At 33.3% G+C, this 72,089-nt stretch overlaps 2 protein-coding genes across 6 annotated transcripts; one reads left to right on the top strand and one right to left on the bottom strand.

The window, feature by feature from the left end:
- Window positions 1-39,531: 39,531 nt before the first annotated feature.
- Window positions 39,532-54,266, bottom strand: LOC107887030 (serine/threonine/tyrosine-protein kinase HT1). Of its 4 annotated transcripts, XM_041093599.1 has the most exons (6): window positions 53,922-54,266; window positions 47,749-47,802; window positions 47,466-47,520; window positions 43,811-44,217; window positions 41,927-42,382; window positions 39,532-40,034 (listed from the first exon to the last, which is right to left on the bottom strand). In XM_041093599.1, exons 4-6 carry the CDS (start codon window positions 44,165-44,167, stop codon window positions 39,807-39,809), a joined length of 1,041 nt encoding a protein of 346 aa, XP_040949533.1. In that variant the 5' UTR covers window positions 44,168-44,217; window positions 47,466-47,520; window positions 47,749-47,802; window positions 53,922-54,266; the 3' UTR covers window positions 39,532-39,806. The 4 variants fall into 4 exon arrangements, 3 of the variants coding, with proteins under 3 accessions (XP_040949533.1, XP_040949528.1, XP_016666653.1); XR_005913862.1 differs by lacking the exons at window positions 47,466-47,520; window positions 47,749-47,802 and adding an exon at window positions 40,975-41,193 and having other exon boundaries at window positions 39,905-40,034; window positions 53,922-54,179; XM_041093594.1 differs by lacking the exons at window positions 47,466-47,520; window positions 47,749-47,802 and having other exon boundaries at window positions 53,922-54,179.
- On the top strand, window positions 46,454-51,616 carry LOC107961864 (L10-interacting MYB domain-containing protein-like). 2 transcript variants are annotated; one of them, XM_041093613.1, is made up of 4 exons: window positions 46,454-47,096; window positions 50,378-50,725; window positions 50,833-51,007; window positions 51,041-51,616. In XM_041093613.1, the coding sequence occupies exons 2-4, from the start codon at window positions 50,378-50,380 to the stop codon at window positions 51,517-51,519; spliced, it is 1,002 nt and encodes a 333-aa protein (XP_040949547.1). In that variant the 5' UTR covers window positions 46,454-47,096; the 3' UTR covers window positions 51,520-51,616. The 2 variants fall into 2 exon arrangements, with proteins under 2 accessions (XP_040949547.1, XP_040949543.1); XM_041093609.1 differs by having other exon boundaries at window positions 46,458-47,096; window positions 50,833-51,616.
- Window positions 54,267-72,089: the final 17,823 nt, after the last annotated feature.

Here is a 72,089-nt window from a genome sequence, read left to right as displayed (position 1 = left end):
AACCCGAAGGCACTTGGTGTTTTGCTTTTACTTGTTGACATATCAAACCTCTCGATACGAAATCAGAAATATCTCTTTTCATACCTGACCACCAATACAATTTTTTCAAATCTTATACATTTTTGTACGACCTGGATAAACTGATAAACAACCACTGTGTGCCTCGTGTAAACTTTTCTGAATACGTTCATCATTTTTTGATTCTCATACTCTATCCTGGAACATCAAACAATCATCTAAACTAATCCAAAAGTCTGTATCACTACCTGATTCACACTGAGCTCTTTTAGCTTACAATTCACTATCATTTTTCTAAGCTTCACAAATTTGCTGAATAAATACCGGTCTAGCTCTCAACTCGGCCAAAATTGAACCATCATTAGACAGGGTCAATCTTGTATTCATAGCTCTCAAAGTAAACAAGGACTTTCTGCTCAAACCATCTGCGACTACATTCGCCTTTCCCGGATGATAATCAATCACTAGTTCATAATTCTTTAGTAACTCGAGCCATCTTCATTGTTGCAAGTTCAGATCTTTCTGAGTCATCAAATACTTTAAACTCTTATGATCAGTAAAGATATGACATTTCTAACCGTATAAATGACGACGCCAAATTTTAAAGCAAAAATGATAGCAGCCAATTCCAAAACGTACGTCGAATAATTCTTCTCGTCGATTTCAACTGTCTCAAGGCAAAAGCTACCACTCTGTCCTCTTGCATCAACACACAACCCAAACCATTCAATGATGCGTCACTATAAATTACAAATTCTTTTCCCCATTCAGGTTGTACTAAAACCGGTGCCTCAATCAATAATGCTTTCAATTTCTCAAAACTTTGCTTACATTTTTCGGACCATTCAAATTTAACATCTTTTTGCATCAACTTGGTCATAGGAGTAGCAATCATCGAAAATCCTTTGACAAATCGTCGGTAATAACCGGCTAAACCCAAAAAGCTTTTAACTTCAGATACATTCCTTGGTGATTTCCATTCAATAACTTTTGAAATCTTACTTGGATCAACCCGAATACCATCACCTAAAACAATATGTCCTAAAAATCTAATTTCTCAAAGCCAAAACTCACTTTTACTTAATTTAGCAAACAATTTCTTATCTCTCAACGTCTACAATAAAGTTCTCAAGTGCTCGGCATGCTCGGACTCATCTCGAGAATAAATCAAGATGTCATCTATGAACACAACCACAAACTTATCTAAATTCGATCGAAAAATTCTATTCATCAAGCACATAAAAATGGTAGGTGCATTAGTTAGTTTGAAAGGCATAACAAGAAATTCATAGTGCCCATACCTTGTCTTAAAAGCAGTTTTTGGCACATCCAGCTCTTTAACTCTCAGCTGATAGTAGCCAGATCTCAAATCAATCTTCGAGAATACTATTGCTCCTTTCAACTAATCAAACAGGTTATCAATCCTCGACAAAGGATACTTATTCTTTATAGTCACCGTGTTGAGTTTTCGGTAATCGATAAAAAGTCTCATAGATCGGTCTTTCTTCTTTACAAAAAACTCGGTCTCGTAAAACCCTTATCTGTCAACTCTTGCAACTAAGCTTTCAATTCTTTCAATTCAGTCGAAGCCATCTATACGGAGTTGTAACACCCCTCACCCATATGCAATGCTAGAATAGGGTTACGAAGTATTACCGAACTTTCAAAACAATTAAACATCCATTTAGCAAACATTTTCTCAATTCAAATATTCATCATTCAATATCAATCAATTTGTCCCTTATAATAGCGTATGAGGCCTAAAACATGCTTTAAGAGTGATTCGGGACTAAATCAGTAACTCAAGAACTTTCACTAAACTTTGAAAATTTTTCACAAAACATGGGACACACACACGTGTGGCCAGGCCGTGTGTCTCACACAATCACCTGACACGCCCATGTCATAGGCCGTGCCATAGGCCGTGTCAAACCTATAGGGTATACTGACTTATGCCACACGGCCAAGTCACACGCCGGTGTGTGAGGCCGTGTGGAGCATACTGACTTGATTTTAATTTCAACACCAGGGGACACAAGACCGTGTAATATGACCGTGTGTCACACACGGCCAAGACACATGCCCGTGGCTCTACCTGTGTAGACAAAAATAGGATATTTGCAAAGCCATTTTGCCACCCTATTTTTTTTACATACCTGCACAAGCATAAATTGTAACATTTTATAACTCAATAGGGAGCCAATCCATAACATTTCATACTCAATTATATAAACAATAATTCATTCGATAATAGTAACTCATTCATTTAAATAGTACTTCATCCATATAACAGTAATTTATCGTATAACACATAGCTTTTTCACATAAGCAAATAACAGAATTTCTGCCCGTTGAACCTATTAGAATATGGAGGGATACTCGAGTGATATACATTATATATAAATCAGTAATTCAGAGATTCATTATCTTTTCCACTCTTTCGAGCTATGGTCAGTAAGCTCCTCCTGAGCTGATGGACAGTAAGCTCTATTGAGCTTAAACGATAAGCTTTGATGAGCTAAAAACAGTAACCTCTTAAGAGCTGATATATTGGTAAGCTCATATGAGCTATGGTGAGTCTGCAACACATGCAAGATCTCGACCAAAATGGTAACCCTAGTGACATGTCACTCGTATCCTACAAATTCCTACAGCTCAAACGGGGCTCGGTAACCATCAGACTATATCAATAACGCATTTGCATTTCACGTAGATCAATTACTCAATTATATACATTCATTTCAAATAATTACAAGTATTTAAAAATTTCACTCTAATCATACGAACTTACCTCGAGTTGCTCGGATGGAAATTATCAACTATTCGTCCACTTTTCCTTTTCCCTGACCTAATCCCAATCTCGACTTATCTTAATCTATATATTATCAAAATCAGCTTATTTAATCAACTATTTATTCAATTTCATCCAAAACACACATTAGTGCTACTTTACACATTTTCTCCTAAACTTTTACATTTTTACAATTTAGTCCTTATCAAATAAAATTGCAAATTCATGCAACTTAGTACAAACCCATGCTTAGCTGAATTTAATACATGTTACTAGCAGCCCATATTTTCAATTTATTCACACTTTTAACCACCACATTTCACATTTTCACAAATTGATCCCTTTTTGACATTTTTGTCAAAAATCACTTTACAAAAACTATTAATCTAACATTGAACCTTCCAAATCTATCATAATTCATCAAATTACTAAAGCATTCAACAATGGAAACATGATAAATCTTTAACAATTTTGAAATTTAAGGTACGGGCTAGCAAGAATACGAAGCAACGATATCAAAAACGTAAAAATCATTAAAAATTGAGCTAAAACCATACCTTAATCTAGCTTTCAAAGTGACCGAACAGAAAACCTAAAGAATGGCTTTATTTTCTTTCAAATTTTTGGCAACAGAGATGAAGCAAGATGAATAAAATGGCTTTGTTTTATTTAATTTAACCTTATTAAACATATTACCAAATTAACCTTATTAATATAACTTAAAAATCACTTAATGTTTGTCCATCTTTGTCCACTCATAATTAAAATGGTCTAATTACCACTTAAAGACCTTAAATTTAATGTTTTATAACTATTAGATGCTTTAAGCTAATCGAACTGCACTTTTATACTTTACGCAATTTAGTATTTTTTTCTCGAATTAACCATTCAAATAGTAAAATTTCTTTACGAAACTTTCACACAATAATTCTATCATGCTGTAAACTTTAATAAAATAATAAAATATTTATTTTGTCTACAGATTTGTGGTTCTGAAACCACTATTTCAATTGACTAAAAATGGGTTGTTATAGGAGTGATCGATATCGGTGAAGTCTCAGGTACTAAATCAATAGCAAACTCCACTTCTCTGACCGGTGGTAATCCTGGCGACTATTCTGGGAACACATTTGGATATTCACAAACTATCATCACTGATTCAATTTTCAATTCAGACATCTTTGTATTCAACACATAAGCAAGGTAAGCTTCATAACCCAAAAACCCTAAACCCTAAAATCGTAAACACATTTAGGAGCTGATTAGGGAGAGCAGTATTGGCCGAATGGTGGACTCTTGGGGAGCAAGAGTTGGCCGGCCAAGGGTTTGCTTAAGGGGCAAATTTCGGCTAGGTTAAATGCCAAGTATAAATTCGGCATTTAGGGGTAAGTGTGTCGTTTTTCTGACCATCTTTCCTACTCCTCGTTTCTTTTCTTTTTCTCTCCATCTACCTTCTTCTCTTATTTTCTCCATAGCCGAATCCTTCTACCACTCTTCCCTACACCATTTCCTTACTATTATTTTTAAGCTTTATAGCCGAATATCACAAAAGTCGAAATCCCGAAGTTTCATATTGTATGTGCCGAATTCTCCTAGCAAAACCTACTGATCTTTCTTCATCCTTTTTGATCAATTCTTTCTTTTCCTAAACCCCAAACCTCTGTCGAAAAAGCCACTACAAAACCCTCTCCTTTTCTTCACTGTTGCAAAAAGCCGAAAACGCATAGCCTTAGGGACATAGCCGAATTCTAAGATCTCTAAGGGCTCAACTTTTGTTATCATTTGATGTGTTAGATCTGCATTAGAATCGAGTAGGAGTTGATTGGAATCATTGACCTAAGGAACTGGTGGTAAGTTTTCGAACCTAATCTTTATTTCAGGTTTTAGAAAAAGTCGAAACCCCCTAAAGGTTAGGGAGGCTGTCGATTTGGGCTTGTAGCTCTAAGGGTTGTTATAATTGTTTTATTTTGGTAATAGTGTGATATAGAGGCTGTTGATCGAAGGCTTGGACAAGTGGAACGACTAGATCTAAACCTAGTCGCTAATTTCGGCAAAGGTAGGATCGCTAGTGCCTAAGGTGTTTTTGGCCGGATATGGTAAGGGGGTTAATATGTAGTTCATTTTAATAGTTAGATTAACATGTTAGTAATCCAATTGTAGGAAGATCGTGTGTAGATCTCGTCAGCATATCGTCCAAAAAGGTGTGTAACTGACACCTTTTCATAGTCTAGATCGGCAAAAGCCAAAATGCCGAAATGCCGAAAATTGGTATTTTGTGGACTTGCGAGTGTGTGAATGCTCGTGAGGTAAATCGATTAATGTTTTTGGGTAAACTAAAATTTTTAGACTGCAGAGTGCATGATTTCTGTGCCTTCGATATTTTTGGGCTTTATGGGCCAAAATTGGGATAGTGGGCCAACGGGCCCAATTCAGTAAGAACCCTCGGTAAGTGTTTCTGTTAGTACGTGAAAGGTGGGAATATGCATGAAAACCCTTAAAACTAGTAAAATTACTGAAATGCCTTTATAGGTGGACAATTTACAGATTTACCCCTAGGAGTAAAATTACTGATATACCCCTAGGGTTAAGGTTGACCTGAATGCATTTTGACTGTTATTATTTACTGCATGCCATGTTATTATTATCTGATGCATGGGACTGGGATATTGATGGAGGAAGTACTGAAAGTGGCTTGTCCATGTACTAGAGGCTTTGCCTCAACTTACTGATAACTGAGCAGCAATGCTGCAACTGTGGAGTGTAGGGCTGGGTGGGTTGAGCTATTCCCCACATGGAGTGTAGGGCTGGTACGGGTGGAGTTTAGCGGTTGATTATAGGCTGGGTTGGGCTTGCATACACGAATATGTCTGATCTGTTCTGGAATGGGCCTCTGGGCCATACTGTTATCTGAAAATGGGGCTAAGGTCCAGTTTATTGCATTCTGAAAAGGGCTTCGGCCCAATACCTACTGTTATCTGAATGGGCTTAGGTCCAATGGGCTTGAGCTAACTTGGGCTTTGAATGGGTTTTCCTTACACACTGAGTTTTCCAAACTCACCCCTTTCCCTCCCATCCTTGCAGGTGAGCCCTAGTTGGTGGACTTGGAGCTAGGCGAGATTCAGAGTGGCCACGAAGCTCAATTTCTGTTTTTTTTTAAGTTTCGCAATTATTATTTTGACTATTTTATTTCTGGTTTAAGTTGTAATAAGGTCGCTCTTTTTATTTTTTTATTTATTTTGGGTTATTAAATTGGTTAGCTTTAGGGCGCGTTTTATAAAAGTTTTTATTTTCAAAATATCACGATAACCGAGCAAAGCTTCTGTAGTTTAAATGTTTTCAAAAGAGATAAATATTTTAAATAGACTTAAACTTAATTTATTATTCGTGGACAAGTGATAGGCTTAAAGTGTGGCAATGGATGTGTGCATGTCTAGGATTGGATCCGTGAAGAACTTGGTACTTAAGCAGTCCGACAGACTCACCTTCTCTTTCCTGGCTTCCTACCTGGTGCACAGCTTCCTTTCACTTTAACTTAAAACAAAACATTCTTCAAACCCTAAGAAAGATTTTTGGATAAAACATAACTTCTTTAGTAACATTCTCCATCTGACACGCTGAATTTAGCCGTAACATCTGGGCCGAGTTTGGGGTGTTACATTTAGTGGTATCAGAACCCGGTTGCAACAACTCGACTGTGGATCGGGTCCAAAAAGGTTTTCAAAACTTTGAGCCCAAAAAGGGTATTTTTAAAAAATCTGATTTTTGAAAACAAATTTTTTGTTGAAAGAAGATAATTCCCAAACCTGTTTTCTTTAAACCAAAGGTGTGAGAACTGGATTTCAAAAAGGCCTAAATCTTTTGAGTTTGTCTGAAAACTGATGAGGTGGCACACTGAATCCCCAGCACCAAGTCTGTAAGTATCTTTCTATTTTATATACTGAACTGTACTACTGAGCCTTAGAGATAGTACTATAGATAATGTAGCATTAAGGCTACAAAACTGAGACTGTAGGGTAAACTAAGCCCTAGGGAACTGAGACAGTAGCTAAACTGCGGTCGCGCGAGAACAACTCTAAAACTTTATCTGTTCATAAGATATTCTGTAATAAACAGTGGAAACAGTACACTAACGGCATAAAATTCATAATCAGATAAGTCGATATGAGTACGAGAGCTACTCGGGGAAGAGGCCGTGGTCGAGGCCGAGGTAGTACTCAAGCTAGATCTTCGTCTTCTGAACACATACCAGCTGGAGTGGCACGACCACCGCCGATGGATGAAAATGGGTCGTATGATCGGGCCGCGGGGGACGACGCTTTGTCCCAGGCCATGTTAAGAGTTTTGGAAAGGGTGGTCGGAGCTAATGTCGGGCCCATGAGTAGGGGGTCCATTTCTGAGCGGCTCCGGGCCAACGGAGCGGAGGTTTTTAGGGGTATATCTGGAGTAGCCCCAAATGTGGTTTAGTACTGGCTGGAAGCCACGGAGCGGATTATGGATGACCTGGACTGCTCAGTGGAACAGAAGTTAAAAGGGGCAGTGTCATTACTGCGGGATGAGGCGTATCAGTGGTGGATCACTGTGAGAGTGGGTACCCCAGCTGAAAGGGTAACTTGGGAGTTGTTCAAGCAGTCCTTCAAGGTGAAATATGTCGGAGCTAGCTATATGGATGCACGAAGAAAGGAATTCCTGAACCTGACCCAGGGTAGTAAGACCGTTGCAGAATATGAGGCAGAGTTTCTGCGATTGAGCCGGTACGCTAGTGGCATTGTCTCCACCGAATATGAGCGCAGTGTTCATTTTGATGATGGCCTCAGGGATGAACTAAGGGTGTTCATAGCTCCGCAGAGAGAGCTCAATTTTGCTGCACTGGTAGAGAAAGCTAAGATAGCCAAAGAGGTGAAGCAAGCCAAACGAAAGAACCGCGACAGGGATCAAAATCGATTCAGGAGGGATGCTAGACCAGCTGGTGCTGCAAACCGAAATGTTAAGAGAGCTAGGATGGAGGAACCAGTTCGAGTAGTTTCGGTGAACACAGTTAGACCACAAGCTTGTGGAGATTGTGGTAGAATGCATCTGGGGGAATGCTGGAAGCGTTCTGGGGCTTGTCTTCATTGTGGATCAAAGGAACATAGGATCAGGGATTGTCCTAGGAGGCCAGCTCAAACTCAAGTGGCTGAACAAGGGGCTGTGCAACCTGTCCAACCAGCGCGAGGTGGACCGCCACCGCCGAGAGGCCGTGGCCAAGGTCGCGGTGGCAATAGTCGTGGACGTGGGGCACCTGGCAGGGGTACTGTTAATGCTGAGGCTCGTCAGCCAACTTTGGTATATGCTGCTCGTCGCCGTGAGGAGGGTGACACACTTGATGTCATAACTGGTACGTTTTTTATCTCTGACGTACCTTATACTGCTCTGATAGATGTAGGGTCAACTCATTCGTATGTTGCATGTGACATTTCTGGGGCATTGGGTGTTCACTTTGAGGAGACTGTGTGTGGGGTAACTGTGATAAGTCTTTTAGGTCACTCGGTTAAAATAGAGAAACTCTTTAGGGAGGTGCCTGTAGAGACTCAAGGTACGATTTTCTGTGGAGACTTGATGGAGTTACCGTTCAGAGAATTCGATTTGATCCTAGGGATGGATTTATTGACCAAGCATAGGGCAATGCTGGATTGTGCAGCTAAGAGGATGGTGTTAAGGACTGTTGAGGATGAAGAGGTAATGATTATTGGAGAACGAAGAGATTACTTGTCCAATATGGTATCGGCTTTGAGGGCTAAGAAGCTGATGCGTAAAGGATGCGAGGCATATTTGGCTTTTGTAAGCCAAGTTGAAACTGAGGATCTGACTGTGGAGACCGTCAGAACTGTTAGGGAATTCCGGGATGTTTTCCCAGAAGAGCTTCCTAGATTACCTCCGAATCGGGAAGTTGAATTTGGAATCGATTTGCTGCCTGGAACAGCTATAGTATCCATTGCACCCTATAGGATGGCACCGAAGGAGTTAGTGGAACTAAAAGCTCAAATCCAAGAGTTGTTGTATAGAGGCTTCATTAGACCTAGTGTGTCTCCATGGGGAGCACCGGTCCTGTTTGTGAAGAAAAAGGATGGGACGATGCGCATGTGCATCGATTATTGCCAGTTGAACAAACTGACGATAAAGAACAAATACCCACTGCCAAGAATTGATGATTTATTTGACCAACCTAGAGGAGCTTCGGTATTTTCCAAGATTGACCTTTGATATGGATACCATTAGCTAAGGGTAAAGGAAGTGGATATTTATAAGACAGCATTCAGAACTCGATATGGTAATTACGAGTTCCTGGTTATGTCGTTTGGGTTGACAAACGCACCTGCCGCTTTCATGGATTTGATGAATCGGGTATTCCAACCTTACTTGGACCGATTCGTGGTAGTTTTCATCGATAATATTCTGGTATATTCGAAAATCGAGAAGCATGAGGAGCATCTACGTATTGTGCTGCAAGTGCTGAGAGAGAAGCAACTGTATACGAAGTTTAGTAAGTGTGAATTCTGGTTGCGAGAAGTGGCTTTTCTAGGTCATGTGGTTTCTGTTGAAGGAATTAGAGTGGATCCTCAGAAAATTGAGGCAATTCTGGGATGGAAACCACCGAAGTCAGTATCGAAAATTCAGAGTTTTTTGGGTTTGGCAGGCTATTACCGAAGGTTCGTAGAGGGATTTTCTCTGATTGCTGCACCATTGACGAAACTGTTAAGGAAAGGGGTAGAATTTGTCTGGACTGAGAAACAGCAAAAAGCTTTTGACCATTTGAAAAAGGTATTGACTGAAACACCAGTGTTGATTCAACCGGAGTCTGGGAAGGACTTCACTGTGTACAGCGATGCATCGCATGTGGGGTTAGGATGTGTACTGATGCAAGAGGGTAAGGTGGTCGCTTATGCTTCGCGACAACTTAAGCCTCATGAAGTGAACTACCCTACGCACGACTTAGAGCTAACAGCAGTGATCTACGCGTTGAAAATCTGGAGACATTACTTATATGGAGAAAAGTGTATCATATACACAGACCATAAGAGCCTAAAGTATCTGTTGACTCAGAAGGAGTTAAACCTTAGGCAACGAAGATGGGTAGAGTTGCTTAAGGATTATGACTGTTCGATTGAGTACCACCCAGGTAAGGCTAACGTGGTGGCTGATGCGTTGAGTCGAAGGGTTGTTACTGATTTGAGAGCCTTGTTTGCACGTTTGAGTCTGTTCGATGATGGAAGTCTGTTGGTAGAATTGCAAGTAAGGCCTACTTGGACTGAGTAGATTAAAGAAAAATAGTTGAAGGATGATTCGTTAGTTCTTCGGTTTTGGCAAGTTGAGAATAGTGAGAATGAGGATTTTGGACTGAACACTGACGGAGTTCTGTGCTTTCGTGGAAGAGTTTGTATTCCGAAAGACCCTGAATTGAGGCGGTTTATTTTAAAGGAGGCTCATGGTGGACCCTGTGCCATGCATCTTGGAGGGAATAAGTTATATCGAGATCTATGAGAGGTGTACTGGTGGCCTGGACTGAAACGGGAGGTGACTGAATTTGTTGGGAAATGTCTGACGTGCCAGCAAGTTAAGGCCGAGCACCAATTGCCTTCTGGATTACTACAACCGGTGAAAATTCCACTATAGAAGTGGGAGAGAGTAACTATGGACTTTGTGAGTGGACTACCTTTGACATCCACCAAGAAAGATTCTGTGTGGGTAGTTGTGGATAGGTTAACAAAATCTGCACATTTCATACCAGTTTGTACTGATTACTCACTGTAAAAATTGGCCAGGTTGTATGTGGCAGAGATAGTGCGACTGCATGGAGTGCTAGTGTCGATTATTTCTGATCGAGACCCTAGGTTTACATCTCGGTTCTTGCAGAAGTTGCAAGAGGCATTGGGTACACGATTGGATTTCAGTACTGCTTTTCATCCTCAGACGGATGGACAGTCGAAAAGGGTTATTCAAATTTTGGAGGATATGTTAAGAGTTTGTATCATCGATTTTCGTGGTAGTTGGAAGGATTACTTGCCATTGGCGGAGTTTACATACAACAACAGCTACCAAACAAGTATTCAGATGGCTCCATATGAGGCACTTTATGGGCGGAGATGTCATACGCCTACGTGTTAGACGGAGTTGGGTGAACGACAAGTGCTTGGATCGGAGTTAGTGGCAGATACTGAAAGTAAGGTTAAGTTGATAAGAGATCAATTAAAGGAGGCATCAGATAGACAGAAGTCGTATGCGGATCTAAAGCGCAAAGAGATTGAGTTCGTTGTTAGGGATATGGTTTTCTTGAAGGTTTCACCTGGGAAAAAGATCTTGAGGTTCGGCAAGAAAGGCAAATTGAGTCCGCGGTTTATAGGGCCTTATCGGGTTCTTAAACGGGTAGGGCCAGTAGTCAGTTACAATTACCACCGGAGTTGGACAGAATCCATGACGTCTTTCATGTGTCTATGTTGAAGCGATATCGATCGGATCCTTCACATGTTGTGCTAGTGGAGGAGATTGAAGTAAAGACTGATTTGACCTTTGAGGAAGAGCCCGTGCAAATTGTGGATAGAGAGGTTAAAGTTCTAAGAAGGAAGTCGGTTCCATTGGTAAAAGTACTGTAGCGTAATCATGGATTAGAAGACACTATGCGTCAACAATACCCTCAATTATTTGGATCAGCTAAATTTCGAGGCCGAAATTTCTGTAAGGGGGTAGAGTTGTAACGCCCCAATTTTTGGGAATTCTATGGATGTTGGAAAATTTTAAATTTTTGGTGTTCTGTCTGCTTGGCGTAGATTTAATCAGGTTAGTGGGCCTCTAGAAGGACCAAGCTTAAGTTAAAACCCGGTAATTTTAATTAGTTTTGATTCCATAGGAAGAAGGGGTTCTGGTTAATTGGGCTTTTAAGTATTAATTGGGTAAAAATTAAACACAAGGAAGCAGGTGGAAAAGTGGTATGTGACGTCACTGGGGAGGCTATAAAGGTGGCGTGTGGATGCTAGGGAGAACCAAGGTTCAAGTCACAATGAAAGCATATTAAGGGAATTATTTTTATGGTTGGAAAGGGTAAGTAATGGAACTCAAGTGAAAGACTGTCAGGAGGAGTTTAAATTGCTCAAGGGATTGAGTAAGGAGGGGATAAGGGAAAGGATTTAGGACCTAATTAGGGAGAGCAGTATTGGCTGAATGGTGGACTCTTGGGGAGCAAGAGTTGGCCGGCCAAGGGTTTGCTTAAGGGGCAAATTTCAGCTAGGTTAAATGCCAAGTATAAATTTGGCATTTAGGGGTAAGTGTGCCGTTTTTTTTACCATTTTTCCTCCTCTTTTCTTTTCTTTTTCTCTCCATCTACCTTCTTCTCTTCTTTTCTCCATAGCCGAATCCTTCTACCACTCTTCCCTACACCACTTCCTTACTATTATTTTTAAGCTTTATAGCCGAATATCACAAAAGCCGAAATCCTGAAGGTTCATATTGTCTATGCCGAATTCTCCTAGCAAAAACTACTGATCTTTCTTCATCCTTTTTGATCAATTCTTTCTTTTTCTGAACCCCAAACCTCTGTTGACAAAGCCACTACAAAACCCTCACCTTTTCTTCACTGTTGCAAAAAGCCGAAAACGCATAGCCTTAGAGACATAGCCAAATTCTGAGATCTCTAAGGGCTCAACTTTTGTTATCATTTGAGGGGTTAGATCTACATCAGAATCGAGTAGGAGTTAATTGGAATCATTGACCGAAGGAATCGGTGTTAAGTTTTCGACCTAATCTTTATTTCAGGTTTTAGAAAAAGCTGAAACCCCCTAAAGGTTAAGGAGGCTGTCGATTTGGGCTTGTAGCTCTAAAGGTTGTTATAATTGTTTTATTTTGGTAATAGTGTGATCTAGAGGCTGCTGATAAAAGGCTTGGACAAGTGGAACGACTGGATCTAAACCTAGTCGCTACTTTCGGCAAAGGTAGGATCGCTAGTGCCTAAGGTGTTTTTGGCCAGATATGGTAAAAGGGTTAATATGTAGTTCATTTTAATAGTTAGATTAACGTGTTAGTAATCCAATTGTAGGAAGTTCGTGTGTGCATCTCGTCAGCATATCGTCCAAACAGGTGTGTAACTGACACCCTTTCATAGTTTAGATCGACAAAAGCTGAAATGCCGAAATGCCAAAATCGGTATTTTGTGGACTTGTGAGTGTGCGAATACTCGTGAGGTAAATCGATTAATGTTTTTGGGTAAACTACAATGTTTAGACTGCAGAGTGCATGATTTCTGTGCCTTCGATATTTTTGGGCTTTATGGGCCAAAATTGGGATAGTGGGCCAACGGGCCCAATTCGGTAAGAACCCTCGGTAAGTGTTTCTGTTAGTACGTGAAAGGTGAGAATATGCATGAAAACCCTTAAAACTGATAAAATTACTGAAATACCTTTATAGGTGGACAATTTATAGATTTACCCCTAGGAGTAAAATTACTGATATACCCCTAGGGTTAAGGTTGACCTGAATGCATGTTTGACTGTTATTATTTACTGCATGCCATGTTATTATTATCTGATGCATGGGACTGGGATATTGATGGAGGAAGTACTGAAAGTGGCTTGTCCACGTACTAGAGGCTTTGCCTCAACTTACTGATAACTGAGCAGCAATGCTGCAACTGTGGAGTGTAGGGCTGGGTGGGTTGAGCTATTCCCCACATGGAGTGTAGGGCTGGTACGGGTGGAGTTTAGCAGTTGGTTATAGGCTGGGTTGGGCTTGCATACACGAATATGTCTGATCTGTTCTGGAATGGGCCTCTGGGTCATACTGCTATCTGAAAATGGGGCTAAAGTCTAGTTTATTGTATTCTGAAAAGGGCTTCGGCCCAATACCCACTGTTATCTGAATGGGCTTAGGCCCAATGGGCTTAAGCTGACTTGGGCTTTGAATGGGTTTTCCTTACACACTGAGTTTTCCAAACTCACCCATTTCCCTTCCATCCTTGCAGGTGAGCCCTAGTTGCTGGACTTAGAGCTAGGCGGGATTCAGAGTGGCCACGAAGCTCAATTTCTATTTTTTTTTTAAGTTTCATAATTATTATTTTGATTATTTTATTTCTGGTTTAAGTTGTAATAAGGTCTCTCTTTTTATTATTTTATTTATTTTGGGTTATTAAATTGGTTAGCTTTAGGGCGCGTTTTATAAAAGTTTCTTATTTTCAAACTATCACGATAACCGAGCAAAGCTTCCGCAGTGTAAATGTTTTCAAAGGAGATAAATATTTTAAATAGACTTAAATTTAATTTATTATTCGTGGACAAGTGATAGGCTTAAAGTGTGGCAATGAATGTGTGCATGTCTAGGATTGGATCCGTGAAGAGCTTGGTACTTAAACAGTCCGACAGACTCACCTCCTCTTTCCTGGCTTCCTACCTGGTGCACAACTTCCATTCACTTTAACTTAAAACAAAACATTCTTCAAACCCTAAGAAAGATTTTTGGATAAAACATAACTTCTTTAGTAACATTCTCCATGTGACACGCTAAATTCGGCCGTAACGTCTGGGCCGGGTTTGAGGTGTTACAATGACGCATCCTTACGAACACGAATGGCATAAGCTCTAGCAGATGCTCTGGCCTCCGATCTCACAGCTGTAGCTTTCATCACACCTTTACTGCTAGTTCCATTCCCAGTATTTCTCGGTGGCCTACCTCTGTTATTAGTATTACTCGGCCTTGCACTCTGAAATTGTTCTTTCTCAACCATCTCAGGGCAATCTCAGATAAAATGCTCTTGGGAGCTACACTTGAAACAAGCTCGGTCATTCCTTCTACACTCACCGGGATGTCTTCTTCCACAATGCTGATATTCAGGTATGTTAGACCTAACATTACCCACACTTGCCATTGGAGTAGCTTGAGATTTAAAACTCGAACATTGCTTCTCGCGGTCTCTATGCAAATACCTAGCTGATACATTCGAACCAGAATTCATTTCTCTAGATTTCTTTGACTAAGATTGAAATGACTTGCTTATTGGCCTTTTTCTTGCATCTCTAGCCTCGCTCTCGGCTTTTCTTTTCTCTTTACTTAACTCTTCGACTTTGTAAGCTTGTTCAACTAATACAAAAAATTCTTTTAGTTTCAAGATTCCAACTAACAGTCTGATGTCCTCATTCAGCCCATCTTCGAACCTTTTACACATAATAGCCTCGGAGGAAACACACTCTTGGGTGTACTTACTGAGCCTTACAAATTCTCACTCATACTCTGTCACTAACATTCGGCCCTATTTCAGCTCAAGAAATTCTTTACGTTTCTGATCGATGAACCGCTGACTAATATATTTCCTTCGCAATTCCTCTTGAAAGAATTTCCTAGTAACCCTCTCTCTCGATACTACAGATACTAATGTCTTCCACCAGTGATATGCTGTGTCCCTCAATAATGATATCGCACATTTCAAGCATTCTTCGGGTGTACATGATAACTCATCAAATACCCTGATAGCATTCTCAAGCCAGAACTCGGCTCTCTCGGGTCATCATCTACATTAACACTGAATTCCTCAGCTCCTTGCTTTCGTATCTTATCAACCGGAGGCTTGTTCTGTCTTACCAAATCCACACCTTAGGGAACTACGGGAATCATTTGAGGATAAGGAGGGGGTGGAGGATGTTGAGCATTTGAATTTGTTCGAACAAACTCCAAATACGACTCATTTATCATGTGGAGTAAGGCTTCTCTAGCCCCTTCTCCCTGACTAACCGTAGGAGGTCTATTTTCAGATAACGTTGCCCCTTAAGCGGGAGCCATCATCAGCTACTACTCAGTCGGGATCCATTTACTATATAAAAACATAGTTTAAAAATTGTCAGGAGTCACCACACTATCACAGTTCATATATGGCATTTATAGCTAGACTCTTACTCATGCTACGTTAGTCCGAGAATTGCCTAAACTGCAGCTCTGATACCACTAAATGTAACATCCTTTACTAGTATTCAATGCCAGAACAAGGTACGAGGCATTAATGAACTTAAACACAAGCAAACATACATTTTCGAGCCGTAAATTTTTGCCCAAATTAAAACTTTTTGCATTTAATCATAAAGTCCCTACTACGAGCCTACGAGGCCCAAAACATGCTTTGGAAATGGTTCAGGACTAAACCGAGAACTTTAGAAAATTTTACAACACTTAGAAAATTTTTCACTAAACAGGGGTCATGGGACATGCTCGTGTAGGCAGGTCGTGTGGTCACACACACCTGTGTCCCGAACCTGTGTAACTCTCTGTTTGTCACCCAAGAACAAATTGAAATCACACGGCCAAGTCACATGCCTGTGTGCTAGGCCATGTGGTCGATTTAAAATTCATTATTTTTCATTAAATAGATGCAGACTTCACATGCCCATGACACACGCTTGTGCCTGAGGCCGTGTCATCCACACGACTGAGACACACGCCCGTGTCTCTACTTGTGTGCTCAATTCTGGGTATTCTATTTCTCAAAATTAAGGTGCAGGGGATGTACGGCCTAAACACATACCCGTAGGGCAAGCCGTGTGTCACATACGGCCTAGACAAACACCCGTGTGCCTACTCGTGTGGACAAAAAAATAAGGCTATTTACCAAGCCATTTTGCCACCCTCTGTTGCACACACCTACACAACATAGCATAGCACCAATCCAAACATTTACATACAACCAAATCAGCCACAACCAAGACATCATCACATCATTCGCATACTACCATCTACCATACACAATTATCAAATACTTATCAACTCAATCAAGTAAATTCCCACATCCATGAAAAACATCATTATATAAATTACTAATAAAATAGTAGCTAATTTCAAATGGCCTTATACAAAATGATTTAACCAATATAAGCCAACACATTTGGCCAAATCAATTATGACACATAACAAAAAGACCAAGTCCCCTATACATGCCATAACTCAAAATGTTGAACTCATTGGTACCAAAATAATTGTTGATAGTGTGAGTGGGTCTTCGACGGTTTTCAAACCCCGAGCTAGCTTGGTGACACTATAAGACAGGGGAAAGAAATGGGAGAAAGCTATATAGCTTAGTAAGTCCCTATGCAAATAATAAGCATCAATCCATACATTTAACATACAATTTACACAATGAAGATTGGTATTAATTTTATTAAAATCTTATAGTCATAACTTACTCAACCACAACCTTACCAAGGGTTCATCACATATCGAGCTCATTACGCATGAGTTTACATACATACCTATACCAACTCGCAACATAACCATAGTCTTTCACAACTTTGACATTCCTGTTGAACACTCTAAATATTAACAGGTACTCAGAAATCTTGCACATAAGTGCCATATATGTATCCATAGCTACCTTACATCTCATAATACATGTAGGCTCATTTTCGAGCTATTCACGGGCCTGCTCACACAAGCTGTCAATCAGGATATAGCTACACGATGTTGCTTACACAATTTGTTAGGTATCTGCAACATATGCTAGCATACCCAGCCACTGGTAGGACGTATAAGACCAGCACCTGGATCACATAAACTCATGGGTTCCTAGTGACATGTCACTCGTATCCTATTCTATTCCTAAAGCTCAACCGGGAATTCTCGCTTGGCGAAACTTTGTCGAATACGTCTAAAGATTCAGTCACAATTCATACAATATTAAAGCATTTAAGACATAAATATAACAATGTATTATTTACATACGAACTTACCTCGGTACAAAAATAGTAAGGATAGGACCTAATCGTCAAACACGTTGTTTTTCCCCCGATCTAGGTCCAAACCTCAATTTTCTTGATCTATAATAACAAATATAGCTTATTTAATACTCACATTGTTTAATTCAGTCCAAAAATCATATTATGGCAAAATTACATTTTTGTCCCTAATGTTTATCATTTTTACAATTTAGTCCTTAGGCTCGTAAAATGAAATGTATTCAATTTCTTCAAAAACCAAGCCTAGCTGAACCATTTTCATACTCATACCAGCCCACATTTTTTATTTAATCTCACTTTTACTACTCATTTTTGTAACTTTTACAAATAGGTCCTTTTTAATATTTTCATCAAAAATCACCTAGTAAATGTTGTTTATCTAACACCAAACATGCATTTTATACTATTAGACATCAAAATACACAAATATCTAACATGGGTAAAATTTTAAACTTCATCTTTCTTTAAAATTAGTCCTTGAATAAGCTAGATTAGGTTGCAAGGATCTCAAAAATAAGAAAATCATTAAAAACGGAGCTAAAACGGACTTACAATCGAGCTTGGAAGATGTAAAAACCCTAGCTATGTCCTCTCTTGAGAATTTTGGCCATGGGAGAAGAAGATGGACAAAAATTGGCTTTTATTTTGCTTATTAATTCATTTAATTACCAAATGACCAAAATGCCATTTTCTTAAAACACTAAAATTTCTCTTACTCCATGTCCATTTTTGTCCACCAACTTAAGTAATGGTCTAATTATCATCTAAGGACCTCTAACTTAAAATTTCATACCAATTAGACACCTCTAGCTTTTAGAACTCAAGTTTTACACTTTTTTGCAATTTAATCCTTTTTCTTAAATTGAGTGCACAAACGTCAAAATTTTTGAACGAAATTTTTACAAAATCATTCCATAAAACTGTAGATATAAAAATGTAAGAAAAATAATTTTTTCTGCATCGAATTTGTGGTCCCAAAACCACTGTTCCAACTAGGCCCAAAGTCGGGCTCTTATAGGACGAAATGCAATCAACCTAACACGGATTAAATTTAAGCCATATTAATTAAATTAAACCAATCAACATCACAAGTATTCATAGACATGTTCATAACAACAACAATAAAAATTGAAGGATAGGGAACTAGAATCAAATCTGGTGTTTCTCTGAAGCTTGACTAGTTTGCTCTGCTCCTTCTTCTCCACTTGTTCCTGTTGAACTGAGGCTTTTACAAGCACTTGAATGCTGCTACCAATAGTGGTTGAAGGGATCTTTTCCAAGAGGGGAAATCATCAAGGAAATGGAAGGGAAAAAGAAGAACAAACTAAGGGTTTTGAAAAGAGAAAAGTGAAAGAGAAGTGAAGAATGAAAGGATGGGAAGAGTGATTGAAATGAGCAGCCAAGGGGATATTTATAGGTTGGATAAGCTGCTAAAAATGGAAAAAAATTAGCAGCCATAGACTCCACCAATGGCCAGCCACACATGTGGCAAGTTTGAAGCTTTCAGACTTGCTAAATTTATTTAAGGGCAAATCTACAAAGGCTTGAATAGTGGAGGGGTTTGAATGCAATTTCAAGAAAGCTTCAAGGGCTATTTCGCAAGCCAAATAATCAGCTAAATAAGCTGATTGGGTCATCATGTTGGATGATTTTGGGCAACCCAATTGCTCAATTAGATTAATCTCTCGGTTTAGCATAATTGGGCTATTTTTCATAATTTAACTAATAATAATTATTTAACCCAAAATAAATTAGATTAAAATCAAAATTAACTATATTACGAATTAATATTCATAATTTGGACCGTCTCAAGCTGAAAAATTAACTCGCCTCGATGCTTCAAAATCACTTCTCAGTTCTGTGCTTCTAATAGTGTTTGCCGAGCCAATTTTCGCCCTTTGTGCGAATTTGTCGAAAATAAATCAAAATTAATAAAAAAAGTTTTATAAAATTAATTAAAATTCAACATGTTAATAACTTAAGTACAATTTAATTACTTTATAATTATTATATATTTTTTGATAAGAATTACTAAGAAATTGCATGAATTTGAGTTAAAAATGGCATGAAAAAGTGTGTATATTTTGGTGTTTCCACTGGGAACAAATCTTTTTCTCATGAGTGCCTTCATTTCAGCCTATTCCACAGGTCGTTATCCATTCGTCTCCTATTCATGTTTAATTTTCCGACATCGGGACAAGGTACGAGGCATTACCGGACTTAAACATACACATACATACAAAAATCGAGCCATAAAATTTCTTTTAATTCAAAACTTTTCAAAAACATGCATGTCATCCCTTATTTGGGTCTACGAAGCCCAAAACATACATCGGGATTAATTCAGAACTAAACCGAGAACTTTGAGAAGTTTCAAGAAAACTTAGAAAATTTTCTCATGAAACAGGGTCACACGCCCGTGTGGACATAGGGACACGCCCGTGTGCCTTTGGCACGCCCATGTCCTCAGGCCGTGTAACTCTCTGACTATGAAGTCAGCAACTAAATTAAACCACACAGCCAAGCCATATGCCCGTGCGCTAAGGCCATGTCCTCTACACGGTTGAGACACGCGGCCGTGTCTCAGCCCGTGTGGCCAACACTTAGGCTATTTTTCAAGCCTTTATGTTACCCGTAATCCTTTACGTCTTTTATACCCACCAAGGACACATATCATGACATTATTTTAATTAATTAACATCCCATATTAAGACACATTCATAACATTAACATGTTATCGTTCACACATTTCACATACTCATATAATATCAAGTCAAAACACAATAATACCTATTCATTAGCCTTGTTATTTAATGACCACTTTTACCAAATTTTCATAATTGTCATCTTATTTCCATATTACACATTTAATTCATGGCCATGACCATTTCGATTGGTCATAAAGCATTCATCATGCACATAATTCATAACACCAACCATATATGGCCAATAAGCATAATCACATCATCACATCACAAGCATTAGAACATAGCATAGATAGATAAGTTCACAAACCATAATCAATATGAGTCACACTTCATGGTCATATACAAATAACTTAATATAGGCCAATACATTTGGCTAACCACAATAACTCATATAATAAAACTGAGCCGCTATACATGCCACTCACTTGAAAACGCTAACATATGTATCAATACTCCAAAGATGATAGTTTGATAGTGTTGTAATAGCCGAAATTTCAGCGATGTCGAAAATAGTGGTTTGAGACCACCAAATCTGAAAAATGAACTCGTAGATTATATTATTTAATATTTATGAGCCAAATGTAGCTTTTAAAAAAATTTTGAAATAGTAAATTGTGTTTTATAAAGATTTATTTGGCCAAGAAATTAAGAAAAAAAGTATCTAGATCTCAGTATTATAAAACAAGCCATAAATATTTTTATAAATATTTACGGAGTGCCAATAAGCTAGTATTAAAATTTCGTTCGAAAATTTTGACGTTTGGGTGATTAATTAAATAAAAAGGACTAAATTGAAAAAGGTGTAAAAGTTGCTAGAAGAATTAAATAGCTCAATTGTCAAATGAGGAAGGACCTAAAGTGCAAATAAGCCTAAAAGAGATACTTTGGGTGGCACAAGCAGAGAAAAATCAAGAAAATAGAGGAAATAAGGGTAAAATGGAAAAATAACAAAATTTACTAAATAAAAAGGGGACTAGAATGAAATATCTAGAATTCTCTTCATTTCTCTTCATTTTCATCAGCTGAAAAACAACCATGGAAGAGGGTTCAAGCTGGTTTTCATACTCTAGCTTCATGTAAGTTTAATTCTTGCTTTCTCTTTGAAATTTCTAAGCTTTGGACTTTTACAATTGGGTCCAACTTACTTTGTCATTAGTTTTTGATTCCATGGATAACTTTTAAAGTTCCTATGGATGAGTGATGGAAGCATATGATGAATAAATTGAAGCTTTAATTTTGATGTATGATGATTTTATCAAGAAAAATTGATGAAAATTGATTTTAGGACCTAATTATGAAAGAGTTTGGAATTAAGGTCTAATGCTAAAGTTCTAATTTTTAGGGGCTTGAAGTAGTTTAAAATGATATAATAAAGTATTAATTGAGAAAAATTAGCTCAATTTAGGGGTTAATTGAGCAAGGACTGAATTGTATGAACTGTGAAATTTGGGGTAAAATGAAAATCAAAATTTTGTATTAAAACTGTTTTAGACAGCAGCAGTAGTCTAACTTTGAAAAATCACCAAAAATTGTAGAAATCGATTTAGAGAATGAATAAAATACAAAACTAAATCTAATTGAGTCTAGTTTCTTATAGAATAAACTATTTAAGCAATGAAATTATAAATCATGAGATATAATAAATTCTATTACACAAGGTCAGAATGATTTCGGGCTCCCTTGTTCTGAATTTGGAAAATCATAAAAAATTGAAGAAAAATAATTAGGAGCTTAAGTTTATATTTTTAGAATACTGAATGAGTCTATTCTCAATAGAAACAAATGGTAACATTATTTGAATCTCGTACAATGAGATAATTAATTTTTAGTGAAGAAGGGTTGGAACTGTCATATAGCAAAACAAGGGTGACTTTAAAGAATAAAATGAACTTATTAGTTAAACCAAAAATTTTGAAAATTTTATGGTAAGAAGATATGTGAGTCTAGTTTCAGGGAAAATTATCAGATATTAATTGGGGGTTCTGTAACTTAAGATAAAAATAATTTAGTGACTGTAATGCAGATGGACAACTTGAATATTCATATAAGTAAATAGTAAAAATTATAGATAATGTTACTTACAAGTGTGTTATATACATTAAGGATGTTGAATGGAGAGGAGAAGGAGGAAAATATGTGAGTGACTTATGCATAAATTGATCACATGCTCGATTATATTTGGTAAATGTTAAAATTTCTTAAAATGAAAAATGTTATAAATTCATGTTTGAATTAAATGTTATATATGTTAAAGAATAATTTGAATATTTGTATTGCCTAATAAATGAATATCCGATATTGCTTAGTAAATGTCAAGCCAAATATAAAAAAAATATGTTATAAGTGGAAAATGTGTGAAAGAATGTGGTAAGTATTTTCATGATTATTATTGAGCTCATTCACATGAATCTGTCATTTGAAATTGTGATAGACAGGAAGAAATAGTGAATGGCATGCTTATGTATGGTTATATGTATTTATCTGAAACATAAGAAAATGATGATTATATATTTGATATATGGAGACATGAGACTATGATACATGAACATGGAATATATTTTATAAATGTGTCCTTTCATAATTATAGAATTGTGCAACTCAAGTGTAGTATTTGTATAAATATAGTATTTCAAATGATTTGATGAGTAAAGCTCCAATGTGAGATAGTCTGAAATCAAGACAAATTGTTATGAAAGTGTATTTAAAATACATAGATATGATTGTTATAAGTTATGTGAATAAATGATGTGTAAAGGTATATGCATATGAGAAATTTAATGAAAGTTGAGCCCATACATGTTTCTTGATATTTATATAAATTATATGACTAACAATGTGACAAGAATAGGTATTAGGGCTCATGATCAATTCGAATAATTATGCTTTGCATAATTATGTTGAATATAGAGAAGCAGTAAGCTAATTACCATTTTATATGAATTTATTAAATATTACATGTTTACTTTGTTTTCCTTTTTCCCCTAATTAATAATGATTCGATAAGCTCCGGTAATGCCTCGTACCCTGTTCCGATGACGGATACGGGTAGGGGGTGTTACAAGTGTGATACTGCCTCCGACGATCTCCAACCCCGAGCTAACCTGACAATCTAAAATAAATGGAAAGGAGGGAGTAAGCTTCACGCTTAGTAAGTCCATATGAAAATCATAAGCAATATGCCAACATGCTTCTCAAGGTAATACAACCATAATTACACTGTTACTTATATTCTGGTCATGTTGTTTTCTCGAGTCATAGTTACCAATTTATTTATATCTGGAGCTACAGAACTCCAAATTAAGATATGCTAATTTTCCCTGAAACTAGACTCACATATCTTCTTACCATAAAATTTTCAAAATTTTTGGTCTAGCCAAAAAGTACAATTTGTTCCTTAAAGATATCCTTTTTTGACTGTCTGATAGTTCCAACCCTTCTTCACTAAAAATTAATTATCTCATAATACAAGACTCAGATGACATTCTCTTGAAAATAGACTCATTAAGAATTCTAAGCATATAAATTATAACCTATAACTATTTTTGTAACATTTTCAATGAATTTATCAAATTAGAATAGGGGATTTTGAAATCATTCTGACTCTATCTCACATCAATTTAGATATTTCATAGTATGAAACTCCTTTGCTTATACCATTTCTTATATGTGAAACTAGACTCATTAATCTTTAATTTCATATTTTATTCAGCCTCTAACTCAATTTCCACAATTTTTTATGGATTTTCAAAGTCAGACTACAGCTACTGTCCAAAACTGTTTTAGTGTAAATTAATGATGCTACGTTTATCACACCTTAATAATTCATTTTCACCACATTGGTAAAAATACATGTTTATACATCATAATTATAGACCTATAATCATAAGGTCATCACAAAATCATTCTCACAGGCATGACTTACCTATTTACATCATCACCAAATGTGTATCATAAACCGAAATCATTTCTCATGAGTTTGGCATACATACCTGTGTTACTCAACATGCTCATATACTTACTCATATTCATTCCTTATCAACCATACAACATGAATTAGATTCACGTCTCATCAATTTCATGTAAGTGTCTGTACCACTCACAACATAGCTATAAGCTCTATCATTCGATATAAATCATACATCTCCTGTTGAACCATTTGGAATACTATAGGATATTCAATAGCCCCAAACATGGGATAAGATGTCGATGCCATGTCCCAGACATGGTCTTACACTGGCTAGCGCATCAAAGTCGATGCCATGTCCTAGACATGTCTTACACTGACTTTCATATATTGAAGCTGATGTCGTGTCCCAGACAGGTCTTACATTGACACACAACAAGTTGACGCCATGTCCCAGACAGGTCTTACACTAGCTTGTATATCTCGAGGCCGATGCATGCCCCAGACATGTAACAACCCGATTTAGACCCTAATCGGAACGGTGGTTTCGGGACCACGAATCTGAGTCAAAAAAATATTTAAAAATTATTTTTTTGTGTTTATTTTGTGTGAATTTGTATATGTGAAAATTTCGTGCTTTAATTTTATTGTTTGAATGTCTGATTGAATAAAGGACTAAATCGCGTAAAATGAAAATTTGGTGGTTAAATGTGAAAGTACATAATTGTTGTTGTCTTTATTAATGGAGGCACTTATAATGCAATTATACCTTTGGATGTTTGCATGGACACATTCGGTCATAGGAAGGTGAAATATGAATGATTTAAAACAAGGTTAAAATGGTAAATTATGTGATAATAAGTTTATAATATAAAACATATCATAAAAATAAAACAGACATTAGTGCTCATACTTTCTCTCATTGCCAAAATAACAAAATAACGAAAGAAGAGAAAGGCAGCTAGGGTTCGGTTAATTCTAAGCTCAATCAAGGTACGAAACTAGCTCGATTTTTGATAATTTCTACGTTTTTGAGATTGTTGCTTCGAGTATTACAAAGCCCATGCTTGAATTTTTGTTTTTGGTGAATATTTTTAGTTATTCCATTGTTGAAAGCTTGTTATTTTTGTTGTTTTATGATGAAATATGAAAGATATGTTTTAGATTAACATGTTTTGTATTGGAGTTTTTGATGATTTTGAGTAATTAGGACTAAATTGCAAAAATAATAATTTGAGGACTAAAATGTGAAATAAATGAAATATATGGACTTATATGAGTTTGGGTAAAATTCAGCCCAACATGGGTATATTGAAATTTTAAATATTTTGTGTTTTGTGCAATAGGGACTAAATTGCAAAAAGTGTAAATGTCAGGGGTAAAATGGTAATTTGCCCATTTATGTGTTTTTGGATTAAATTGAATGAAAATATGTTTGAATGAGCTTAATTTGAATATGTTTAGATCAAGAACAAAAGAAATCAGATTTGGATCAAGGGAAAACAAAAGTTGTCGACTAGCTGCCTGTTCCGTTTTGTATCGTCCGAGGTAAGTTTATAAGCAAATAGACGTACTTAACTATAATTATGTGCAAATTATAATTGCTGAAATGAAATATGTGATTTTAATTATGCATTGGCCGAATGTGAATATGCTTGAATAATATGTTTCTGAATTCGTTTCGACCGAGTTACGACGTCTGAAAGCCCCGTATGAACCTTAGGAATAGTTAGGATACATATGTCATGACACAGGATTCCGATATATGTGTGTGAGTAAGATCATGGCATCGATATGTGGTTCCGATATATGTGTACGAGTAAGACCTTGTCTGGGATAGTGGCATCGATATGTGACTACATGTAAGACCACGTCTGGGACGTTGGCATTGTACGATATTTGTGATTATCCGAGTGTCCTTTCCAATTCCGAATGGTTCATTGGGCAAAGGTAAATTGAGTTCGAATGTGTAAAACTAGCTATATGCCAGGTATGAATTAACTTGTTTCCTATTTGAGGTAAAGTAAGTAAGTACCTTGGTTATTTGTTGTAAATCTTAAGATGCAAATGAAGAAAATATGTGTATGTGATATGTGTATTTGGCCTTATGAATGAGTAACTTGTATGTAAATCCTTAAATATTTGTATATATGATGTGGTATATTCGGTTACATAACTAATATATGTATATGAAATTATATTGTGACACATGAGCTTATGAAATTGTGAGTATGTGAACTAGGTTGTAATGTTTATTTGGCTTGGTAGTTAAATGATAATATGTAAATTTGGCTATGTAAGCAATCGGACAAGGTGACATATATTAATGAATACATATTTATATATAATATAAACTTATTATGTTTGGATCTAAATGTATTAAGATAATATAATTTGGTTTAGTTAATTAATTTGTTAATAACATTGGGACGTACATTTGCTTATGACTTACTAAGATATGATAGCTTACACATGTGTACATGTTTATTTTGTTTTATAGATTTTGGATTCACGTTACAAGCTCGGGGATCATTAGCAAAGTTCATCACACTATCTACTGCTTCAGTATTTAAATATTTGAACTCGAATTATGGCATGTATAGGCTGGACATATTTTTTTGAAATGTTGGGTTTTGGTCATGTATAATTAAAGCCATGCGAAAATGGCTTAATTTCTAAGCTTGGATTTGTTTATGTTTGGTCATAGTTTAATATATTTTGGCTATTATAAAATATATCATAAATTATATGATATTTTTGTTAAATCTGATATGTATGGGAATTGATTTGATAGTGATGTTAGTTAAAAGGTGTAACCGATTGTGTATTAGTTCACTTTAGAGATTATATATATTATATATGAGTGCTATACTTGACTAAACAAGTTGGTTTGAATAATGCATAGGTTGGTGAATGTGAACTTGCTAAATATATATGTATATACTTGAGTGATACTTGTCACTATAGTTCGGTTATGACTCGAAATGATGGAAACATGAAATGTGATATAGTTAAAGCGATGGATAAGTGTTATGTATTGTTGGTATTATAAGAATAATCTGGTCAATTGTCTTGGTATAAATTTATTCAATGTTAAGAGAGACCCTTATTTTGGGGTAATTTGTGTAATATGCGCATGTACATTATTAGCATGCTTGGCCATGGTATAATTTATTAGAAATACATATGTAATTTGCTTATTAAATTATATGATGTGATTGTATGCTTAAACATGGTTATTATGAATTTTCTATTTAATTAGGACAAGAATGATAATAAGTGATTAAAAGTTAAGATGTCCGAATAATGACTAATATTTTGGTATTAAATAAGTAATTTTAGACATATTAACTAGTATATGTAATAAGTGTACTTTTAAATGGTGTGTGAATAAAATAGTTAAATTTACTAAGGCCAAATGCATATAACCTAATGATTAGATAGTATGTATAATCTTTAATGATTATTCACTTCAAATAAAGTATATAGAAATGCATGTTTATTACCATATAAATGTTTTAATTTGTGTGAAAGTTAAAGGCATGCATGTTTAATTTGCATATGTCCTAAGCCATATAGGTAAGTATTTTAAGATGTGTACTATGGTTCGTTGAGTTATGAGGATATGAACATGATTTGGTAGCTATATGCATAATTACATCAGTGGTATTAGAAATATGTTCAACCATGTTGATAATAGTTTAAGCCGTGCATATAGATACATTATATGTTCTGTTAGTAATAAATCAAATTTGGTTGTGACTCGTATATGCAAGGTGTAAATTGATAATTTTTTAATTATAAATGAATCGGACTTGAATGAATATATATATAAATGTTTGGAATTGTGCCTTAGATCGGAAATGCCTCGTAACCCTGATCCGGTGAAGGATACGAGTTAGGGGTGTTACAGACATGTCTTACACTAGCTCTCGTCTCAATGTCGATGCATGTCCCAGACATGTCTTATACTGGCTCTCATAATGTGGCCAATGCATGTCCCAGACATGTCTTACACTAGCACACATATCACCCAATATCATGGCATGAATATCCAAATCTATTCCTGATGTTCAACCAGGAGTCTTTATTACATTAATTTCTCATCATGCGTACTCATATTCACAATCAAAACAATTTATGCAATATCAATTCAATCACACATCATAACAATATGGTTGCATTATTAACATACAACTTACTTGTTTTAATGGAATGCCATATTCCATCAACATATAATTAAATACAATCATAGCAAAATAGATTTCAAGTATATTAACAATAATATGGATAACATGCTTATTTAGTCACACGGACTTACCTCGAATGCAATTTCCGCTAATTACTCCATTTTAGTCCATAACCTCGTACTTTCCGATTTAAGCTCAAATCTCAATTTTCTTGATCTAACATGATGAAATTCACTCATTTCATCATTACATTAATTAAAACATTATATAATTCACAATTTGGAAAATGACCGTTTTGCCCTTAGACTTTACAAAAATTATGATTTTGCCCTTAGGCTCGTAAATCTATTTTTATCAAATTTTCTCACTACCCAAGCCTAGCGGAATTCCTTTTATACTAGGAGCAGCCCACAATTCTCATTATTACTCATACTTATCACTCATTTTGCCATTATTAATCATTTTGTCATCTTTACAAAATGGTCCATATTAGGTGTTTTCATAAAAATCCTTTCGCAAAAGTTGTTTATTACACAACCAAGATTCATTTTATCCCATTAAAATTTAGCAAACAACATAAATCCTTTCATGAAAAATCCTTAGAATATCAACCATTTCACAAAATAGTCCCCCCATTAGCTAGATTAAGCTTTAGGGGTTCCAAAAACACAAAAATTATCAAGAAAGACCACCAAGAAGACTTACTTGCAAGAGTCTAAGGTTGCTAAAAATTTTGAGCTTCCATGCTTGCTTTCTTAAAGAGAAATCGGTGGAGAAAGAAGGAGAGAGATGAGAAAATGAAAACTTTTCCTATTTGTTTTATTTTATTCAATTTTATCACCTAATTTCCACCAAATGTTGACTTTTCCATTTCTTTGTCTCCCATGGCCGGCCACCTCTCTCAAAATGTCTATTTGCCCTTTAAATACCTTCACAATATGAATCATAGTTAATTTACACATTTAGCTAATAAAACAAGACTTTTTCACTTTATGCGATTTAGTCCTTTTTTTCAATTAAGCTCACAAACGTTAAAATTAACTCACCAAATTTTCATGCACTTATATAATCATGCTATGACACATAAAATAATATTAAAAATAATTTCTTCAGCCTCAGAATAGTGGTTCTGAAACTACTGTTCCAACTAGACCTTAAAGAAATAATAAAATAAATATTTCTACTTCAGATTCGTGGTCCTAAACCACTGTTCTGATTTAACCCAAAAATTGACTGCTACATATGTAATACCCTCACTCAACCCGTTCATCGAATCCGGGTATGGAGTGCCACAAACGGATCAGTTTTGACTAAAATCAAATTGTAAACCTAACAATCTTGGGGACTAACTTTATTAAGTAACAATAAATACTTTTTACAACTGAAATTTAAAATTAAAATAAAAACTTGATATCTTCAATTTCAAACTCTAATGGAACCATTTAATTGCAATATGCCTAACCCTTAGGCGAAGCCTCTGAAGGTGCCCCATTCCTATGTGCATAACACATTACTGTCGATGTTTGTAAAAAAAAAGACACTTTACTTATGATGATCATTGATCTAATACTATCTGAATTGGTCACTCTTCAAGTTCCTTATCTCGGAAATCTGGTAAACATAGGTCAAAAACCTTGTAAGTTCCAATGAACCTAGTGAATTTCTTTATTATATTACTCAAAAATAAACCCCATCTTGGAGGGGGCTTTAAAAAGAAAATAACTAAACACATTACTTCCTATTTTGTTTAGTCGATCCTATTTTGACTGGAGTGTTAGAATTTTGCTCGACTTTTTCCTTTCTTTAATTGTGGATTGATCACTGAGCGTTTGTTACCTGGTCAGCTTGTGACCATTCAACTAATTCTGGTGGATTCTAGATGAGTTATCATCCTTGCAGATTCTCACTTTTCCTTGCACATATCACCTTTTGTCCCATTTTTCCTCACACTTCCTATTATGAATATCTTTTTTAGTTTTATCCTAGCTTGTAAACATACCATGGCTCTAGCGGATAAACTGGCATTCTACTCATAAGGCCTACTAGAAAAGGCCCACACTGCACTAGCGATCTTAACCTTGTTTCATCCTTTCTACTTCTACCCTATACTCTGGTTAAATGTTATTTTCCCCTTTTTAAACCGCACTATTAGGGATGTCTTTCTTTTAAGGCGCGTCAAATATTTCTGCATTGGACCGTTTTAGCCTACAATTTCCAACAGACTATTAACCATTTGAGTTCACATTCCTCTTTATATGATGGTTCCTTATGGAACTAACTCTATATTAGATCTCCCATAATAGGTTTTCCTCAAAGAGAAATAGTCTTGAAAGACATATCTATCACTTGGATTAACCTTTTTAGTACATTTTCCTATTAGTGGGTTTTATCTAACCCCTCTTTGTTATATAGACTATCCGGAGTACTTGTGATCGAATCTCTAGCTTACCAGGTTTCACTACTGGCACGTCATTTCCCAAGTCTGGTTCTTGCTAGGTTACCACCTATATGCCCTGCCGACTTACATGACTACCGTTTTGGCGACTTATTCCCATTTCCACTACTTTTTCCTTGTTCGATGAATTGTTCAGAATTCACTTGCTAATTATAGCTCGCCAACACTGGCATTTTCTTCTAACCATTTTTTCCATATTTGTGATTTTCCATATTATTGTTTTAGTGAACTACCCCGCATTTAATGTCTCGGTAGACTATATATGTTGTCGTAGCCGAGCTACAGTTTTACTTATCAGACTTCATATTTAATATCCTGATGGAATTCCCCGTCTTTTCTGTCCCAGTGGACTGCCTCATTTTTAATCTCCCAATGGACTCTCTATGCTGCCACTGTCGAGCTATGATCTTATAATATACCCCATGTTTAACGTCTTGGCAAACTTTCCCATGTTTAACGTCCTGGTGAACCTTCTATGTTGCCATGGTAGAGCTATGGTCTTACACATCAGGCTCCATGTTTAATGTCGTAGTAGACTATCCTGTGTTTTATGTCCCGATGGACTACCCCATGTTAACTGTCTCGGTGAACTTTATTGGCTCTCATAGCCAAGCTATGGTCTTATACCTTAAACCCCTTTGAGGTGTTGCTCAGAAAGACCCTACCATTGTCACGATGTTACTCTATAAAACCTAAAATCGTCATCACAATGTCGCTCTAGTGAGCTAGTCGATATCATCATATCTAACCTTGAGGCTCAAACATCATTGTGTCCCCTCTGCAAGGCTCAGAGCTTCACACATCACGATTTTTCCATTTCAAACCTGGATGCTCAAACACCGCAATGTCCCTTCCACAAGGCTCGGAGCTTCACACATCATGGCTTGCACCTAGGAATATCGTATGGTGGTAAACGAAAACTCTATTTTTCAAAGCATCCGCCCATTCTTAACTTCATCTATCTCGTCAATACATTTTCCCTCTGTACCCCATAATTTATAAGCACACAAGCACAGGTATATGATCACATGGACATAATAGAATGGAGTAAGCCAAACTTAGATATGTATTACTATAACCATTCTATGCATACTGATGCACTTGCATATACTCAATTTCCTACTCAACCTCATGCATACGTAACATTGTTAAATAATAGATATTATACATCATCATAGAACTCATCTTGGACTCAACATAATTTCATGCCAGCATACAACATTTAACAGTCCGGTTTTGACCCTAATCGGAATAGTGATTTTGGGACCACAAATTCGAGTCTAAAAAATATTTTAATATTATTTTCTGTGTCTGTGATATGTGAATTTATATCTGTGAAATTTCTATGATTTAATTTATCTGTTTCTGTGCTTAATTATGAAAAAAGATTAAATTGCGTAAAGTGTCAAAGTTGAGTGCTAGATGCTAAAGCACCTATTTTGCTTGGCTTTTAAAATAAAAGTCCTTGCATGTCAATTTTATCATTTGTTTTAATGGTGGAAAAAAATGGCCATGTAGTTGGTGAATTTAATGTTATCTCATTAAGGGCAAAATGGTAAAAGGAGATTATAATGCTTATTATAATAAAATGAAAAAAAAGGTGGCTTATTATCATGGATATTAGCCTAAAAATCAGCCAAAGAAAGAAGGGTTTGAAGCTTTTGTACATTCAGCACTTTGGTAGCTAAATTGAGGTATGAAATTTATTCAGTTTTTTATAATTTCTACGTTTCTGTGATCGTTGCTTCGTATTCTTCAAAACCCATGTCTGAATTTCTGTTTCTGTTAAAGATTTCATGAAATTACATTGTTGATATCATGAGTTTTGTGATGTTTTTTGAATGAATTCTAAAGGCTTGGTAGATGGTTCATAAGTTTTGTCTTTGAGTTTTTGATTAAATTGAGCTATTTGGGTTAAATTTTGAAAATGTGGTTTTGAAGGACTAAATTGTGAATTAAACATGTTGTATGGGTTTATATAGAAGCCATGAAAATTTGGCTAGCCCTTGTTGCCAAGAAATTTTGCATATTTGTGATTTTATGAAAAATGGACTAAATTGTCAAACTGTGAAAATGTAAGGGCTAAAATGCAAAGTGCCCTAAATATGTGTATATGGATTATATTGAATGAAATGAATGATTGAATGGTTGAATTTGTATTGTATTGTATTAGATCAAGAACAAAGAAAATCGAACTTAGATTGGGGGAAGTCAAAAATAGTTGAATAGTCGACTCGTTTTATCTGAAATCCGTTCAAGGTAAGTCAAATTACAATTACATGTTAATTGAAATAAATCCTGCTCATATAAACTGTAATCTGTATTGGATGGCCTTGAGTGCCAGATGAATATATTTGGAGTAAAGTAAGATAATATGTTTGTATCTGAAAAGCTCTGTATGTTTCTAAGAAAAGTTGACATCTGTCTGAGACATCGTGTAAGACCATGTCTGGGACACAGGCCTCAATTGAGATTTACGTATAAGACCATGTCTGGGACATCGGCATCGTATCTGATTTCGTGCAAGACCCTATCTAGGACAGAGGCATCGATATTGAATTACATGTAAGACCACGTCTAGGACGTCGGGATTATACTTGTTTATGAGCATCTGTATCGTTTTTGACCCGTCTGATGATAGCGTACGAAATCTAAGATTGAGTATATGAAATGTATAACCTATGCAGGTACGTTTGTATCATACTAAATTTCTGAATATGAAAAACTCTGTCTCTGTGAAATATGTATGGAAATGAAGCATGACATATATGCAAACAAAGGAGCATGGTTAAGTTTATGAATTATTCTATGAAATGGTTATGAATTTTTATGGTTGATTTTTACTTACATGCTTTAGTAGTTAGACTAATTGTATTTGGCTTACTAAGCTCTTTGTAGCTTACTCTTTGTGATTACTGTTTGTTTTTCAGTTATCATAGCTCCTGAAGGCTCGGGGATAATTGAGGATCGTCACCACATTATCGATATCATTTTCGCACTTTTGAAAGTGTAAATATTTTAAAGTATGGCATGTATAGGCTAGAAGGTCTATGTATATAAGTTTTGATGTGTATATATTATGCCATGGGAGTTGGCTAGCAAATGAAATGTTGTATATAGTTTTGGTTTTTGGTTGAAGGTGCCAAATGGTGTATGGTTGTAGTGTTTTATGAACTAAAATGTTTTTGTTATAATGAAGCATGTTATGAGTACGGAATTGGTTGAAAATTTAAGTACAAATGTTGTCTATTATGGCTTGTAGGGATGACCTCTAAAAGGGGTGGCAAATTGGCTTAAATCAAGCCTGCTTGGTGCAACATGGTTAGGGGACACGGGCGTGTCATATGGCCGTAGGCTAAAGTCAGTAGCTAGCTAAGTATCACACGGCCATAGCACACGGGCGTGCTTATTGACTGTGGGTGAAAGTCAGTATGGTTACCCTAGTTTGGCACGGCTGGTTCACATGAATGTGTCTGATGCTCGTGTAAGGTACACGGCCTGGACGCACGAGCGTGTGACCTCAATAGAATTGTAAAATTTTCTATGTTCTAAATTTTATGAATGTATTCGGTTTAGCTCTAACCATTCTTAAACGTATTTTTTAGGTCTCGTAGACCATCTTAAGAGATGATTGCTTATGAAATGATGTTAAATAATATCTGTGATTCTGAATTGGTCTGAAATGTTTTGTCTGTCTGGTAATGCCTCGTAACCCTAATTCGATGTCAGTTACGAGTTAGGGGTGTTACACAACATCCTAGAATTGGAGTATAGAAACACACTTGATGCTTCTTTGCCTCCTCAGCTTAGCCTTTCTATATGCCAGAACTTCCATTCTCCTACCAATAGCTAAGTGTTCTAACCAAAATATAAGTTAAACCCAGCTTTTCAACTTAAAACTCAATTTTTCAAAAACATGCAAAACCGTAAAGAGGTTCTAAAAATTCTTAACTTTATTTTCTTAATCTTACGTGTACCGAAAGACTTAGAACCTTACCAGCTCACAAGATTCTATATTTTTCTAACTCAAACCTCATGATCACTGCTCCATGCAGAGCTTCTAATTGCCTCTTCTTTAGAATAACTAAGGAAGAAGATGAAAAAGAGAGGAAAATGAAATATAATTGAGATGAATCCTTCCTGAGAGTCACTTCTCAGCTATTTATAGCTCTTTGTGCATGATTTTTAACCATATAGAAACCATCCATTGGTAATCATTTTGTCTCTCACTAAGGAACCAGTTGGTTTGAATCCAACCGAATCAGAATTGGATCTCAACCATGTCTAAATCAATTAGTAACTTCTCTTGATTTTTCAGTAGAGGGTGCCAACTTATGGCTTCTTTTAATTTAACCCTTACTTATTCCTAATTTCTAGACTTAAAAAAAACTGGTTGTGACAACACATGTGATTAAGGCTCGAATGATTTATAATTAAGTTCCTATTTTTTTACTGTTAATTATAAACTCATTTAGTCAAAAACTAATTCCACTATAGTATCATGACTAAGCTTTCCTCAATTATATACTATTACGAAAGCTACTCAATCAATGCTCATCCAATGACCTTATCATAAGTTTGTTACCCTCATTGGATATCTTTAATCTCTATGGAATAAATCCGTTCTCCTAATATTATCCTATTTTATCTCAGAGTAACGATTACATTTTCCTTCATGAAAAGTCAGTCGATATCATATAGTAATTAAGTCATTCATCACAAAGACAAATAACTCGTGGACACGTTTACTTTTCATCTATCATGTAATGTCAATGAGAGGATATCATTTACGCATTTCTTGGGCTATGAATTCCACTATTTTGAATGATGTTACATACTACAGAAGTCGTATATCCAATGCATTAGCTTTCAGTTTCTTATCTATTTGAACTTAAGCTTTTAGTTACATCAAAGTATAAGAGTCACACATCATAGTCCATCATCCACTCAGAATTAAGGTATGCCACACTATGAACGTTACAAGTGAATAAATTCACAAATGAATTCAAGATCTATTCTACTTGGGCCTTGTCTGATGTACTTCAAGTGAAGTCAGTCACATCTGTCTCTATCTTCTAAGAGTCATCCGCTCTGACGCCCATGATAAAGCATCTCTCCAGTTGGACTTAATAGACAGCATATTAGTCTTTCAATTGATTTTCTCATTTCCAATTAGACTAAAGACAGTTTAGGTTCATTACTAATATAAGTTGTCTTTCTATATTACGATTCAACCACATACTACCATTTAGTATTAGTTAAACATTAGACAACCAGTGATCTAATCTTTTCTTCTATTTTTCTTTACATGCAAAAACCATATAAGGATAATATACAAAGGGTATTAATGTAATTCATGAATAATATTATTTACCAAACTATTGAAAAAATTACAAGTTTACATAAACGAAAATACTACATTTAGGGCACTAGGTCCAACATGGTTTTCTCAATTTTTAGGGTGGCGATGGTAGTAGAAGGGATTTTTTATGTGGCTACTCTGAGATGTTGGGTGGAATAGAAGGGGATGTGTGCTAGGGCTTAGAGGTTTGTTTGTCTAACTTGACACATCTTAGGCATTGGCTAGTAGAAGCTCTTTGTTTCTTATTCTTTCATTTTCTTATTCTGTTAGCGTTGTAGATCTACAAGTTGTTTTTCTAGAGACCTGATTTCTACTTTTTTTTCCAGACACTGTGAATGTGAATCCTTGGTCTATCCTTAAGATATGTTTGAGTTATTTGTCGAGAGTGATTATTCTCATTTGGATCTCATATATTACATCGTAGAATGTCTGGAAATGATAATCAAAATGTTTGCTAATATGGTTGATCTTGTTTTCAATTCTCTAAAGAATGACATTTGAGGAATTGCATTTTGAGTTTGTCAGTTTAGGATTGCTTCTACTAGCATCACTTTTTTTTGGTTTCCTATTTCATTTTTGTCCGTTGGGTTAGGGGCATTTGGTATGTATCTGTACTGATCTTTGTGATACTCTTTCAATGGTGGAAACTTGGTTTCGTACTGGGTTCTGGTTGGATCATACAGACTTGGGGAGTCTGTAGCTTTTACTTCTTCTTTTGCAGTTTTGGTTCATCTGAATGAGGTGTTTCTTGTTGTGCTCACGGAGGTGGCATGTATTATACCCCATACTCATATTTGCCACTATCTTATCCAAGTGGTGCAACTGAGTGGTCTCCATCAAGGTATATTCTATAAAATGATTTTTCAAAAAAACATTTGCTTTTGCTTTTCTTCTTTTTCTTCTTTGGTCTGATAGGTTCATAATCTGCAGTGAGGCTATCTTCATAGCATCCATCACAATCGCAATTGATATCCCATATATAGTGTCTAGCTTTGGGATCTTTGAAGTAGTATATTGGCCTTCTGTTAACTCTAAAGTTGTAGATGATGTTGTTCATTAAATAGGGGTCTTCGACGTATTTTGATTGAAACATTTTGAACTACACATTTTGAGTTGTGAATGTTGGTTGCACCATGAATTGTGTAGTAAAAATTGAGGGTGTGGCATTTTCTTTGTCTTTCTCGTCATGCTTTAACTATATGGCCATTATTTTGTCTACATTTGAGCTGAATGTGGCTTTCTTCAATTGGATTGGTTTTGTATTCTCATGGAAGTTTTCGTATTTGGTCATCTATGATAAAGGATACAACGAGATTTTTTTTTCTTTTGTAACCACTATAGGGGCATGCATACAAGTAACTTAGTTATCTTGCATGTCATTCTTCATTGGGATGGCCTTATCAATTGCATGGCCATAGACTTTGTAAGCCATCTAATAGTGAAGGGTCGTATCGTTAGTTGCGCTTACCATCTCTGTTCTAGCTATCTAAGTGAATTCGAATTTCTTTCAATTCAAGGGATAAAAATGGTATGCATAAAAATCCAAACTTGGGCTTTGAGGCATTTGAGTATGTTGGATCTTTGAGCACTATATTGTAGTTAGAGAAAAACATCAAGTAAACCATCCTTGAGTTAAAAAATGTCTCGACAATACCTATATATGCATGTTCATAATTTAAGTATCTCAAGTCTAAGAGAGCTATTCTAGAAAAGATCGGTCGTCGTTCACTGCCATGATAGCTTAGGGCTAGTTTTACTGCACCAAAGTGTATGTGGGTGTACCCATACTTGGCCCATTACTACAAAAATTCTGAAAGAATTTCTATGGTGACAAAGAATTCTATTGTGCCTGTTGGGAGAATTCACTGGTCAAACTTTGTTGACTGGATGTATTCTTTCGGTACTTAAGGTTTTGAACGTCCAAGTGATTTGATGAAAGATCCTGAAGGTTTTTCAAAAGCTTTATAAAGGTTTAAGAGAGCTAGATAGGAATTTTCTATCTGGCTTGATTCAAGAATATGGTAATTTTGTACTAGTAATCTAATATATTTGTTGTGGTTTTCCTAAGAGGAGTAAAAAGTAAATTAAAATATGACCAGACTAATGTAGAGGAACTTGAAGGCATGATAGCTAAAATTTATTTTTTCCATTGTTGAGAAAGTCTCTTGGCTACTTTTTCCTGTACGGTATCTTAGTTGAAAATCATGCTAGTGTAATATGAATTACACACGTATATTCCCGTGATACTTAATATCACTCATGCTTACACATGCATATTTTTGTCATATTTAGTACATGCGTTTCAACTGTGATCATTTGTTTCTAGGGGTGAGTAAAACTCAATTCGATTCGAAAAAATAAAAAAAAATCAAATTTCAAATTATTCAAATCTATTTAATCAAGTTAATTGAATCTATTCGAATTTATTTTTCGAATTTCGAGTTCGAATCAAGTTAAATTTTTGAATTCGAATAAACTAAATATCAAACCCTTTTACTTTCCTTCCCCCTAAACCCTTTTACTCCCCCCTCCCCCCCAAAAAAAACAATTTTACTTCCCCTCAAACCCCCTCCAAAACTTTTTTCCTTTTATTCCCCCAAACTTTTACTTCCCCTAAAAAGTTTTACTTCCCCCTAAACTCCCAAAACTTTTTTTCCACATTTGTCTACTATTTATATTATTGAATTAAATTTTACATTTTGTAATATTTATTGTATTGAATTGTTTAATCATGTTGAATATTTATCAAATTTTGTTAAAATTAGATTATTAATGATGCCATAAAATATTCATATTAAAATTTTCTATTGGTATCAATTTCACATTTTATCTTTAAAATAAATTTTATTAAAAAATTACAGTTTTTACATTTAATATATTTTTTAATTTCAAAATACATGGTGACAAGAATCATAATATTATTAAAGCAACTAAGCAAATAAAAAAACTAACTCGTATATGAAATTAAAAAATAAATTATGAGGGGATGAAAGTTAATAATTTTGATTACGGTAGGTAACAGCAACTATAAGACCTAAGTCATTTTTTATTTAACTTGAACGAAAATATTTGATACGATTCAAATTTCATCTCACTCGACTCGATTCAAAATAATTTCAAATCAAGTTAAGATGATATAATAAAATTCATCAACTCAATTAAGTCAAAATTTTCTCCATCAAACTAATATTAGTAATTGTTATCAAACTAATATTAGTAATTGTTACGGGGCTCCTAGTTGATTTCAAAATTGCGAGGTCCCCGGGCCTTTGATACCGTAGCAAGGTAAAAATTATTAAAATGATAATGTTAATAATAATTAATATATTTTTTTAATTAAAGTTTAAAATTTGAACTCAACGTGAACCGAATTAAAATCTTTAAATAGAATAATTTCATTCTTGCAATTAACACCCCCTACCCTCAAAATAATCGAAAACGGTTGTAGTGAAACAAACACACTACACAATATTTTGTTTGGTTGTACAACTTCAGATTGGTACATAAAATTTGAAGGAAATAAGAATACCTATATCAAAAGCGCATATATATATATAGGTAGAGTTCAGTTGAATATCTGAACCTACCTAGACAAGTAAACACTATGGTACACTTAGCATCACACATCATTATACATCTTAGCAATTCAATCCGCAGTAATACATTTTGGCAGGCATCTCAAAATAGTACGACCTGAAGAAGGTTTATAAGTCTTAAAAAATTCCAGATCCTCTTCGAGGGATTCCGCATAACTTTCCAAAATCGAAACTATCTCCTCAAACTGTGGTCGCTTCTCGGGATTGCTTGACCAGCATCGGTTGATGAGATGACTAAACGCAAGCGGACAGGAGGAGGGTACCAGTGGTCTTGCATCCTGCATAAATCCAAGATTTAATAAGATTTGAAGAGAATCAATCATTTTATGCTTATTATTTAGAACAAGATCAAGAGAAAAGAACTCCATTCATCCAACAATCCTGCTCATGACCCTCTGGAAATTCAGGAATGATAATGTTTGAACTCATCATACATGTTAAGCTACAAACTATGTCATAGCACCTCCAGATGCATCTATCTTATGCTGATGCTTAAGTAAAACTAAAAGCACACTTACCTCACACCCTAACATAAAAATGGCAAGATGATATTACTTGGAAACTAGAAACATGCATTTTAATCTGTCACCCATAACAAACTACACCATAGATTCCACGTATATTTTACTCCCAATTTCTTATCAGGTTTCCATATTTAGAGAATTATCAATTTAAATTTATATATTTTGACAACATAAGACACTACATTACGAATTAATAGAGATTAAAAAGGAAACCGCTATACTTAAATTATATAATCACTTAATCCTCAATATTTAATAACATGATAAGGTATCATCAAAATTTACAGGCTTTTATTATGCCTAGTACTTGTCTCTGTTGTTAGCAACACCAATGTGGAGAAAATCAGGATTCGAGAAACACCTGAACGATGAGAAATTATGTAGGTTGCTACCAACTGATCATTGAGCTTATTACCTTGCAATTATATGCACTTGCAACGATTTGGAAAAGGTATACAAAGATCTTTATATCACAGATAGATAATAGAGACTTGCAAACTTGGCCTGTATATCAACCCAAGCACATTAACTGTCCTATATACACCACCTTAAAAAGGTTGCTATTAACATTCTCAACCACCCCCCCCCAAAAAAAAAAAATAAATAAACCCTGTTGATATTGTATAACATGCCTGCTTTCCAAGTGGTTGAAAAGATCACATGAAATTCCCAGTTATTAAAAGGTTCCACTTACAAGTTTAAGCTTAAGACCAGTATGTCAGCAATCAGGATAAAGATACATTTGCCTATCGTACTCACTTCAATGCCAACAGAAAAAATTGATTTTGGATTCTGCATCACTGCCTCCATATTCTTTCACAATGATTACCATCACATAATTATAGGTCCATAGGTCAATGATCAAGTAAGCATCATATGGGTTAAAATGTCAGCATGAACCGCATAAATCAGCCTGAAACAAATAATAAAAAGGGGATAATCCTACAAACTTTTTCCAAATTCTTTTAGGGTCATATCCTCTATCCAGTTGCATGATTTCTTTGCAAACTTAAGAAGGGTTAAAGGCCTAGTTATATTTATATCACTTCATTTAGTATCTAATATTTCTCAACTTCTCTTGCCTTGACATCATGCCATGTCCTAATCATCATACCAGGCTTCATTATTTCATATAGTCATTTCATAAAATTTTTTATTCCAAACTTTCCAAAAACCAGTTCCACAAAGTTAAGACTTAAGCTTTTAATATGGTTTAATTAATAAAATTTTTCACATAATTCAAGAAGTATAACATCATATCTGCATCCTAGCTTAAAACTATCTTCAACTCTGTTCCCTCCAACAACATCACAAGTAGACAATTCACTGAAGCATCACTTTCTGTATAATATTAGATCATTAGCACTTCCATTATGAGAAAAGGGAAAGGGATATCATTGGAATCTTATGTGTAAACTAATCACTTATATTTGAGTTAGATAACTCCTTAATATAAATTATGTTGAATCATCACCATCCAGCTTTGTGTTTCTTATATAATTGACAGATCACAACTAATCGATGACCTTAATATAGACAATAATACCAGAAAGAGCGAGACCAGACAAATAAGACTAGTCATGGGCAAAAGGTAGAGAATCTTAATAACATGGAAGCTTCATACCAAGAATGAGTAGGCACTTTACCTTTTGGCAGACTGCAAATGCAGCCTGTTCTGGAGTCATGTTGTCAAATGGTGTCAAAGCTGTTAAAAGCTCCCAAAGGACTATGCCAAAACTGTAAACATCTACTTTCTTTGTATGATGTTTCTCTTTAATCATTTCAGGTGCCATCCACCGATAAGTACCTGTAAATCCCTTTGCACTACCACACTGAGATTCTAAGCATGAAATACCAAAATCTGCCACCTTCACACACATATCTTCTCCAAGGAGTAAATTTTCTGATTTGAGATCCCTGTGAAGTATTCCTTGTGAATGAAGGTACTGCATCCCACGTGCAATATCAAGAGCTAATTTTAGAGCTAAATTAAGTGGGACTGAATATGGCTCCTGCTGATGCAAATACTTTCTTAATGAGCCACCTGCAAGATACTCGGTGATTATACAGAACACAGGAGGCTTCTTACAAGCTGCAACAAACTGATTGGAAGATAAAGTAACAATTAGTAAATTACTAAGACAATAGAAGCCCCAAGCTTTAAAATACTTAAGATTATCAGTTACTTGTCATGCAAAAAATATTCAGCTTATTATACCGCAATTTATTAGATGATTGTTGGCAATCTGATAGGCAGTGACAGGCATGAGCTCTGTATAGGTTTATTTATGCAATTCAAACCTTCTTTTCATTCTTTTCCAGTATATTGTTTGTTATGCAAGAATGATAAAGAATTTAATTCATTTTAGCTGGTTTTACAATTTGGATGTTAGCACCAAGAAAATCAATGATATAACATTATACATCCCAAAATTCCCCAAGGGAGCATCAGAAAGCCAGATTGATAAATAACTCTTTAGGATAACAACTAATTGCTAGGACAATCATCCGCAGTTGAATTTACCAATATCTAAAACCTGGATACAAGGGGGCTTAAGTAATAACTGCATCATGACTCATGGCTGCACCTCAAGAGATAAAGCACAAATATATGGCCATAAAAGCACACTAGTGGAAGAAATTGCAAACCCACACAATCACAGTAACTGACCTTTAGAGAAGGTCAAAGTGAGAGTAGTACCTGGGGAACTGGTTTGCCTGTTTCCAAATAATCAATTTAAGATAATAAAGAGACACCTCTGGGCATCAGACGCTGGTTATTCTTTTACACTAGCATTCATATCACCAGTATGAACTAATTATGCTACCTTTTGGAAATATCGCGCTATGATGCCAAACTTAGTAAAGAAGACAAGGTTTTATCAGGGCAAGTTGAAGGTATCCACATTCCAATAGTAAGTGAATTCAATGCCACATGTCTCAGACAGGTATGATAAATAAGTCTCAATTAATGCCAATTGAAGAGCTCAACAACATTTATCCCATTCCCTCTAGAAATCAAATAAAATGTTGCAAAATGGTTGGGTGAAAAGGGAGGTCACAAATTTGCACAAAAATGAGGCTACTTCAGCTGTATGTCTTGGTGTCGTTAACTGACTCATCAAAGGCTAAAAACCTTTTAAATTGGAATCTTGTAAAGGGAAAATAAGCATATTCTTCTCTTTTCAAGGTGAAGTAGTTTGATTCCCCCAGCTCAGTCTTATTTCAGAAAAGTTGCTTTCCTACCAGATATGTCACCATCCATTCATTTTTCAACAATCTTTTTCACTAAACTCTTACTTAATATGATATAATGTTACGAATGTGATCAATAAAATCACAAAAGCAGAAGGCAGAGAGCAAATTACTATGTTTCTTTATGTCATCAACATCACATTCTCCTGCCACCCTATCCCCCAATCCCACACACCAAAGAAAGATGCATTATTCAAACATTAAAGGAAAACAATGATCCCTTTTAGCACAAACATAGTGCAGGCAAAAGGATACCAAAGATATATAGAACTTACAGTGATAATATTGGGATGCCTCAAATGAAAAAGCAAAGCCACCTCAGAAATGAACTGCTTCTCAAGAAAGTTAGCTAAATTCTCATCCTCCTCAGGCTGGCTGATAATTTTAATTGCCACATCCCTTTGCTTATATATCCCTCTATAAATCCTACTATGTCTACCTGAAGCAAACTTGTTGCCAATAAGCAACTGTGACATGTCAGCACTCCATTCTTCTCCTTCTCCTATTATCTCACCGCCAGAGGAAACCAAATACTTAGACCAAGAAACTGCTCTTTTGTATTCCCCAAGAGAAAGCCTCCTCTCTGACTTAACATTGTTTGAGATTTGCTTAAACCAGTAAAAATTCTTCATGGATTAGCACCAAAACTCAAAGAAAATCATCAAATCAACCTAATGTAGAACTTGAAAAAGAATAAAGAAGAAAATATATGGGTTATGATTATGAAAAAATATGGATACAAAATATATGGGTTATGATTATGAAAAAATATGGATACTCGTAACTATATAATTCAAACTTCAAGCATCACAATTTGAAATAATTCTTGAGTTTTCAAACAGAAAATTTTGAAAAAAGTAAACAAAAAACTAGAGAAGTTCTTTAGGTGAAAAATGAAGCTTTTTTCTTGTCTTTGTGTCCCCTGAATCGTAAAGCAACCCCTCCATTGTTTTTACAAAGCCTCAACTCAGAGATCAAATGAAAAGAACAAGGGGGACGGCAGGAATTCACCAACAGGAATTTCAATCTTTTTTTTTTAATTTCTTTTTGTAAAAAGAAAAAGGAAGGCTAATTGGCTAAATCAATAATAAGCTTGTTGTTGGTACACTGCAGGTGAAGATGGAAGCCATGGAGAAAACGGAGAACCCTGAAAAGGTAGAAAGTTTTTTTTTTTCTTTTGTTCAGGGCTTGAAAGCGTCAAACAGCTAAACACTATGAGAGAAGAATAAGAAAACGAAAGGAGAATTTCCAAATGAGTCTGACCTTACTGATAATCTTTTACAAAGGAAACGTGAAATTATCAAATTAGCCAAAAGAAAATTGCTTTTCTACTCTTTTTTTTTTTTTCTTTCTTCTATTTACAAATATGATTGGAAAACTTTGGTTCTTAAAGTTTAACAAGTTTTGTTGTTCTGACTTTTGTAATATTTCATTGATAAGCTCATTCATTAAGCTTAACTTTGTTTATTGTTAGGTGAATTAAAATAAATAAAATCAGCTGCTATAGTTAAAATTAATTTTATTTTCTTGCAAATTAAATTATCACACAAATTATCACATTAACATTGTTAAACAGGTTAATAATCAAATTTAGTCAAATAAAAATAAAAATCAAATTGATATGGAGAATTAAATTTATTAATATGCCTTTTTTATCCTTGCTTTTGTTTATAGATTTGATAATTTATATAAATTTATTTGGTAATTAGTATTTTATCATCATGAAAATTTTTGGGAAAAACCATTCATTTTTTTTCTTCTATTTAAATTATGAGCTTATGTTTTATTATTTGTGCATTAAATATTTTCTTGTGAGATAAAATAATTATTAAATAGAATTTCTGAACCGTCGGATGCACTAAGAGCATTGATAATATTCCGATTTTTCTACAGAACAGTAATGAATTATGAATTATCTTATAGAATTATCACTTAATTTGTATAATCTTTAATTTGAAATATCGATGGAGTATCACTAATTCAATTGAAAATTTTTGAAGTTGTAAATTCCAAAGGATTTAATAGCAAAATGTTAGCGATTAAATTAGGAATTTTAAAAGGTGTATATTTTAATAAAACATTTTGGATAAATATTTTTTAATTTTAGAATAACACAAGATAATCATTAATTTTCATAAGATAAATTTGATTCCAAAGAAGATTCAGTATTCAAAGAATTTAACAACTTGGTATTAAACCCAACAAGTTTGGTAATATATGATGTTGTTTTATGCTTTCCTTTCCATTTTGGATGTAACTATTTTATCTTTTTAAAATGTTACTCTTTAATTTATTCAAGATTATTTGTACCGTTGTTATAAAAAAATTATTTTTTTAAAAATTTATAAATAAATTTTCTTAAGGACTTGCTTCATTTTTGGATATGCGGTTTTTAATTATTTCATTTAAAATTACGAAAAAATAAAAATACCTATCAATATAACCCCATATAGAATGAATCCAATATATACGGTAATTACAAAATATTCCATTTAGCTGTCAATGATTACTGTATTGAATCGAATTTTATTGTGATCTATAGAAGAAGTTTAATTTATTCTTAACCATCATATGTAAGTGGATGATTCTTTTGGTAATTTAACTTTAATTTTAACAGTTTCAAACAAATATTTTAGGTCAAATTTGCACATTTAGTCCCTAGACTTTTTCTTTTTAAGCATTTTAATTCTTTTTTTTTCTTTTTCTGTTATTTATGTTCTCTCTTTTTCCCTCTTATCCCTTTCATAACCCTAACCATTACTTGTATTTGAATATTGATTTTAAAATAATTATCAAAATTTAATTGATTGATAACAAATAATGACTTAAACAATGAAGCAGATTCTGGTTGTTAAAAGTCCAATAAGTGAAGAAACAAAGATGTAAATTTTCTGGAATTTTGTTTACCTCCGCAACATCAAAATAAAAGAACACTCATTCTGAAGGGTGCCAGAGGCTGGAACGACGCAGATCTACCAACAATAGTCCTCGGCGGCTGAACTGAGCCAAACTAGGCGGAAGCCGAGAGCCCATGACGCGAGAACGAGTGCGTCCTAGGGAGCAAGCCAAGGAACAGCGATCTCCTCGGCTCGCGGGGGCTAAGGCAGAGTTGAGGGTGCAGCCGAGGAAAGACTTGTGTGTTTTTTAAAGACTAAGGGTTCCTTTGGATGTAAAAGCAGTCATGGTGAGATGGAATTTTGAAGGAATATTCCTTTTCCCTGCACTGTGATGACGTTTGGAGAAACAACGGTGAGGTGCAGCTGAAGAATTGAATCTCACTGCCATCTTCATTTCCAACTGGAGGTAAAACCTCCAGCTTAAACACAGCCAGCAGACTAGTTTTCTTGCAGACAAAAATGCCCATATTTTCATTTATTATTTTACAATTTTATCCTTAAAAGTTAAAGTATTTTCTTTCCCAACCTTATTTGTTTTCAGATTGGGGAAAATCTTCACAGACGTTTTCTTTTTCATTGAGCTTAGGTTCCCTCAATTTTATGCCAGAAATTTACTTCTGCTTACTTCCTCACCAAGAACAGAGATAAATCCTTTGAATATAAGGTAACAACTTTTTCTATCTTTGCTTCTATCGTTCATTTATTTTAATTCAGTGATTCCACCAATTGTTTGAATTATTATTTTCTGTTTACATGATTATCATGCCTGGATTTGATTTAAAAGTTTTATTTTTTTATCCCAACTGAAGAGCTGGAGTTGTTCAATTATCTATTGTATTGATTGGGCTCTTGTGATTTGATGTGTTCTACTTGATTTTATTTCATTGTTTTTAGTTTGAAAGCTAGGATCTTTGGCTGAATAAGACTTGAATTTGAGCATTGAGCTTGGTTTTTAGATATGAAACAAGATTGGGTTGCTTAGACAGGTTCTGTGAACTCTCAATCTCATCATTATCCATAGAACTAAACTTACCTTTTGACAGTAAGGGCTCTGTTTCCCATGCTGCTAGGCTATGGCAACTCATTTTCTGCCAAAGAACAAAAAAAACATCACTAATAAAGTAGTGAGAAAAATGGGGGAAATTGAGAGAGAAAGATGGAGAGTTAACCTATCTACTTAAAACCAACAAAGAGAAATAAATTAGAGATGAAAGAAAAAAATTGCATGACAAGGTTGAATTTAATGAAGTAATTGCTTAAAACATAAATAATATACTGTAAATAAGAATCTAAAAGGTAAAATCCCTTTCTCCTACCCTCATCTGCATCATCTGATGCATTGTTGTTAACAGCAACTGAGCTTTGGATTCCTGAAAACCAAAATAGGATGTAAATCAATCTTCCAAAACTAACATGAATAGCATCCAAAGTCTTGACTTGAGGTTTCAACTTAAAACATTTGCACTTTTACGCACATGCAATTGTCTTAATATCTTCAAGCTACTAGTCTCCAATAACAACTAAAAGCCTCGGTGTAACTATTTGCTGTAGAAAGTCAATGCAGCACTAACCAAACAATACAGGAGTCTGAATATTGGAAAGCAAACCAGAGCTCCAAGGAGTTGCAAAACTTTTAGTCATGCCATATGAAGTAAAGCTAGTTGTTGTACTGGCTGAAGTAAACTTTGCAGTTGTAAGTAAGTACAAAAAGTATAGAAACAAACTGAAATGCTAACCTTGAGCCAAAAAAATGAGTCTAAAATTTTTCATACACAAGCTTTAAGTGCTTAAGCAATGATAACATAATGGAAAGCATATACGAAAAAAAACAAAAGGTACTGAGCCCTTATTGGCAAATTGGGTACATGTATGTATGCATATGCAAGTGCATGTGTCTGTGTACGCATGCATGTTGCAGCAGCTAAACTCTGATCCTTTTTCTAGTCAGTTATTCAACTTCTAAATGGCATAAGAACCAGCAAAGCTTATTCCCATCAAACGAAAGCAAAAGAGATCAATACCCTATGATTTTTCAAGTCATTCTTTGTGTTTTCCCAATTGTTTTTTGGTCATTTCCCCCCTAACTGCTGAAATGCAAAGCCAATTGCTTTTAAATTTTTGCTACCTTGCATGCAATAAGGACTCTGCAAACTTCATTAGCCAATACTAGCCTCTTCAACATCATCAACAAGCAATTAAAATTGAAAGCAAAAGGTAGATAAAATTAAGTACACAAGTAACAGAGAATAAAAGACTTTTAACTCAAATAGTAGATAAACACAAAAGCTATTTTGCATAACTTGTGATTAGAGTACCAATATTCCCTTAGTGTAATGATTTAAGACTTATTGTTAAAAGAGTTATGCATTTCCAATGAAATTAATCACCACTGCTTTTATATAATAAGTGGAATATTACTGTAAAAAATAGACACTAAACAAATTTTCCCTGGAAGAAGAGAAGAACTAAAGACACTCAAATTGTAGACCATGACAGTAAAGATAATTTTTAGTGAGACCAATGATGAAAACTGGAGAAAATTATCTCAAAAATGCAAAAATGAAAGCTAAAAATAACCAAAATATCTTATAAAGTTTTCGGTGAGCTATATAGTTCGGTAATTATTGTCTTTCTACATAGGTCCTCTCCTTCCTCCATCAATAGCATGTCAGCAGTTAGAAAATACTAAAAATCCAATAAACCCAGCTATGCTCAGCAAACAGAGTATGGGACGTGAGTTTAAACATTCCTTTAATTAAAATACACTATAACAACCAATTCTATGAAATTCCACACCAAATACTAAAAATTCAGCAGTTAGAAAATACTAAAAATTATGCTTAATTCAGCAAATTTACAAATAAATATTTAACAACACACTTACAGATACATTAATAAATGCAGCTCATGAAATTAATCAAGAACTAAAACAAATTTTAAAGTGGCTTTAATTGAATAAAATTAATAGACAATACCACATGAAATCATCAAATAATCCCGAAGGTATAAATAAAATCAAAAGTCCCACTATCCAACCATGAACCAAACACCTATGTTTAGCAAAGATAATAAGCAATCATCAAAAATTCATCCATAAATCCTCTAAAGGAGCACTCAAATCAGTTAAGCAGAGACGTGAGAAGACTTAGTGTAATGATTTAAGACTTATTGCTAAAGAGTTATACATTTCCAACGAAATTAATCACCACTGCTTTTATATAATAAGTGGAATATTACTGTAAAGAATAGACACTAAACAAATTTTCCCTGGAAGAAGAGAAGAACTAAAGACACTCAAATTGTAGACTATGACAGTAAAGATAATTTTTAGTGACACCAATGATGAAAACTAGAGAAAATTATCTCAAAAATGCAAAAATAAAAGCTAAAAATAACCAAAATATCTCATAAAGTTTTTTTCAAACTTATAAAAAAAATGCTAGTAAGTACAAAAAGTATAGAAACAACAGTAGCATGAAACCACAAAACAAAGTCCTTTAAAGTCAGAGGTCAATCAATTGATCACTAAAGCCATAAACTTGCAATCAAATACAGTCACAAACTGCACATTCATGACCATGAATACTTCAAATGTCGATGAAAAAAATCAGAAGTTACCATGATGTTTAAAGCATGAGTTAGATAGTCTTGAACACCATCTTGCCAAAGCTCATCAAGGTGATTTTACAATACATACATAGCCTAATCCTAAGTTGTAAAACCATCTTAATAGTTTGCTGAACCAAGTAAAACAGAACTAAGGTTGTGGTTGGGGAGGAGGGCCCTGATGAGCTTATTTAGGATCTTTGAGAATTTTTTCTTTAGTGTTCATCTTATGGCTTTCATCCATTCGTGATGTACTATTCTTATTTTTTATGAAACTATATTATTATATCTAATTATATATTTATGGTCTATTGACATTTAAAATCAAAATAATAATAGATGGTAAAGACACAAAATTTTGTGGAGGGAGATAGTAGCTTAGCAACAAAAGCTGTTTGGGACGATGAGTTGACGTTGATATTTTGTGAACTTTGCGTAAATGAAGTCAATGCTGGCAATAGACCGACAACTCATCTAAACTCAAAGGGATGGGAAAATGTCATTGCTCTTTTTCAAGCAAAAACACAAAAAAATTATGGAAAACCTCAATTGAAAAATAAGTGGGATACATTAAAAAAGGAATGGAGGTTATGGAGGGAGTTGCTTAAGGAATCTACAGGTATTGGATGGTGTCCATTGAAAAAGACGGTCGATGCTACCGAAGAGTGGTGGGCTGAAAAAATACAGGTTAATGTTAACTTTATCATTATTTTAATGCATAAAGTTTATTAAAATTAATAATTTACAGTTATAAAAATCTTAGTATAACATTTAACGTTTAACATATTATGTAGGAAAATCCTGATTTTAAAGGATTTAAGAAGAAAGGAATTGAACCACGATTGAATGAGTTAATGTGGCAAATGTTTGGTGGCATTGTAACCACTGGAGAGAACGCATGGGCACCTTCGTCTGGTGTTCTTCCACGTGGGGTTCCTATGGGAGATGATGCACCTAATGAGGGATTTGGTGATTCAGATGAACATAGTAACGAGAATGAAGGTATTCCCCCTGATGAGGTACCATCAAACCCTTCTCATGGAATCCCTAATCGAAGAAAGGAAACACTTGGGGTTGTACACGGTAAGGGAAAAAAATCAAGTTCAAGTAGAAAATCATCAAGAAATACATTAACTACTCAGATTGAGAAATTGTGTGAGAGTATGGCTAGTCCAAGGAAGTCAGTGAACGAAATTATTTTTCCTCACTCTCAATATACTATTTCAAATGCAATGGATGCTTTGCGTGCTTTGGGAGATGAAATTCCAAAAAGAGATGAACTGTACTATTTTGCCACCAAAATGTTCCAAATACCGGTGAAACGAGAAATGTTTTTGAACTTAGATCCAGATGATAGGGTTTGGTGGCTTCGACGTGAGTATGCTGAACAAAATCCAATTGCATCATTTTCATCCTTGGTAGCAACATCCCCATTTCCCTTCCAACCATACCATCAACCACCTCCACCATCAGCTCCTTAGAAATATTATTGTAATATAACTATACTACTTTTTTATATGTAAGACTAATGTATGCTACTTTGTATGTTTGGTATTTTTATGTTATGCTTTTAATCAAGTTTCTGTGTTGTATAGAATGTCACGAGATTTTAAAGGATTTATTTTCATTTGATTACTTTTTCAGGTTATGGATGAATTTAGCAATATGTATAACAGTTTTGATATGAATTATGATACCTCTGAATTAAGTGAAGAAGCTCAACGAAGAATAGCCACAATTGTTACCCAAGTTAAGCACAACAATTATCATAATGAGGAAGAATATGTGTTAAGCAGTGTATTGGTACACCATGAAACTTATTTCACTATGCAACCGCGTATGGATTCAAATTATACTGGTCAAATGTGGGTGGACGAAGTATTGAATGGGCACGATGATCGTTGCATGATTAGTTTTAGAATGCCAAAAAATATATTTCACAGATTGTTGCATGATTTGCAAACAAATTATGGCTTAAAGAATGGGAAAGTATCGGCGATGGAGAAGTTAGCATTATCATTGTACATTCTTGGAAATAGAGAATCAAATTCAAATGCAACAGAGCGATTTCAACGATCTGGGGAAACTGTTAGTCGAATTTTTACTGATATGTTGCATATATTTGCTCGAATGGGAATAGACACGATTAAACCCATTGAAGGTCAATTCGAGGAAGTACCGAACCATATTCGACATGATACAAGATATTGGCCTCACTTTAAGGTAAAATTTACACAATCTTTATATTTTTAAAACATAAATTATTTCTAACTTTTATCTCATTACTTGTATTTATTTTAAAGGATTGTATTGGGGCCATAGATGGAACACACATAAAAGCATGCATTTCGCCTTCTTCTCAAATACCTTATATCGGATGGAAAGGTGAACCAACTCAAAATATTATGGCAGCTTGTGACTTCAACATGTGCTTTATTTTTGCATTTCCTGGTTGGGAAGGAACAGCACATGATAGTAGAATTTTTTTGCAAGCACTTAGAAAGCAAGAGTTGAAGTTTCCACACCCTCCACCAGGTCGAACTTTAATTTTTTAATTACTTTTTATATAAAAAATATTTTTAATTTATTTTTAAACTTGATATTATGTTTTACTTTTTTTGCAGGAAAATATTATCTTGTGGATTCCGGATATCCACAAATGGCAGGTTTTCTAGGTCCATATAGGGGGGAACGATATCATTTACCTGATTTTCGTCGAGGTAATCATCAAGTATCTGGAAAAAAAGAAATCTTTAATCATGCCCATTCTTCGTTACGCTCTGTGATTGAACGAACATTTGGAGTGTGGAAAAAAAAATGGCCAATATTAAGAGATATTCCAAGTTATTCATTCGACAAGCAAGTTTTAATAGTTATTGCAACAATGGTTTTGCATAATTACATTCGAAGACATGCTTGGTCAAATGATGAGGATTTTCGAGAATTTGAGAATATACCGGACATGCCAGTCTCTTCAAGCCAATTTGACAGAGGTGAATCGAGTTCTTCTAACAGAGAAAGTGACATTGAAATCACAATGTTAAGGGAAACCATTGCAACTAGTTTAATGAATCAATATTTGTAAACACATTTTGTATCATAACCTAATTTCTAGTAATAATGAAACTTGTTATGTCTTATGTTACTATATTTTTTATTAAAAATCATCCGTTTAGATACTTCAAAATTAGATCCAAGTATAATGTTATTATTTATGAAAATAATATTTATCATTGTTATAAAAAATATTTAATTATAACTATAAAAAAATTAAAAATAATTATCATTTTATCTAATAAATAATTTAAATTATTTATATAATTCATTAAAATATTGAAAGATACATTTTAATATTTTATTAAATGAATTTGCATATTTTAATAATTTTAAAAAATAAAATAATTTAAATAACTTCTATTATATATCAATTCTAATCTGATGTCCTTAATAGTCATTTTTCATTCTCACTTCACCGCTACAGCTGCGTTTGAATCCAAACACACACTCCACCATTGTTTCTAATCTCACCGCTACAATACCCAATCTCACCGCTACAGTAACTAATCTCACCGCCACCGCTGTTTTTAACCTCACCGGAGGTAAACACACCGCCCATCCAAACTAGCCCTAAAAAATAAAGGAGAAAATGATTGAATGTAGAAATACGAGAGTGATAGACCAAGAGCGATTAGAGAAGCTCTCCAATTAAAAGGCTAAACTTTGAGAAGGGGAAAAAGAGAAATGAATGCTAGGTGGAAGAAACGGAAGTTCATGGCCTAAATGGGGACCTCATTTCTTGATTTTGCGTTGGATTCTACCATCATTTTAGTTAAATATCCAATTCATTTTGCATTAAAATGAAAGCCAAAGAAGATTCACATACCTCGTGGTGATTCCTTTTTAATTGCAGAGTAAAATCTTTTCAATTGTTGCAGAGCTTGAGGCGTGTAGTAATTAATGGTAGATCCTCTTCCCAATGAATAATATTCCGATGCACCGAGCATCTTTGGAAGATTGTCTTACCGAAAGGTCGCTAAAGAACTATATTTGCATCAAAGATTTGATTTGATTATGACTTGAATGAAAGACAGGCATATCAGCTTAAAAAGAGAGAAGAGTGAAAAAAGGAAGAAGAGAAGGAAAATAACTAATTCAAATGCTTAAAAAGAGAGAGAGAGAGAGAGAAAGAAGAGATAGATTATACGTGCAATATCATTTAAAATGATGGTTTATTAGCTCGGTATTACACTGATAACGGTTTTGTGATGGTAAAAACATAATTCAAGATTAATTAGGATATTCATATACCAACCATAAACTTAATATCAGGATTAATTCATCACAATTTTTTCATTTTGTACTTATTAAAATATACATCTAGGTATATTTGTAAGCTATTCACCTAAATGACAAAAAAAAGAAAGCTAATGTTATTTTATTAATTAACGGTTGAAGAGTCGGCAAACATTGATAACGTGCGAAGATCCACTTCTGAGGAGACAATCTGGCTCTTGCTGATTATGGCTTTCAGTCTTCTGCCCATTCTCTTTTCATATTTACCCCTCTCTCTCTCTTTATTTTCTCACCCCGCCATTTCCTCTTCTTTTTTCCCTTTTTGCCCCTCTCTCTGTCGGCCTACTTGTTCTTTTCAATTGCTTTCACTGCCCCTACATTTCAATTCCAAACTTCTCTTGTCAATTTTGCATTATTGTTTGTGTAAACCTTTAGAGCAAAAACAGATCACTTTAAATATATAAGATTTTATATAATATTATTATATTATAAAATATAATACTTTAAACATTTACAAAAAGTTATATCGGAGGTAATCATAGTTTGAGTTAAATTTAGATAAAATTTTAGGCTCAGGTTCGGGCTTGATTTGAAAAATAAGTTTAAAATTTTACTTAATTTCGATAATAATAAAAATATTAAAACTCGAGTTTGGCCCGACTCGACCCATCCGTATTAAAATTTTTTATGTCATTATTTTTATATAAAAACAAATTATAATTTATAATGTATCAAATATACTAAAAACATTAAAATAAATATTTTCTAATAAATTAAAAATAAAATTCAAAAAATTATTGATAGTTAAATAATGTGTAACTTAGCAAGCAAATACCTCTAAAATAGTAACAAAATTAACAATAAAATAAGGATTATACAATATTCAAATAATAATAATAAAATAACGAAATGACACTAAAACAGTGACAAAACAACAATGAAAACAATAGCAAAAAGTAGCAAGATTTTTTCATTTTTGCAAATTCAATTTGAGCCGAGCCCAAAAAACTAACCCGAGCTCAATCCATTTGAAAAGGTAAACTCTTTTTTTAATATATATTTTTATTTAAATCCTTTCAGTTTTTGAACGAATCTATGACCAGGTTAAATACATTAATTACTAAGTTTAATTGACCAAGTATATACTACTTTTTAAATAGCAAACCTGAGGGGAAAAAAAAACCGAACTTGTTGATGGAATTTTTGATAGTTCAGGTTAGTTTGATTCAAATTTATTTAATTCAGAAAATAATTTCATTTAAATCTATTTATAAAATATATACCAACATTAACATAAAAATAATATATTTCAAAAAAAATAAAGTAGCCTTTAAAACGGAAGAAGGTAATATATATATATTAAAACAAACTCTACTTATTGGATAAAATGTAGTTTGTTGTACTAACACAACAATTTTTGTTTGTCAAATGTCAAGTTATTACACTCCAGTGGTACATGTTACCTAATAATTTGCAATCATTTTACTTTAGAAAGAAAATAAAAGAGAATATAAATGATTTTTTTATTTAATGTAGAATGCTAATAAATTTTTATTTTAATTCAATTTTCAAAAATTAATATTTGTATTAAGGTGGCCTTATTATACATATTTATAATTGAATGTAAATTACAATTGAGTTAAAATTCAAGTTATATATATAGTTACATAAAATTATAATTCATGTATCGTTTTGTACAAAATTAACATTCATTGTACGTTTATAAAATACACATAAAAAATTATATTTATCTAATATAAAAATAATTTTATATTTTTAAAAAATATGTACAAGTAAATGAGAAAATCAAAGTTTCGTGTATAGAATTGAATGAAAATTAAAGTTTTATATATATATAATTAGAGCAAATCAAAATTAATGTATTGAATTGAACATTTGATCAAAGTTAAATGTAATTTTGAAATTTATTTTATTAAGTTTTTATACCCTGACAATAAAAAAATTTGCAAACGCTTTTGTTATATAACAACTATTCTTTTTATTATCCTAAAAATTTTATTATCAATGTATCAAATAATTTTCTTAAAAATTAAATACTAAATTGTGACACACTCACAATGTAGATGAAAACAATTGGATAACAAATTTTATAAAAAAAATAAAACAAATATTAAATATGACTTTTGGCTGAAATGATAAGGTTGAGTGAGTAAAGATCCTAATGTTTTGAGTTGCAATCCTTTCATCCTTTCATGTGTATATATTTTGTAGATATAAATGCACTTTATTGCTTTATATAAATAACAATTTTTTAATAAATTCACAACTAAGGGCCCTTTTGGATGGGCATTTACCTTTCGTGTAATGTGTTTAGCCTTTTTTTGTATTTTTGTCTCACGCTACAGTATTATTACAATATTTAATCTCATCGTTACCGCTGTTTTTACACTAACCACAAATAAATGCACCGCCTATACAAAGAGGCCTGAGTTGGATTATATAATAAACTAGTTTTCTTCACACGAGTTTATTATTTGTATAAATTATTTAAAATATTATATATTTTGAATATTTTGAATATATTACATGCATAAGTTTTATGGAAAATTTTATAATTTAAATAGTATTAAAAACTATTTTACATTGAACCATCATGTATTAATTAATATTTATTTATTTATTATTAATATTTTAATAAAAATATAAACATAATTATTTAATGTGAGCAAAAACTATTTTCTTAGTTTATTTACATTAAAAGTTAGAAAGTATTGTAATTAAACAAAATTATTATTTTCTTAGTTTTATTTACATTAAAAGTTAGAAAGTATTGTAAGAAAATATAATATTCTTCAATTTTCATGTAAAATTTCTGGAAACACTAACATTAAAATAGTGTTAAATGCTTGTCTGTACTAAAAATATGTATAAAGTTGAAGGCAAAAAAAAAATAGTAAGTTTTATATTTGAAATCTATTTAATTTCAACCAATCAATGGTTAAATAAATTAAAACACCATATAAAATATAAAATTAGACACAACAATGTTAAAATATTTCAAATAACAATTAAATAATGTATGTGAAACACACTTATTTTATTAATATTTAAATAAATATAATTTATTATATTTATAAAAATATGTTTGTATTCATTCATATGTATTTTTTTTAAATCATTGCAATTTCGTGAAAACATAAATTAATTGTTCAAAAAATAGAAATTAAATAAGATAAATTCTTTTTCCTATAAAAATTATAGGGACTAACATAGTTAATATTATTAACATATTTTTAAAATTAGAAAACATTTAAATTTTGAGACTAAATGAGAAAATTAGAAAGGCGAAAGGCCTTTATAAAATAAATTTAAAACACTAAGGGGTTTATGTTTCAAAATAACTCCTTCGTGTTTCCCGTATATATATAAGGCATTTTCTTTCCTTTTTTCATGTGTAATGGGATAGTTGAAAAAAGATATTAAAAACCTTGAGTTTCCTCTTCTTCTTCTTTTTTCCTTGTTTCATTTTCTTGTCTTTTAGGTCGGTTTTTAATATAATGTTGAAAAATTCAAATGTACAAACATTATAGTTTCTTAGTAGTTTCTAATGTTAGAAAGTTTATCATTTTTAAAAGGGAAAAGTAAAAATAAAAAGACATTTTTATTGTCGAGAAAGGTATAGATACACAATTTTCAGTGTAGCAAATATCATTTATGGATAAAAAAATTTAATTTTTTTATTTTACATAAAAATTTAAAAAATGATTACTTTTTTTATAAGTTAATGTCATTTTAGAGTTTGATGAGTATTTTTAACTTTAACAATTAAGCTTCCAAAATTGATGATATCATTTAAATATATAAAAAATCTTTATATTTAAAAGATATTTTTATAATATTTTAAAAAAAAACATTATTATATTTATTTGCTGCATACAATTACATTATTTTGTGATTTTTGTTTAGCTTTTAGTTTTAAATTTTAATTAAATACATGTTGTTTATTATTTAAAACTTTATTATTAATGACAAAAAGAAACCCAGATTTAAAACTTAACTTAAAAAAGAAGACTACTTTAAATATTATTAAAAAAAGAAATATTTTAAAATTCAAACAACTTACTCATAACTCAAAAGTTTTTATATGTTTTTTTAAAAAAAAATTAAAATAACAAAAGCACCATCAAAATAAAATAATTTACTTTATAAATTAATAATATTTTTATTCTTACACAACTGAATTAGTGTCTAAGACTGTATAATTTTGCATGTCAATTTGGACTAAAAAATGCTTTTTTATTATATAGGGGAAACTACACAAATATTCACTCAACTATAAAATATTTTCATTTTAGACATTCAAAATAAAAAAAAATTACAATTTAAGCATTCACGTTACATAGTTCAGTCATTTAGGTCACTTCCATTAAAACTACAAACGGTAAGTTGACATGGCAGTTAAATAATCAATATAATAACAAATTTAGCCCTCAACTTTTACCTATTATAATAAATTTGATCCTAATTCTAAAAAATTCAAAAATATATATAAAAATACATAAAATTTTCAAAAAAAATATAACAATAAATGTAAATATATATAAAAAGTAAAAAAAATATGGTTGACAAGAAACAATAATATATAAAATTTAAAAAAATAAATATTTTCAAAAAATATAATAATAAATTAAAATTAAAAATATGCAACAAATAACACTTTTATAGTTTATTGCTTCAAACAGCAATCATAGCTAGAAAAGGCAACTAAATGCCATTAAACGCAGATGGGGCACAGTATAGCAGGCCTTAGTCTTGTTGATACTACTGCAAATTCGAAATCTTAGCACCATAGATAAGTACGTGATTTACAGGTGCACAACAACATGAGATTTAACTTTATTATTTTATTTTTAAAAATATTTATTTTTATATATTATTATTTTTTCTCAGTAATATTTTTTTATTTTTATATATTTTTAAAATTTATTATTTTATTTTTGAAAATATTATTGTACTTTTTATATATTTCTTTGATTTTTTTAGAATTAGGACCAAATTGAGACTATTTGTAAATTTTGAGGAATAATTTTTTAAAATTATGACTAAATTGATATAATATGTAAAAGTTGAGAGCTAAACTTATTATTATACTAATTATTTTAACTGCCATATCAACTTGCCACTTATAATTTTAACAGGAGTAACCTAAATGACCGAACTATGTAATGTGAATACTTAAATTGCGAACCTTTTATTTTGGGTGCCTGAAATGAATTTTTTTTATAATTAAGTGACTATTTATGTAATTTATCCCTATTATATAATAACTTTTTTATTTATTTTCTTAACAAGTTTAAAGTTCTAACTATTTATAAAGGAAACATGACTACCTTTAAATAAATAATTGTTTTTAAATCTCATACTAGATAAACGCCCGCACTATATTGAACATGCTACTATATTTAAATTGTTAAAACATACAAGAATAATAAAATAATTTAGATGTTTAATAATTTTATTTGTATAATATTTGAATATGATAAATTCAAACTCATTATAATTATATAACACAATATTATACAGAAATAATCAAAATATGGAAACTCAGGAAAAATATAAATACATAATTTTGTTAAAATCTATATAAAATGCCAAAAAAAATTATCAAATATAATATATATCGAAGATAACTATGATTATTGACAAAAAAAAAACTAATATGAAAAAAAATTAACTAGAAGATATATGACACAGAAAAATGAAAGTTATTGTCATAATATTTGCCACGTTATTTTTCATTCGATATTTATATTCGGATTAATTTCATGGGTTTAGAATAATATAAATTTATTTTATATAGGTTTTGATTTTTTTAATGCATGCCATTTTTATGTAATTTTTATTTCATATTGTGTTTTGCATAGACTTTCATAGCTACTTGTTTTAGAGAATTAATTTGTGCATTTTTATAACATATTTTGTATTATTTTTAATAATGATTAAATTAAAAATAATATATTCTTATTGTTTTTGTGCTTTTTATCCATAATTATTAAATGTAAATTTTGATACATTTGTATATTTAAAATATTTGTATGTTACGATGTATATTAATTATTCCACATTTTTTTATATAATTTCTTAAATTATCTCAAATTTGCGTCATTTGTTATATTCATTTAATTTTAACCCCAATCACCTTTTGAGAATTTAAAAAATCTAATTATTAAAAATAACCCCTAAACTATAATAATTTATTTGAATAAGTTCTCATAAATTTTTTTACCTAAATAAACCACCTTACTCATAAAAGATTGTAGTTTTAATTAGCTAGCATTGTTTAATCACACAAAATTTAAATTGACAAAATTACATGCAAATTAATTGTTCACTCGAACGAACATACAAGTAAAAAAACTTTTAATATGATACATTTAATGGTTGACATTCATATTGAATTTCTTACAACCAATAGATTTGTGATAAAAAAAACTACTTAATAAACAAATGATTTACATCTAATTTTTATAATTCAAAGCTAATGTCTTCAAAAATAGCAAGGTTTTTATAAGTGAGTAAAAGAATAAGGATTTATATAAGTTAAAAGTGTAAAATAAAATGACGAACTCAATAGAGAAATGCAACACAATGCAATTTGTATTTCTCATAACTTTGAAAACAAACAACAGTGGCTTTAAATAGCCTTACAAAAACAGAAAACTAAAAAGAAGCTAATGTATCCCATTAACTTAGGAAACTAAAAAAAACTGAAACAAAGACTAATTCAAAAACAATAACAAATTAAGATATGCTCCTAGTAATTAGAAACTTATTCAACAAACATAAGACCTAACAAAACCGTCCCTTAAACTAAACATACCAGTTGTATGCTAGTTTATATCATTGCAACTTCGAATGCCAAGTGCTTCTCTGAGTTTTTTGAATTGATAGAGCTTCAAGGGTTTGGTCATAATATCAGCTACTTGCTCACCAGTATCGCAGTACTCCATGCTAATTGATCCATCAGATATAAGATTTCTTAGAAAGTGAAACCTTACATCAATGTGTTTACTTCTTCCATGAAAGACTGGATTTTTTGCAAGCTTAATGGTAAATGAGTTATCGCAAAGAATTTTGACTAATTTGCTTTGGGTATCTTTAATTTGCTTCCAAATTTACTGCATCCATACACTTTGACAAGCACATGAGGTAGCAGCTACATACTCTGCTTCTGCAGTTGACAAAGTAGCAACAGGTTGCTTCTTTAATGCCCAAGCTACTACTCCTCCACTAAGCATAACGACATAGCCTAAAGTACTCTTCCAATCACTCAAATCACCAGCATAATCACTGTCTGTGTACCCCATCAGTTCATGTGTGCAATTCCTCTTGTAAAGAATGCCAAAATCTGTGGTAGCTTGAACATATCTCAAAATTATTTTAGCTGCTAGCATATATGCTTTCATTGGATTTGACATGAATCTACTGATCACACATACACTGTACATCAAATCAGGTCTTGTGACTGTTACGTACATCAAACTTCCTACGATTTGCTTGAATAAGGTTCCATCGACTTGTACTCCTTCTTCTTCCTTTGACAATTTGCTGCCAAGAATTATTGGATTCTTGACTCCATTGCAAGCCCTCATTCTGAATTTTTCAAGAACTTCATTGGCATATTTATTTTGGTTGATGAAGATCCCATTAGTGCCTTGATATACTTCTACTCCCAGAAAGTACTTCATCTCACTCAGACCAGTAATTTCAAACTCATTTTTCATTGAGTTTTTGGAACCTTGCATCATTAACAAATCATTACTTGTAAAAATAAGATCATCAATCTAGAGACTTACAATCAGAATCTTGTTATCCTTACGCTTTTTGACAAACAAAGTGTGATCACAATAACTATTTTCAAAACCTTCTTTGATAAAGTATCTTTCAATTCTACTGAACGATGCTTTCGGAGCTTGTTTTAAGCCGTAGAGAGCCTTCTTCAATTTGTACACTTTTTCCTCTTCTCCCTTCACTTCATAACCTTGTGGTTGAGTGACGTATACATCTTCACTGAGTTCACCATGTAGAAAGGCACTTTTGATGTTGAGTTGAAAGACTTTCTAGCCATTTCTTACTGCAAAAGCTAATACCATTTGAATAGTATCCCATCTTGCTATAAGAGCAAACACCTCATATAGTATATCCCTTTCTCTTGAGCATATCCCTTGGCCACGAATCTCGCCTTGCACTTATCAATTTCTCCATTTTCATTTAGTTTTGTCCGATAGACCCACTTAACTCCAATCACTTTCACAACGGAGGTAGCTTTTACCAACTTCCATGTATGATTCTTCTCTATTACTTCAATTTCAAGATCCATCGCCTTCTTCCAATATTTTGATTTTACTGCTTGTTCATAGGATAAAGGATCATCAGTAGATAAAAATAACCCAAAGTTTTGTACCTCTTCTTCTGATAGACCTTCTCCACTCGTGTAATCATCTAGATATTTTGGAGCCCTTCTTTCTCGAGTTTGAGGAGCTGCTGCTTTATTATTGGAAAGATCTTGTAACACCCCGTACCCGAGACCGTTGCCGGATTCGAACACAAGGTGTTAACGGGCTTAATTCATTACTTAAACAACTCATATAATCCATTTTAAAATTTTCTAGACAAGCTGGCTAATTGCATCACAGTCGCTTTAAAAATCATATCCCGAGTTCCGTAACTTGAAATCTAATTCCGTAATTTTTTCCTAAAACTATACTTATATATTTATCTAGTAAAAATTTTTGTAGAATTTTGGTCGGGCCAATTAGTACAGTTTATTAGTTAAAGTCTCCCCTGTATCAGGATTTGACTACTCTGACCTCTATGCATTACGAATTAGATATCTCCATGTACAGGGCTTCAATGCCTATGCCATTTGTCTCTAATAAAACTAGACTCAATAATGAATCTGTACATATAAGGCATGACTTCTAATTATTTTTGTAAAATTTATGGTGAATTTCCAAAGTCAGAACAGGAGATCCAGAAATCGCTCTAGCCCTGTTTCACAAAAATTTAAACATCTCATAAAATATAGCTCATATACCTGTTTTGCTTCTTCCATATGAAAATAGACTCATCAATCTTCAATTCCATAATTTATTCATTATTTAATTCTATTTATACTATTTTTAGTGATTTTTCAAATTCACATCACTACTGCTGTCTGAATCTATTTTATGGTAAAAATTTACCTATTTCATGATTTCCATGGATTAGCTAGTAATTTGACATACATAACACCAAATATGATCATGATTAGCCATTCCAATGGCTAGTCATTACCAAGAATTTCCATACTACTCAATAACCATATCATAAGTGTAACACCAAAAATGATCAGCCATGACATACGTCATAATAATCAAATAGACTTAGACTATTACTCAATCAAAACTGAATTATCAAGGCCAAACTTACTGAACCTTATAACTAAGCACCCATAAGGCCAAATCCAAACTTAGCATTTAAGCCATATTCGTATGGCTAAAAGATTACATATTAAAGTTCAAACAAAACATAACAGCCTATACATGCCGAAATGTTCTCTGAGACCAACTAAGAAGAGGGTACCAAAAAGTTGCAAGCTGGTGTGATGACTTCGACGATGGTCCCGAGCACACAAAATAGGTCAAAGAAACCCAAATAAGTAACAAACAAACACACCAAATGAGTATATAACTCAGTAAGTCATAAGCCTTACATACCGTCCATTTATAAAAGATCATAAGAGAAATCAAATAATGCAAAATCAGTTACTCCAACCATACCGAACTATGCTATAATTTCTTAGAATTTTGATTCAATCTCATGCCAAGTCCTACAATCAAATCAAATACCAAAACAACCCAATTGATTTAGAACCGATTCCTCAAAGCATGGAATCATGATGCACTAGATAAATTTATACCTACTCAGCCCATGTCTCAAGTTCGATATTTTAGTTACTAGTTCTACCACTTCGTTCTTTCATGTACACTTTATATTATCAACCGTATTTGCACACATAGTGCTCGTCACACTCGCACACATAGTGCCATAGTAAACCGCACACTCAGTGCATTGGATTTTCTCTCATGCTTCAACATCTAAATCGGCACACGTAGTGCCACTTAATTCCGCACACATAGTGCCATATGTTAATTCATTATGATGAGGCAATTTACTTAATTCAAATAGCACATATGGTCACATTAATAAATAGGAAAATCACTCCAAAAGAATACTCATCAAAAGGAATTCTTTTATGATTCACTAGTATTATTTATATACAAACTAATCAACCTTACAAAAATGCTTAAGGACTTACCTTGTGTTGGGTAAAACGGTTCCAACTCGGCTACTCGATGTTCTTTGCTTTGCCCTTGCTTGATCCCCCTCCTTTAACTTCTTGAGCTTAATCGAATAAGTTAAACTAGTTTAACCGTCTTGCTAAATATTTATATCAAAATATTAATGATTTCATATCATAAGAAACACATGGTAAATATTTATCTTTCTACCTTATGCTTTTGAGCCGTTCGGCTAATAACCATATATTATCACCTTACTATCAATAATCCAATTACACATACATATATACATATTTGTTTATTAGGCAACCACCCTTACTAATTACTCATTTTAGTCGATTTTATACAATCAAAGGTAATATCACAAATGGGCATACTTATATAGCCGAATGTGCAAAAATTAGATTTAACATCACTTATATTCTTAATTAGATGGCCGAATACATATACTATCAATTATAATATCATTTTTATTCTTTTAAACACATAGTTTCCTCTCATGAACACTTGACCAAATTTTTCCTAATCTAGCATAGCTTCACATCTATTTGTAACATCATATAAATCCACATATAACTACATTTCTACCTAAATTTTCTTTCACCTTTCTACTATTTCCATTCACAACATCAAAAGCACCATACTCTTAGCATTTACCTCTCCCTAACCGTATGCCATTTAATTACCTATTTAGGTAGAAAATTAACATATGGGATATAATAAGACACTGGCTACTAACTAGATTTTCACAAAAACTTTAACAAAACTAACATGAATCCTACCTTAATCAACCCCTTAGGATGGCCGAATGTCTTAGAACATTTCTTCATTCTTTCTCCTAGCTCACGGCACTTGAAAAAGAAAGAAGATGAAGACTTTCTCTTGCTTTCTTATTTTATTCATCTTTCCTTTCTTTAATTTATTTTAACCATTTACTAATAAAAGCATTACATTAAAAATTCAACCTAGTGGAAGAACCATCCTTGCTTGGCCGGCCACTACTTGAGTTTTGGGCAATTTGACATGCAAACCCAAGTTTTCTCACCTTGTTGTTATTTGATCATTACAATTTACCTATCATCTTTTCTAAGTTTCTCAACTAAGTCCTTTCAAGAAAATTCACATTCCTAAGAATAAATTAAAACATTAATTTTTCATACACACACTATTACGCATCAAATATATGCAATTAAAATTAAAGTAAATTTTTATGACTCGGTTTTGTGGTCCCGAAACCATATTCCGACTAGGGTCAAATTAGGCCTGTCACAGATCTACTGCATCACTTGAGGTGGAGTTATCATCAGCTGAATCTTCATCATTTAAATTTGATTCATCTTCATCACTTTGATTGTATGCTTCTTCATAGGTTTTTCCCCAATCAAATACATAATTTATGGTTTCTTCTTTTGTACTGCTCCAATCCCAACCTTGATTTTCTTCAAAAACAACTTCTCTACTGATGGTGATTTTCTTTGTCAGCGGATCAATCATTTTGTAACCTTTGGATTGTTCGCTGTAACTAATCAAAACTTGCATTTGGCTTCTTGTATCTAGCTTTTGTCTTTTTGCCTCGGGTACATGAACATTTCTAATGCATCCAAACACCTGAAAGTATTCGACATTGGGTTTGTGGTTACTCCAGTATTCTTTAGGGGTTTTATTCTTCAATTAGGCAGTAGAACTTGTGTTTAACACATGACATGTCCACTTTACAACATCTAGCCAGAACATTTTGGGCAACTTTTTTTCTTCAAGCATGCATCTCACCATGTTGAGAATGGTACGATTTTTAAGCTCAGCAACTCCTTTTTGTTGAGGCGTATAAGTTGTTGTGAGTTTCCTTTTGATGCCTCATGCCTTGCAAAAATTTGAGAACTCATCAGTGTTGAATTCTCCTTCTCTGTCTGTTCTTAAACTCTTTTTGCTATATGATGTAGGTGAAATGGGGCCACAAATATCAGAGTGGATGAGCTGCATTTGCTTTGCTGCTCTCCATTTACTCTTCTTTGGACTAGCTTCTCCGTGTTGTTTCCCTGTCATATAGCTAGTGCATCCATTTGTTGGTGTTCTGATTTTGGGAAGCCCTTGAACCGTCTCTCTATTATGCAATAATGCTAAATGTTTGCAACTCAGATGTCTATATCGTTTGTGCCAATTATAACTGGAATCCTCATTGTATATGTTGAAACAGGAGGCTGATGTCATGAGAATATTTATGGTGACCACAAATATTTTGTTGGTAGTCATTGTACTTTCCATTATAAGCCCACGAGTTGGATGGTATAGCTTGCAAGCTCCATGATTGATCAAAATAGTGATGCCTCAATCTTGTAATTGACATATACTGAGCAAGTTATTGCATAAATCGGGTATAAAATACACATCCCTTACTATTTGGACTTTCCTCCAAATTCTAGATTGATGCCTCATTTCCCTTTCAACATAAGTTTAGAGTCGTTCCCAAGTTGTACCAAATGCTTGAATCCTTCATCAAGTCTTGTGAACCATTCTTTATTTCCAGACATGTGATTTGAACACCCGGAATCGAGAAACCATATTCCTTTCCTTTTGTTTTGTTTCGATCTACTTGTGCCATCAGCAGTATCTTGTCATCATCATCAATATTTGCATAATGAGCTTTCTTTTCCCAATTGGGACATTCATATTGATAATGCCCTAAATTGTGACACTTGTAATATTCTACAGTTGTTTTATCTACACTTTGTCTGCCACGACCTCTGCCTCTTCCTCGACCTCTAGTCCAGCCTCTGCCTCTTCCACCTTGATATTCATTTGTGACCTTCAAGACTTGCCCTTCCTCAATTGGGCCTGTCATTCTTTGTTCATGAATCAACAGACTGCTCTAAAGTTCATCTACCGTTAGGGTCTCACCATTGTTTGATTCCCCAATTAAGCATACAACATAATTAAATTTAGGAACTAAGGATCACAAAATCTTCCTTGTAATACAGCTTCTTTGATATTCTTTCCTCATGCTTTCATCTTCTTGGCAATTGAGAAAGTTCTTCTGAAATAAGCATTGACGGTTTCTCCTTCCTTTATTCTCAATATTTCAAACTCAGTTTTTAGAGCTTGAAATTGTGCTTGCTTGACCCTTGTTGATCCCTTAAAATTTTTTCTTCATTGAATCCCATATCTATTTAGATGTATCATCATTGAGAATGATTTCCATGATTTCTCTACTTATTGCTTGGTAGAGATAATACTTCACTTTAATGTCTTTTAATTACTGTTCTTCAAACATCTTTACCTCTTCTTCAGATGGTTCTCTCCTTGCTGGAATTTCATCTATTTCATCTTCTACTAGGATCCAAAATTCCTTTGCTCGAAGGAAATTTTCCATCAACTTTGCCCAGTGTTCATAGTACCTATCAAACTTGGGAACAGCAGGTTGCACAAACGCACCACTATTGGAACTACTTTCCTCCATTCTTCACACTCTTTTCTCGTGTTCCTTTAAGAAAAAACTCTATTCTTTTCTTCAATCAGGCCTCTTGGACCAGGCTCTTGATACCAAATGTAAAATAAAATGATGAACTCAACAGAGAAATACAACATAATGCAATCTGTATTTCTTATAACTTTTAAAGCAAACAGCAATAGCTTTAAATAGCCTTAGAAAAACAGAAAAGCTAAAAAGAAGCTAACATATCTCACTAACTCAGGAAACTAAAAAAAACTGAAACAAAGACTAACTCAAAACAATAACAGTCTAAGATATGCTCCTAATAATTGGGAACTTATTCAACAAACATAAGACCTAACAAAAAGAACATACAGGGACTTATTTGAACAGCTATTAAACTTATGGACCCATCTAATACATAAACCATATAATCAAGTGTTTGCCAATGATTTTCTTTTTACTTTGCAAAAAATAACTCAATTAACCCCACACATAAAAAAAAAAGTCATGACTTAATTGACACAAAATTAAAGCCTTCTAGTCTAAGTATTTTAGGCTCTCATTAAACGGGATTGCTTTAATAGTATTGTATAGATTATATAATTATAATTCCAAATATAATTACTATCTACTTTAACTAAAATTGGTAAGAATATTTGTAGTTTATATACTAGTGGCGAGATTTTATCTAAATATTATCCTCGATTTAAATAGGACTATACTCAAACTATAAAGTAAATGAGGACACCTATGGTTTTGATATTATTATTTATACTATATAATAAGTTTTTGACTAAGTTGATGTCATAGGTTAACTAAACATTAATTCGGTTGAGTAACGACTAAAATACCATTGCTTTACAAAGTAAATTTAAACTTAAGCAACTATAAATTTCAACATATATACTTTTCCATTTTAATTAAAACTCATTTACATTTTATATCAAATTTTAAATATATTTATAATATAATTATAACTTTCACCCCTGAGGTTTATTATAATTTAATTATTATTGGATTATATCAAAGATTTGAATCATGATTATTTACATTAAACAATTCGAATTTAGATCAAAATCTAATTAATTTAAGTGAATTGAATCCAATTGGTTGCTCATATTTATTATTTAAATTACTAATTTTTTTAAAAAATATTATTAGTGATAGAAATTGAAAATAAAGTTAGTGTCACTAATATACTAAACATCACCAAATGTAATTGTTTGTTAAGTATGGATCATAAATAATGTTTTTATATTTAACAAGAAGTAAGGCTAAACTACTAAAAGAGCGTTTGAATTTTCTTAAATAATTATTTTTAAGTGTAAATCATTATATCAAATAAAGCAGGAGCATATTATTAAAGTTTACATGTTGATTATCATTAATTTCGTAAGATAGTGGGGCCCAGCGCCAAAAGGTTGAGGCTGGTACCTGTGGGTGTGTCGGACATTTACCGTATTGGTATGGTCCTTCTCCGTATACGGTCGTCTTCTTTTCTTGATTTTGGTGCCACTCATTTTATTTATTTCCTCGCTTGCTGCTGTTTAAAGGTCCCCCGATGTTGAAAAACGCGTGGCACATGCACCTCCAGCGCTTTTGGTGGGGCCTGGGATGCATGCCATTATAACAAGCTGGGTTCGGGTTGGCATATCCGCTGCACAGCGCCAAATGTTGGGACAATCTTTCCTATTGCTGCCTTCACTTTGCTTGCCTTGCTGGATTTTGGGTATTTATAGGTTCAATCTTGTTTATGTATTTATATATATAATAATTTATTTGGTCTATTAATTTTTTTAAAATAGTTATTTTAGCTTTCATTTAAATTTTTTTATCTTTTTTAATTTTTTAATTTATATTTTTTATCAAATTATTTCAAAATAGATAAAAAATTAATATTTGTTAACTTTACTGACATGACATTCATGAGTATGCTACGTTAATAATTAATTAATTTTTTAAATATTTAAAATTCAAAATTTTTTTAAATAAATCTTTAACATTATTAAGAAGTATAAAAATTATAAAAAAAACTTTAACATTATTAAGAAGTATAAAAATTATAAAAAACTTTATTCTTAAAAAGTTAATTAATTGCTAATATGGCATACACAAGGCATTTACGTGGATGCCACATGAGCAAAGTTAATAAACGTTAACTTTTCATCCATTTTGGGGTGATTTGACAAACAATAAAAGTTCGATGACTAAAAGAGATGAAAAATTAAATAGAGGGCTAAAATAACTTTTTTTGAAAAGTTGGAGAGCCAAATAAATCATCATGCCTTTCACATATTCACAAATTCATCTATATCCATACTTATTTATATTTATAATATATAAAAATAGGATAAATATCAAAATTATACATGAATTTTGATACAATTTGTAATGTTATACATCAACTTTAATTTGATGCATTTATATACATCAAACTTTAATTTTAGTTCAATTTTCACATTTCATTAAGTTTTACTAACTGTGTTATCTATGTGAAATAATTTTTAGTTAAGTCATGTGTAAATTGCTAACATGACATTTTATTAGGTTAAAAACGAACAAAAAAATTTAAAATATTTCCACATAGATTAAAAGTTATTGGAAAAATTACTATTGTAGGGTAAAACAAATTGAGCGTAAATAAATAATGAAGTAATCATTGTACCGTGAAAGAACCACTACCTTGGAAGCAAATCCGCCTTGATCGGTATAATAGGGTAATGGACATTGTGATGGATTTAGTGCCCTCAGTGTAATATTTGCATCTAAGTACACTTGTAATTTTTCCGAATAGATTGACTAATAAAATTATTCATAAATTAAATTAATATGCTTTGTATTATTGTCCTCACATAGTTTTTGCACGCAAAGAAAAATAGAAGCAAATGTTGCTCATTGTTTGTCTAAATGTTTAACTAATACTAAGCGATATTACTTGGTTTGATCATAGTAAAAAACGACAACTTGTATTAGTAAACGAACCTAAACATATCCTTAATTTAATAGGAAATAAGCAAACCTATCAAAAGGCTAATATGTGGTCTATCAAGTCCAACCGGGGAGATGTTTTGTCTTGGGCATCTGAACGGATGACTCCCAAAAGATAGAGACGGAAATGTGACTGATTGGATTGACAGTACATTGGACATGGCCCAAGTAAAATATATCCTAAATTCATTTATGGATTTATTCACTTGTGACATTCATAGTGTGACATACCTAATCTTGAGTGGATGGCGGACTATGTATGTGTGACTCATACACTTTGATGTAAAAAAAAGCCTGAGTTCAAATAGATAAGGAACTGAAAGCTGATGCGTTAGGTGTACGACTTCTGTAGTATGTAGCGTCATTCACAACAATGTAATTCATAATCCAAAACATGGGTAAATGATATCTTCTCGTTGGTATTACATGGTTGATGCAAAGTAAACATGGCCACGGGTTGTCCATCTTTGTGATAGATGACTTGATCACTATTTGATAGTGATTGACTTTTCATGAAGGAAGATGTAATGGTTGCCATGAGATAAAATAAAATCATATTAGGAGAACGAATATTATCCCAAAGAGATCAAGGATATCCTATGAGGGTAACAAATTTATATCAAGGTCATCGGACGAGCACTGAGTAGTTATTTCGTACTGGTATGTCATTAAGGAGAGCTCAGTCACGATACTATAGTGGAATGACTTTGTGACTAAATGAGCTTATAATTAACAGGCAAAAATCTGGAACTTAATTATAAATCATTTGAGTCTCAACCACATATATCCTGTCTAAGTTCATAACCCTAGCACATTCCCATTTTGGGCGAAACATATCTACTAATTCTTTGATTCTAGTTAGTAAAGAGGGACCTTGAGCTAAGAAATAGATTCTAGAAGCTAACTAGTTAAAAAAAGGTATCCTGAGCAATTGTAATAATCGGGTTCATTGATATTCCTGGTATAGTATATGCTATCACACATACAATCATACTCAATTCGATAGAATTTTTTGATCTTAAAGGGGATCTTCTAT

The sequence above is a fragment of the Gossypium hirsutum genome, chromosome A03, assembly GCF_007990345.1.
Source record: "Gossypium hirsutum isolate 1008001.06 chromosome A03, Gossypium_hirsutum_v2.1, whole genome shotgun sequence".
NCBI lineage: Eukaryota > Viridiplantae > Streptophyta > Magnoliopsida > Malvales > Malvaceae > Gossypium > Gossypium hirsutum.
Note: the sequence above shows the minus strand (reverse complement) of the source record. Positions and strands in the feature narration are given on the sequence as shown.

Excerpts from the sequence above, each read along its gene's own strand:
- LOC107887030 (XM_041093599.1), bottom strand. The coding sequence starts at position 44,167 with ATGAAGAATTTTTACTGGTTTAAGCAAATCTCAAACAATGTTAAGTCA. Across the intron at positions 42,383-43,810 it reads GGCATCCCAATATTATCACT|TTTGTTGCAGCTTGTAAGAA; the intron begins GTAAGTTCTATA and ends TCTTCCAATCAG. Across the intron at positions 40,035-41,926 it reads CATTTGCAGTCTGCCAAAAG|GATGCAAGACCACTGGTACC; the intron begins GTAAAGTGCCTA and ends GGATTTATGCAG.
- LOC107961864 (XM_041093609.1), top strand. The coding sequence starts at position 50,378 with ATGGTAAAGACACAAAATTTTGTGGAGGGAGATAGTAGCTTAGCAACA. Across the intron at positions 50,726-50,832 it reads GGTGGGCTGAAAAAATACAG|GAAAATCCTGATTTTAAAGG; the intron begins GTTAATGTTAAC and ends CATATTATGTAG.